The 72,089-nt window shown below is 40.6% G+C and overlaps 1 protein-coding gene across 1 annotated transcript; it reads right to left on the reverse strand.

The window, feature by feature from the left end:
• Positions 1 to 3,002: 3,002 nt before the first annotated feature.
• Positions 3,003 to 55,748, reverse strand: LOC114468298 (heat-stable enterotoxin receptor-like). The gene is given in 31 exon segments (XM_028455105.1): positions 3,003 to 5,225; positions 5,341 to 5,417; positions 5,504 to 5,598; positions 6,192 to 6,222; positions 6,225 to 6,292; positions 6,425 to 6,599; positions 6,689 to 6,881; positions 7,958 to 8,116; positions 9,349 to 9,440; positions 9,544 to 9,629; positions 11,680 to 11,752; positions 11,754 to 11,818; positions 11,896 to 12,028; positions 12,112 to 12,198; positions 32,557 to 32,663; positions 32,858 to 32,931; positions 33,029 to 33,075; positions 33,077 to 33,103; positions 33,403 to 33,496; positions 33,682 to 33,695; positions 33,697 to 33,764; positions 33,966 to 34,083; positions 34,149 to 34,234; positions 37,078 to 37,222; positions 39,140 to 39,254; positions 41,925 to 42,030; positions 43,837 to 43,955; positions 51,812 to 52,030; positions 52,118 to 52,185; positions 52,591 to 52,703; positions 55,142 to 55,748. Coding segments are annotated over 31 exon segments (3,273 nt in total). The 5' UTR covers positions 55,353 to 55,748; the 3' UTR covers positions 3,003 to 5,017.
• Between the last annotated feature and the right edge of the window lie 16,341 nt (positions 55,749 to 72,089).

The following is a 72,089-nucleotide window of genomic DNA, read 5'->3' on the forward strand; positions in this document are numbered from 1 at the left end:
CAGTTTAGACAATCAGCAATAGTCATAGTCAGTCTACTAGAAATACTTTATGAAAGCATGTCGACGAGTTAGTGCTTGTTTCATTAATTGTGTGATGCCTGCCGTGGTTGGTTAGATGTAGGCACAAGGAGACATGGATTGGTCTAGGATTGTTTATCTCGGTCAGTCAATCAGAGTTACTCGAGCTACAGCAAGCCATGAAAGTTCATTATCATGAAAAGAATAAATAGAGTATTGAATGGGGAAATGTAAGCGTGAGAAACGTCAAGTGTGGCGTGTGGTGTGAGAATGCTTTAAACTGCGTGACTGTCACACTCAAAGCGTGAGGCTTGGCAGCTCTGTTTATGTAACAGTAATAAAACCTTCCAAAATCAGCTTCATAATATAAGTAGCTCATGGGTTGCATAGATGTATAAAGAATATAACAAAATATTACGCTAACTGCAGAAAAAGTGAAGTATTTTAAACGTGCATCAGATACAGTTCCCTCCACAAAGACTTTATTATCAGTCACTGAGGACTGGATTAAGGTCGTGAACCACGTGTTTTACACACACGGTGACACTGCTAAATCAACACGCACACTGTTGGGCACACATGTCATTTCGACTAACTATGAAGCAAAACCAAGACGTTTATAAAATGATATTAGAGTTAAAGAATGTTATTTGTGGTTCTACCTTCATATCTCAGCCATAACATTATGAGCACTGACGGCAGAGGGAGATTGGATCTGTTTTATAGTATCTCTAACTCTGTTGGTCATGTTATGGCTCTTCATCATACGTGTACGCCATTGATTTCATGTTTCACCTGAAATGCTTTAAAACTTTTTCTTAAGAACTTTTACTTCCTGTCAGCGTTACTCACACTAAACGATATCATGTAATCAGAGAACGGTCGCTCAGGTGGCTTTCACCGGTGACTCACAGTTTTATATCAGTGCCATTATTCTGTGTGCACATGTGATTGATGGGTGCCATAATTGTGGGCGGAGCCAACAGAGACACATCTTTCGTCTTTGCCCCTCCTTCTCCTCCTCATTGACAAAAAGATTAACACAAAACATGAAGAGATAAATGTAAAGTGTTCGACAGCCCACATTGGGGTGAAAATACGTCAATACATGGTGAAGGAAAGTTTAACTCCTGATCCAATCACAGTTTGGCTTATGAGGAAGATGAAGGAAGGAGAGGAAGGCATTGTCACAGTGTAAGATTCATGTACACTTGTTGTCATGTAAGCTTGATTTTGATCGTTGATCAATAAACATGTTGTATTCTTTGAGATGTGCTGATTGGAATAAAACAGGCACTTAGTTTTTCTCAATTGTTTATACACAAACACTGGTACTTGGACACAACTGCAAACACAATTCCTGCTTTTTCACGTACATTTCAGCTGTAAAACACACTTTTGCATTGGGCACAATTTTCAAGGAACACACTGTCATTCAAAATTCTAAAGCTGATTGCCGTACTATGCTCACCAGGGTTGGGGTTTTTTCAGTTACAATTATGTTTTTAATTGTGCATGTTAAATTACAATTCAATTATGATTAAAGTGACCAGCATTTCCAATTAGAATTAAATTACAATAGTTTTTTATCCTCAAAAATTCAACTACAATTAAAACTACAAGCAGCGATGAACGTGGCGCATGTTGAGGTGTGTTGCATGTCAGGGTGTGACAAAAGTGTGAGACGTAGCTGACCATTTTCAAGGATTACATCACAAGCTTAGTGGCGCTATGACTATGAATGACAGTTGGGTTAAACCATAACTGGAGGGGCTTGATTTGTTTCTGTGTGGGTATAAAACAAATACAAATCATTAGACAATAAGGTTACATTGTGTAATCTTTGGGAATGTGTGTCTGTGTGGTTAAAAGAAATAAGAGTATTTACCTAGATCAGGGAAATCCTTAGTTTACTGAAGTAATAGTTCTTCAGTACACTGTAGAATTCTGACGTCATCACTGTAGAGAGTGATGATGTCAGAATTTAGCAGAAGTTCCACAGTGATGATGTCATCAGTGCCAGCTGGGAGCCAATAACATTTTCAAGGGTGCTTCATTCAGTAATTTTGCCATTCACATGGCCAATAACCCCGAAATATCTTTTTTTTTGCCAGTCCCAATATGCCTTTAAATTTTCCCGAGTTTTTGAACGTATCTAGGCCCTCAAAAATGCAATAATTTGGCCGTAAATAAAATATAAATAAAAACGAGGTGCATTACAATATGGTCCTACGCACCCTTGTGCTCGGGCCCTAATAATAATGAAAACAAGGTTACGTTCTCAATCATTAAAGTTCAATTACAATGAATTGCAATTACTGAGCCTTAAAATAAATAACCGAATAAAAGTTAACCTTCTTCTTGTGTTAGCTTTCTGTTAGCATATCTTATGATAACGGGTCCTAAATCAGCTGTAAAATACACTAAAAACTAATATCTAACATCTACTTTATTCTGTATCTATTGGTTACCTTGTTAGGCTTCCTAATCAATGAAAATATAGGTTTTAATATTTTTGCTAAATTCAATTACAATTGATTATGATTAGAACAGAAACAGATTTTTAACATTACAATTATAAATATGCCATAATTGTAATTTATTATCAATTACACAATTATAATTAACCCCAACCCTGATGCTCACTGACTCATCACATGTGCAAACTCCTGTCACACTATTTTACAGTTAGCAATCAGAGCTTTAGCATAAAAGGTCAACAGGATACCCACATAAACAACATAAAGAACCAGAGGAGTGGGGGCAAGAGGGGGAGGAGAAGAGCAAAGGACTGTAATCTGATGAGATCTGAGCAACTTTGGTCAACCATGTAGTCAACCCATGTGGTCAACCATGTAGTCAACCATGTAGTTAACCCATGTGGTCAACCCATGTGGTCAACCATGTAGTCAACCATGTAGTTAACCCATGTGGTCAACCCATGTGGTCAACCATGTAGTCAACCCATGTGGTCAACCATGTAGTCAACCATGTAGTCAACCCATGTGGTCAACCATGTAGTCAACCCATGTGGTCAACCATGTAGTCAACCATGTAGTCAACCATGTAGTCAACCATGTAGTCAACCCATGTGGTCAACCATGTGGTCAACCCATGTGGTCAACCATGTAGTCAACCATGTAGTCAACCCATGTGGTCAACCATGTAGTCAACCATGTAGTCAACCCATGTGGTCAACCATGTAGTCAACCCATGTGGTCAACCCATGTGGTCAACCCATGTGGTCAACCATGTAGTCAACCATGTAGTCAACCCATGTGGTCAACCATGTAGTCAACCATGTAGTCAACCGATGTAGTCAACCATGTAGTCAACCATGTAGTCAACCATGTAGTCAACCGATGTAGTCAACCATGTAGTCAACCATGTAGTCAACCCATGTGGTCAACCATGTAGTCAACCATGAAGTCCACCCATGTGGTCAACCCTTGTGGTCAACCATGTAGTCAACCATGTAGTCAACCATGTAGTCAACCCATGTGGTCAACCATGTAGTCAACCATGTAGTCAACCGATGTAGTCAACCATGTAGTCAACCATGTAGTCAACCATGTAGTCAACCATGTAGTCAACCCATGTGGTCAACCATGTAGTCAACCATGAAGTCCACCCATGTGGTCAACCCTTGTGGTCAACCATGTAGTCAACCATGTAGTCAACCATGTAGTCAACCATGTAGTCAACCATGTGGTCAACCCATGTGGTCAACCATGTAGTCAACCATGTAGTCAACCATGTAGTCAACCATGTAGTCAACCATGTAGTCAACCCATGTGGTCAACCATGTAGTCAACCATGTAGTCAACCATGTAGTCAACCATGTAGTCAACCATGTAGTCAACCATGTAGTCAACCATGTAGTCAACCATGTGGTCAACCCATGTGGTCAACCATAGCCAATGAGGGAGGCTGGGCAATGGGTAGAGCCAACTCTAGGCAGATTCACCGTAACATCCATCACTTACACTTTCCAAGATGAGAATAGGTAATAAATATACTCTCACTGGAAAATGTCAGTACTGCATACCAATACAGGACTCATTGTGTACAGTGTTGCCCATGGACTGTAAAAATGTTGTTAAAAAGTGTTTACTTGGGAAATGTATTCTTACTTTATACTCCTACACAGTATTTACAGTATTTTTCTCTTTGTATTGGCTGCGAACGTCTCCTGAATAGGAAACTGAAGTCATCAACATGGTCCTAAAGAAAATCTAAATAATGTCATAACTATAGGGCAAATACAAAGAAAAATAACATAAAACGATGAGATATTTCAGAATATCAATAGGGTATGTCTACAAGGTGCCATTTGAATGCAATTCAGAAAGATTCAAAGAATTGCAATATAACTATGTGCAAGTAAGCCCTATACAATCCTACAATTGATGTATACTCTCAACAATGTATAAATTATCCATATTTCAGTATTGTAATCATAATGACTGTGCTTCACAACATGGGCGGAGCTTCAGACCAATGCTAGGCTATCTTTCAGCTATTTTAATCATTTTCAGCTTCTTAAATGGTCTGCAAATGTATTTATATTGATTCAGCCTACTCAACATTTTTCAGTTTTTTCAACTTTTATAACTTTTCCGACTTTACTGTTTCAGCCCATTATTCAGCTTTCATTTCATCCTTACTACAAACTCAGACCTTTTGCTCAATGTTTTACGACTCAGCTAATCCAACAAGCTTTTATCAACTTATAATCTTTCTGCTCATATTTAACAATTTAACATTTTGTCTGAATTCCGCTCAGGTCAGCACCTGCATCCTCACAAATATTCTAGTCACTCTAATTGTTTTCATCCAGACTTTAATAGATGTGTGATTATTATCTGAGAAAGAATTGAACAGACATTGTAAAGCATGTCATAAATATGATGAACTTTCACACGTTTCTTCTTTTCTGTGAGTCTACTAATGCACGATGTGCACGCCGACCATCTCCTATAGTCTAGCTAGTCCATGATCACAGGAAGGTGCTGGGGTTGTCGGTGACCGCCAGGTGAAAGTACTCCGGCAGGTCGTCCTTCTGCATGCTGCTGTTGGTCTCTCTGCGACGCACTTTGGTGGACAGGGTCTTTCTCTTTTTGAACTCCTCACTCCCCCCTCCGCGCATCTTCAGACCGGATATGATCATCTCCGTCAGGTCTTGCTGGAGCCGCTGGAAGTTCTCCCTGAAACACAGAAGAGGTTGATCGGTTTATCAGAGCTCAGGTATGAATAGAGGAAACATTCAGGACTTCAGATCCCTTAACTGCTAGAACTATAGAATGAAATCTGATCACTCACGCAGTTGGAGGCGTTGGCAGATTGTACTTTCCTCCTGAAACTCCTGTTAACCAGTACGTCATCTCTTTGCCTTTACCCTGTAGGTAAGAATACAGAAAACCTGAATACAGACCACAATGAGGTCTGCATTTCTTAGAATCATACAAGAACTCCTTAGAGTCACCTTCAGGTACGTTTCTCCTCTTTTTTCATATTCAAACTTGCAGTCTGTCCTCTGCAGAATCTTGATGGTGGACTGACTGACGTGGATTCTAAGAGCTGGAAGGAAGACACAGAGTTTTTATCGCCTGTAATCAGAATCACAACTATTTCATGGGAAAGATAATGCAACCAGCCTTTTCTTTTGAATTATTCAGTGTCTTTTTTGTGGTTTGTGTATAAACACTCTTGCACAGTTTGGTTTGCCTTCTTTGTTAGATGCTGCTTCCTAGTCACATAATACTGAGGTTAAACTATATATAATAATAAGTACAGTTACTGTGTGTCTTGCAAGTTTTTTTTTTCTACCTTCTGCACGGATCTTTTAATTGAACAGCTCTGAGCACAGATGCTATTTGTGTTTTATTCTAGTTACAGTCACAAGTAAAATACACACACAGGTGTCTAGCAGAAGCAACCTATGTCTCTCAATGCCTGTGTGTCTCTCTGTGACTCCAAGAGGTGTCTGGTACAAATGTGATTTAGCCTTATATACAGGGCAGAACTCTGCTCTGCTCGCTGACATTGAGGTCATGTGCTAACAGTGCACAATGTTCAAACCAAATATGTAGCTAAAGCAGCAGAGTGTCACAGCCTACAAAAGATGAACAATGAAAAAACAGAAATGAAAGAAATATCTTTTAGTCACTTACGCAGGCCAGTGGATTCCATGCGTGAGGCGGTGTGTTGACGGTGTCACGAAAAAGACAGTAACGAGGCATCTTGTTCCCGACCACTCCAGCTGCACATGGTCCTGCACACAAGCAAGCAAACCAACATATATTTTTGTTACCAATCTTTAATAATCCGTTACAACACCATAGGGCACCAAACATAATACAAACACTGTTTTAGAAAAGAATAAGCACTGTGAATAGCTTTCCACCTGAATGCATGCCGATACGTATCCACAGAGGAATGCCAGGTAAGTGCTGCAGCTCAAAGTCCCAACAAATGTCAGGATTGTCCAGTGCCATATGGGCGATGTCCACCGCATGTCTGTTTCCGTTACGTCTGGGCAAACCTGAGGCCACCATGTAAGCATCGCCTATTGTCTCCACCTGACAAGCAGAAACACCTCATTTTGTAATTGTAAAAAGAAAAACATGCAGCTGAGCAGGACACTATGTTTACTGTGACCTTCAGTTACCTTGTAGACATCGTGGTGATCAAGAATGCTGTCAAAATGCTTGTAGATGTCATTGAGCATGTCCACCACCTCCATTGGGGTGCTGTGGTGGCAGAGGGTTGTGAACCCCACAATGTCACTGAAGTAGATGGTCACCTCCTCAAACAGCTCAGGCTCTACTCTGCCCGTCTCCTTCAGAGAGCGAACCACCGGGCTGAGGGAACACAGTGTAGAAAAAGACAAACTGTGGACGTGCTGTTTAAAGATCAGGAGAAACTGGTCCATGCTTTTATCTCCAGCAGACTGGACTATTGTAATGGTCTTCATCAAACATCTACAGCTGGTTCAGAACGCTGCAGCTCAGGTCTGAACCAGAACAAAGAGGTCAGAACACATTAGTCCAGTTTTAAAGTCTTTACACTGGCTCCCAGTCAGCCTCAGAATAGACTTTAAAGTTCTGCTGCTGGTTATAAATCTGTGAATGGGTTTGGTCCAGAATACATCAGTGAGATGTTGGTCAGGTATGAACCCAGCAGGTCTCTGAGATCTATGGACACAGGTCAGATAGTGGAGCCCAGAGTTCACAGTAACCATGGTGATGCTGCTTTTAGTTGTTATGCTGCAAAGAAGTGGAACAAACTGCAGCAGAGCTGAAATCAGCATCTAATGTGAACATTTTGAAATTAAAGTTTAAGGCACTTTTTTTTCCTACTGCATATGATTGAGAGAGAGATTTATGGTCATGTTGTTGATGTAATGTGTTTGTTGATGATTTTAAATGATTTTACTGATGATTTTAATGTTCTTAATGATTTTTAAACTGTTAATTGTTTTCTGTTGCACTTTTTAATCATGTAAAGCACATTGAATTGCCTTGGTTATGAAATGTGTTGTAGAAATACATTTGCCTTGCCTAAAGTGTGTCTTTGTAGATTAATATTTTTGACTTCTTTTTTAAACATTGCCAAATTTACAAATCAACCGAAACTACGATGCCTGAAACGATTTGTTTTCCTAAATTTATATTCTAATGTACATTTGTTTTCTTATGATGATGTTGGCCAAATTTTTTTATTGAATTCACTATAGAAATGTATTAATTTTCTAACAAAAAAGCAACAAAAGGACCAAACATACACAACATCCAAATGAGCATGTGTGCAATGTAAAAGAAAAAAACCCAGCATTTCCTAAATACCTCAATGAGTGTTTTTTTGACACACGTTTTAGATTAAAACATGAAAGGTGCACATGCTGCTCCATGTTCCTAGAGACACAACGTGAACATACCCGGGCAGCAGCATGAAGTTGAGCTGGTCTGCTCTATCCCTCTCTACTTTATACAGAACCGTCCTCTCCTCCACCAGGTTCTCCAGAGTCCTGGAGTACATCTGAAGACGACGGATCAGGTTGTCCATATACGTCTCAGTGGCCTGGTTGTGTATGTTACTATAAGACAATGTATTCAACATGTCAGTGATTATCACTAATTATGGTCAGGAATATTCAGAGGTGGCAAAAGTACTACCGTATTTTTTTGGACTATAAGGCGCACCGGGATTATAAGGCGCCCTATCAATGAATGGGTCTGACTGGGTCTATTTTCATACATAAGGCGCACAGGTTTGTTATTATTATTATTATTATTATTATTATTATTATTATTATTATTATTATTATTAAGGCGCATTAAGTGAAACAAAATAATAAACTTTATTCAACTCTAACAATAATTCTCAACATTGTTCAGGTTTAACACATAAAATACAGAACATTACACTCACTTTTTCAGTTCAGTATGTTGAAGCACAATACTGGTACAAATCACATAGCCTGACTACGGTAGCCCTAAAGCGCCAAAAATCCATCAAGCAGTGCAGCTTCATAGTTTACCAAAGTTGTACTAAAACATTTTGACATATTCATTTCATACATAAGACACACCTGATTATAAGGCGCACTGTCGATTTTTGAGAAAATTAAAGGATTTTAAGTCCGCTTTATAGTCCGAAAAATACAGTAGTCTTCAGTACTCAAGTTAAAGTGTAGATACTTGAATAAAAAATGACTGTGGTAAAACTATTGAAGTTGCTGCCTTACTTGAGTAAAAGTAAAAAAGTACATGCTATAAATGTACTTAAGTAGAAAAGTAAAACAAATGTCCCTTCAATAATAAAAATTCCATATCTTTTATTTTTTTAAGAACTTGTAGAAAAGTGGTATCTGGAAACAAGTTAAATCTGTTACCTTTGAACACCCTGCATAATTTAACACTCATTATAAGTACAATTTGTTGAATAAAATGTGTCAAGAAAAAAAGTGCAAATGCTCAATTAAGCCAGAGCAGCTTTGAGTTTAACATTTGTTTAAGAACCAAAAAAATGTTAACCACAAAACTAGGGACCCACCAAACAGAAAAAAAATAGAACTACCAAAAATCTTTGTCTTTTTACGTTGTGACGTCATCTTTGAAGATCTTAAAATAATGAGCTCCATTTTAAATGTAAGGACTGGGAGTAGAAAGTACAGATATTTGTTTAAAAAAATAAGGAGTAAAAGTAAAAAGTCATCAGAAATGTATACACTCAAGTAAAGTAACAGAAAAAACTACTTAAGTACAATAACAAAGTACTTGCTTGTCACCTCTGGGAATATTACTAAAGCTTCCTGTCATATTTTACCTGAAAATCTTTCCCAACAGTAACTCGATTTTCTTAAAATCTGGCCGCCGCTCGGGGTCTTCATCCCAGCAGTTCTTTATCAGGATGCAAAGCTGTGGACTCAGCAAAAGATTGAAGACACAACAACTCTTCCCCTCGATTCCCTCCTGAGGATTTTAAACTGTTACAGCTTCTCTTTGACCGACTATACATCACCTCTATTTCTCGGTCAGATATGCCTTCACAGTAGAGGTCAGGTCTGAAGACGTTGGCACTGGGATACTGAACTCTGTAGAGCTTCTCTGTAGTAAAAAGAAAGAAAAATATTCACCACTGTATGTGAGCAGGGTCGGGCCAGCTGTAGGGTGTTTCTGAAGGGCTACAAAACCGCCTTGGTGGGGGTTCTGGTAGCTTTTCACCAACCAATCAGAAAGGGTTTGAAAAAACATAGTTTCCGCGACTTGACTTCCGTCAAAGTCCAGTAGAAGTAACCCTAACCCTACTCTTAATCCTAGCGCTTTTTGCTGCTGGTCGGATGAAACACCAATCAGAAGCGAATAATAAGAAGGGGGTGTTTCTGTTTTTGAAGGATGTGTACCTGCTGCTGGCCAGGTGATATTGCTGTATGTGCATAGTCCTATTCAGTCTTGTTGAAACCTGACAGAAAAAAGAGCATGACGTACTTAATGAGACCAGTAAGGTGGAATATGATGTCATGAACCACTTTCCACGTAGGGCATGTATAGCTCATTATGGATCCTAGATTTATTGTTATGATACCATCTGAGCAAATACAGCAGCTGCTCAGCCATTGCTCATGCACTTACAGATGAAACATTTGAAACCTAATAATTATATAACTGTTTAGAGATGGTCCAACCATAGGGCCGTGGGAAAGTTTAAAAGGTAAGGCTTTCTCTATAGGCTTTTATTTTGAAATCAGAAGTTTGTCATACGTACAAGGGTCAATGACGGGACACCAAGTACATTTCTTTTATGAAGTTAAAAAGGTTTAAATGCATAAGATACAAATATATAGTAACAAGTATATATAAGCTCTCTTAGTTATTATTATTTTTTTTTTAACATTACTTTTCATTACTTTTGTAATTTATTCTCTTTTTCCAAGTGTCAAAATATGCGGTGCGACTGTCTGGCTATGACTGCTGTTTTGAAAAAATTATTCTAAATCTATTTAAATTTATTTTTCTGCCCTTTTCTAATTATATTAAGTCCGGTATAACATTACAAAGTATTTCTCTTTTATTTCCATCAATAACATTTATGCAAACCTTACCCGATGATGCTCATTTGATGAAATATCATGCGGTGAAATCCTATACGTCACTGACCCACAAAAAAACAGCCTTGTCTGCTGCCAGTGCCACCAACCAATATTTATTAAAGTGAATGATTAGCATTCACTTTGTCTAAATTCATCATGTTTTTAATGTTCTACGTTGTAAAGGGGCAGTATTATGAAAAAATTACTTTATAATGGTTTTGCTGTAATGATATACATTCCTTTAGCCTCATTCAGAGGGTCATAGTTGAAAAAGTTGTGTTTTCTCCCTCCCTTGTTATTCCACATTTTGTAAAATGTCAGCTCCAAACGGGCCAGTTAGATTTTTCTGAAATTGTATTGTCACAATGTGAAAAACAATGTGGAGGCTCCTCATACCCTATAAGAATGTGCGCTCTTCCCTCTCAAACTACCTCACAGGTAAAACAAACACTGTGGTTTATTATAGAATATACAATATACTTTATTGTCAAATTAAATACACTAAATGTGTTCTCTGTTTTTAACCCCTCCCTGAGGAGCAGTGGGCAGCCATGGTGTAGCGCCCAGGGAGCAGTTACAATCAGTTCCACTTTTAGTAGCCGTTATACCGCCATGTATTGCCTTTGACATGATCTGACGTGTTTGTGACCCAATGCGGTGCAGCGATTGGACAAAACAGTGGACTATCATCTTAAATGGACTATTCCTGTAATCAGTAGTGGTGAAGATGATAAGAATATCCATGTGTTTTACTGTAATGTGCAGTTTTTGGCTGAAAACAATAACAAGAATGTGTGAATAGCAAAAGAAAATTGCTATAGTAATATAGCTGTGGTGTAAAGTCAGTGTCTACAGACACGCCCACTTATGCATATGCATGAAGGCCCCAAAACGGCCTGTTTTTAGAAGCATCATGAAAGTGATTTAAGAGGCTAAAACTCTAGAAAACAGGCGAGTTTGGTGAAAAATAGCCTAATACTAAACCTTTAATTAACAAACAGCATGCACAAAGTAATACCTCTGATTTGTAAATACAGAAAGTAAACACTGTTACTGTAGGGTTCTACCTGCATTGTTAGAGCAGTACTGTGAATAAAACGGAGGTCGCCTTGTTATGATCTCATGAGCAATGATGGCGTAAACTGTAAACATCTCCTTTCTGTGACACGCCGTCCTTACGGAGATGTTCTGGAGCTGTCCAAACATCTGAGAGGATTCAAGATAGGATTTTAATTTATTAATAATAATAGAGGCAAGTAAAAAAAAAAAAAGCTAATTCTTACCTTTGCCCGGCCTCAGCAGGGTGTGGCAACCAAAGTCAGTTATCTTGACAACCATACGGTTGTCAACCACACAGTTGGTGGATTTAAGGCGCCCGTGGACCTGAATGTTGCTGGAGTGAAGGTACGCCATGCCCTAAGTAAAATACGAGACAGAGGGATGGTTGTTTGCAGCAGGGAAAACCTTTATCTAAATATCTTTAATACATTCAACAATACCTTTGCAATGTCATACATGACTGATATCTTAAACTCCATGTCCATGAAGGTTTCATCGGGATACGAGATCCTGTCATTAAGAATGTACTGAAACGATAAAAATACAAGTAGGCCAACTAGGTTTGTGAATGGTCACAGTTATTGCTCTGCACCCAACATAGTAACATAACTCTAACTAATCAAATAAAAATATAAATATGCTCGATTGGCTTTAAAGCACACTGGTAAGCTTGTAATCTGTGTAAATGGGCCGTATAAATATAATATTCAGTTAAAGTCAAATCACTTTACGTATACACCTTTTTGCGGTGACATCATCATCCGGGACATTTGCCTTAGCAACGCCCTTTGCCATTTTAAGAGGGGTTTACATTTGCCTGACAACTGCCATTTACACTATTTACCGCGGACAACACAAAGGTTTTACTCAATGTTGTACGAATATTTCAGCAGATTAGAGCCAAAGGCCAAGCACTGATATGAAGGGAAGTTACATCTGGTTGGTTTGGAATCATGTCCATACAGAGCACCTCAAGGTTCATGGAAAAACGACCCGACAATATGGCCAGAGGGGTATTCCATAAAGGAGGGTTAACAAACTCTGAGTCTATCCATAAACTCTGGGTCAACATACCCCGCGATGGGAAACTCTGGGTATCTGATTCCATTACAGCTGGTATGAAGTGGGTTAATCAACCCTGAGTATGTAAACCTTGGGTTACTGACGTGCACGCGCGCGATACAAAGCCATCATCAATGGATCAGAGATTACTCGGGCTGCCATGGCAACCACCCAGAAGAGAGTGATTTATTCACCCTGATGGGTGTTTGAGGAATATGAACCTGTTTTAAAGGTGCGTTCACACTGAACGCACCTTCAGTGACAATCGTGGCTTAAATCACCCATGATTAGTTATGCTTTTTCAGAATCAGAATCAGAATCATCTTTATTCGCCAAGTGTATGTTGTACACACGAGGAATTTGACTCGGTCAACTGTGCTCTCTCCAATAGTGAAAACATTCAATAATAAACAATCAACTAGAAAAGATGATAATAAGTATAAACATAAGTATAAATATAAACAGTAGTTAGACTAGAATGTGCAAACTCGATAAAATAACAAGATAATAATAATAATAATAATAATAATAATAATAATAATAATAATAATAATAATAATAATAATAATAGTATAAAAAAAATAAAATTAAAAAAATAAAATTAAAATAAAAAATAAGATAAAAAGAAGGAAAATAATAGAAAAGAAAGATAATAAAAATATAATAATAAAAGGAAAAGTGCAGTAGAGCATTGATAAGTAGTGCAGGAGAACATTTAAGTTAAAGGTATGTACATGAACATTCTCAGTGTCAGATTGATCCAGGGTTGTTATGTTTGGTTCCAGGGTTTTTTTCACAGAACCAGGTCTGACACTCTTTGACTGTTTAGTGTTGATCAGAGTGACAGCCTGGGGGAAGAAACTGTTTTTATGGCGGGTTGTTTTTGGTCGCTTTATCACTATATCACTTCAGTGACGTGACGAGCGGGGAATAATATGAATAAAAGGTGTGTGTAGAGATGTGGCAGCAGCATAGGATGGCTGCATAGAGAGCCCTCCCATTACACTGGCTATAAAGACAGTGACTGCCGCTTCATATCGCATCAATTATATTGATTTTTAATGTAATATTGTCGCCAGAGTCATATCAACGTCCAAAAATATGAAAAACTCACAACCCATTGCTTCCAAAAGCGTTGTCATAATTCACTACACCGCCATAACTTAAAAAATCAGGTGATTTATAGATCAAACTGTATAACAATATAAAACAACAACTGAGCCACAAAAGTGGATTTATTTCAATTATCATCTCCTCCTTTACATTCTCCACAAGTTTGTATCCAGGGAACTTTATGACAGACGTCAGTAGATGTTTTATTGTAGATCAACCTCTTAGTAACTTTCACCTAACGATCTGTATCCACAATGTTATAAAGAAAACTACCGTTTGCTCACATAAAAAAAAAAAAAAAAAACGTGAAGCAACACAACATTAGTAATAATGTGAGCACATCTGGTGTGTGAGTGACGTGTTCAGAGAAGAGTGTCAAGGTAGAAGGTACCAGGTAGAAAACCCAGGGTTTCTTCAAAAAAATGTGCCAGCGACCAGGTTTAATTCACGGACAATGTTGCCATGGTAACATACTCAGAGAAGAACATACCTAGTGTTTAAGGAAGTTGATGCTCAGAGTTCCCCTCATTTGAGCCTGAACATTCTCAGAGTTTGAACATAACCCCCCGCTTTATTAAAATACCCCTCTGATCTCCAATGGCCTGATATTTATGAGTAGCTCATTACAGCCCTGGCGTCTACACAAGAAAGATAGGTGAGGAGTACAAAAGCTTGGATGCTATATTTTCGTTAAGGTAGGCTTATGTATGTTTTTTGTGTCTATATAGGCCTATGTCATCATGCTAATGGCTCGTTACGTGATGTGGCTATGCTAGGCTAGCGCCGCTAATAATTTAATAATAATACAGCCTAAATTAAAACATAAATGGGTATATGAAGCACATTTGTTTATTTAATAACTTACAGTTCATTTACAAGTCAACGCACTGCATAGTTACTGTTAATTTCACGTGCTTGTCTTCAAGTTAGACATACAGCCATAACATTTCAGTCCTTACGGAATAAATTACAATTTAAAATGTAGGCTAGTTCATAATCAATGTCATAAAATGATCAGGAAGATCCTCAAAATACACAACCTACATGAACAAAATGGTCTACTGCAAACATACGACCACTTTGATGTTGGGCTCCATGTAGTTTCCATCTACGTTTTTGCCTCAGTGCTTGGATCATCATTTCCGTTCTGGCCTTTTCTGTCTGTATTCTGTAAAAGTCTATCTTACCTTCAGCCAGGCGTGTTATGACAGTCTAATACTACACAGGATTGGGGCTTTATACATAAAAAGCAAAAGACTGCAAAATCAGCTTAATAGCGGTTGTCAGGCAAATGTTGCTAAGTCCAGCGTTGACGTCATGCGAAAAGGTGTATGGTCCTTCCACGGGGCAATTTTAAAATGCATAACAGCAGCTTAATAAGAAGCATACAACCAGGCATACCATGCATTCAGATTTTTTAAAAAAAAAACAAAGGAAACACATAACCATCATTTAAAAACATATAACAGTAATGTGTGTATTTAATGCGCATTTATCTTTTTGTGTTAAATATTAGGAAGCAGAATGAGTAGCTGGACGGCCCTGGGGGACAAAGGTTGTCTTCTTCCTCTGAGTCCTGCAGCCTGTCTGTTATTTTCATGTTATAATAAAAATCCTCAAATGGAAAAAAAAGAAGAAAAAAAAACTAGACACACACCTAGACATGCATGGATGCACAAACACACTGCCTCCTATTTGGGAGGAATGCAGTCATATGGTCCTAAACTGTGCTCATAAATGTAAAACGTTTGATATCAAATTTATTTATTTCGTTTGAAAGCAAACCCAAAAGGAATGTCGTATCAGAATCAGAATCAGAATCAGAAATGTTTTTATTTGCCATGTACAGTTTGAGGACTACAAGGAATTGACTTGGTGGGTTGGTGCACAAAACAAGCAACAAAAGAAAATAAAAGAAATAAAAACAGAACAACAAAGCACAACCCAGCAACAATAATAATAATAATATGATAAATATAAAGGATGAGGGATAAATAAAGGATAGATAGAGAATAAAGGATAAATAGGATAAATAAATATAAATATATATATAGGTGTATGACGTTTAAATGAACATTGAAGTAATACATGAACGACAATCTCTTCCATCTTTACAATCCATATAAAATGTGCACGTGTGTCTGTATAAATGTTCAAATTCATAATCATTCAATGACCCCAACTTCCACAGGCCTGAGGTAACTCATTCACAGCAGGAGGCGACATACATCTCCATTTCCCCTCTTTTTGTCCTCACGGCCGAGAAAGAGCTCTAAACTAACATTTTCTTCCTTTGATGAACTGAATACAATGTGGACGACAGGTTTATCTCAGACAGACACAACCAAGAACCGGCTTCAGATTTTTTGTTTAAGAGAACTCCTCTGTCTACGGAGCCCCAGACATGACATGGTAAAAAAAAAAAAATACTAATTTGTGGCCACGAAGCAGTAATTTGTTGCTACAAAATAATACCGCAGCTGTTGTAAACAGTTAGTTATGTGTTTTTGCCAGTTGTCAACCCTGTTTTTATTGTACTGTAATGTCCGCTTATTCTACGAATCACCGGATGGGTCAGTTCGAATCAAACGGACTTTATTTGGCTTGCAGGGTTAAACACAATTGCATACAGGGCTACTGTTATGGCCGTAAACCACGGCACTCTTGTCCTAACAGTAGCAGACTTATGCTGCGTTCACACCAAATGCGTTTTCTGCGGGACCGTTTGCGTCTGTCGCGCGAAACCTTCCGCAGGATTCACCTCTCCCACATGCTCTAAGACCCAGCAAGGTCCATCCCAGTGGCTGTCCAATTTGGGGCAGTGCCCCTTCCTCCTCTTTGGGTTGTACACCCAGACCAATTCCACCGCCTGGAAGTGTCTCCCTTTTGTTGTCACATTGTAGTTCCTCTTCTGTCTCATGCCTGCATTCTCCAGCTGCCCTCGAGCAAAGGCATGAGCTGACTCCATGCGATCCTGCAGCTTCTTTGCATAATCCTGCCCGGGCGGTGCATCTGGAGCATCTGGTGGCTGTCCAAAAGCCACCTCTGGCGGAGTCCGGAGCTCCCTCCCCAGCATGAGCAGAGCCGGCGTGCACAACGTGGAGTCTTGCACAGCAGATCTGTATGCCATGAGGATGAGAGGGAGGTGGGTGTCCCAATCACGCTGGTGGTCTGCAGTCAGGATGGCTAGCTGTTGAGCCGCGAATACTTTTGACTCAAAATTCCTCCCCTGGTCACTGTGTATAGAGACTGCTGTGCCAAACCTGCTGAACATGCCTTCCACCAGGGCATCCACCACAGTCTCCGCCTCCTGGTCTGGTATGGAGTATGCTTCCAGCTGCAAGGACATAAAGGTTACCTCTCTTGGTGCGGGGAAAGGGCCCCATAACATCCACAGCCACCCTCTCCATGGGTGCTCCTGTTGATTGCTGTTGGAGCTGAGCCCAAGAAGTCTTCTGCATCTCGCCCTATGCTGGCCCCAGTAGAACCCCTGGTGTAGGCGGCGAAAGGTTTTGGAAACCCCTAAGTGTCTTGACCCCGTGCCCCCATGACAGGCCTCCAGCACCGCAGTTCTCAGTAACCTGGGCACTACCACCTGTCATCTCTCCTCCCCTGTGGCAGGTTCCTTCCACACCGGCTGCAGCACTCTGTCTTTAAGGCGTAGCGAATCAAACTTGGACCACAGTCCTTTGGTGGCAGTAGAAAGGCCAGTGATCTCCTCCAAGGGCGGTCTCCGCTCCCTCTCCAGCCACTGCAACACCGGTTCCAGGTCACTGTCCTGCTCCTGCTGAGACCTCCACTCTGCTGCATCCCCCACCCGCAGGGCCCTACAGGTAAGATTGGCTGTGTTGTCCTGTTGTGTGAGCTCTTTTTCTCTCATCTCCCTCTTTTCACAGTCACGGCAGCCCTCAGCAGCACATGGTCGGCGGGACAATGCGTCGGAGTTAGAATGTTGCATCCCAGCTCTGTGAGCAACGGTGAAGTTGAAAGAATGGAGCTCTTCTAGCCAGCGAGCCACATGATCTTCAGGCTCTTTGAATGACATCAGCCACTGCAGGGCAGCATGATCAGTCCTGATGGTGAAGGGTGTGCCACAGAGGTAGTACTTGAAATGTCTTACAGCTGCCACGACGGCAAGAAGTTCCCATCTCGTGACACAATAACGACGTTCACTCTTATTCAACACCCGGTTGAAGTATGACACAACTTTCTCTCCTTCAGGTCCCACCTGTGACAGCACCGCCCCCAGTCCGACATTACTGGCATCTGTATCCAGGACGAAGGGCAGGGCGACATCGGCAGGTGCCAGGACAGGGGATTCAATCAGTGCTGCTCTCAGTGTGTTGAATGCACCTCAACACTCCTGTGTCCACTCGAAGGCAACTTCTTTTTGTAGGAGGCGGAAGAGAGGTGCGGCAATAGAAGAAAAGCCCTTCACAAACCTTCTGTAGTAGGAAGCCAAACCCAAAAAACTCTTGAGCTGCGTTTGGTCAGCGGAGGTGGGCCAGTCTCTGATGATGCATGTTTTCTCCCCCAAAGTGCTGATGCCCTCCTTCCCCACATTCTGGCCTAGGAACTCTACCTCTGTCTTCAGAAAGTGGCCCTTATCAGGGTGCAGCTTCAAGCCTGCATCCACCATTTTCCTCATCACTAGGTGCAGCGCATCCAGGGCCGCCTCGAAGGAGTCGCCGTGGACCAGGAGGTCATCTAAGTACACCAGGCACTTTTGACGGGGGATACTAGCCAGCACTTTATCCATAAGTCTCTCAAAAGTGGCTGGAGCATTGCACAGCCCAAAGCTGAGGACCTTAAACTGCCACAGCCCCCTGGCCGTGCAGAAAGCAGTCTTGGGTTTGGCCTCAGCAGACAAGGAACCTGCCAGTAGCCACTCCGTAGGTCTAGAGATGAGAACCATGAGGAGCCAGACACCAGATCCAGGGTCTCGTCAATCATGGGGAGGGGGTAAGAGTCCTTTTTAGTAACCTTATTCAGTGGTCTGTAATCCACACAAAACCGCATCCTGGAGCCCTTCTTTTTAGGCACCCTAACCACCGCAGAGGCCCACGGACCATCTGAAGGTTCCACTGTTCCTGCTCTCAGCATCTCCTCCAGCTCTCTGTCTGCGGCATCCTGATGTGTCAGTGGGAGTTGACGTGGGCGTACTTTAACTGGTCAGGCATCGCCAGTGTCTATCTTGTGTCTCACCAGGTGTGTTAAGCCCACCTCACTATCACTGATGGCAAAAATGTCTTTAAATTCCAGCAGCGCCTGCCACAAATGATCTCGCTGCAGGTCGTTCTTGAACCAAATGTCCTGCAACGTAGAAAGCCTCTCCTCATCTCCTCCTGTTGTCTGGCGCTGTGGGGGGGATGGGTGCCGGGTGTTGAGGTGGGCTGCACAGGAAAAAGCTGTGGTGCGAGGCCGTCCACTGACTGGTGGGCGCTGGTCAGGGAGGAAACATTGATGAGTGTAGACAGCCTTGTGGGGTCTGAAACAAGAGCAGCTGTTATGTGAGTCTTTAGTCCTGCAGCAGCCACTGTAGCAGGTGGGGGATTTGAGATTGTGTCAGGGGGGGTTAGCAGCACAGACCGCCCTCCTGGGAGGATGAGTGAACCCTTGCCAAAGTCCAGCATGCCACCAATGGCTCGCAGAACGTCTAGTCCGAGGATGCATGGGTCTTGCACATCAGCTATCCACTCAGTGAACGACGTTGAGAGGCTCCCCATTGTAATTAGAAACTCTGCTCTGCTTTGTATTGGAGCTAGATCGCTGGGTCACTGTTTTTAACTGAACCAAAGTCAGCTCCACCGCAACCCCCACTGAGAGGGTGTCTGGGCGCACCAAGGTTGCATTCGACCCCGTGTCCAGCAGGGCCGTACACCCCACCGTCACAGGAATGTGGCAGAAGCCCCCAACCTGCGTCCAGCCCGCAGTTATCTCCATTGCGGCTGGTGGCGATGGCAACCGGTGGTCGTCTGCTTCACGGGCCCACGCTCCACCACTTACACGAGCCCTAGGTCATTTCCCTGCACAGGTGTAAACTTGGAGCACTGTCTGAGGAGGTGACCGGGCGGGCCACATCCCCAACAAAGCCTTGGGCGGTGCCGTGTGCCCTCATCCGGATTGAGTGGATGAGGCGGGGCTACCCGAGCTGAGTCCTGCATGGCCACTGGTCCCTCTGCCCAACGGCCTGTCATCCTCGCAGCTCTCACCACCGGTGAGACATCACATTACCATCTCTCTCTCCACAGCCAGCTCCAGTGCCTCACTCGGCGTGGACGGGTGGGCCAGTTGTGTCTGGATGCGCAGCTCCTTGGGGCTGAGAGCTTGTATGAACTGGTCCCTGGCAAGCTCCTTCCTCACTGATGGTGGCATGTCAGCATAGGCTCGTCCGCACAAGCACTCGATCTTCATTAGCTAGGGCTCACCTTTCACCTGCGCCTGCTGTTGAACTCACAACGCAGCAGTGCAGGCTGATTAAGCTGTCCAAAACGCCTCTGTAGGGTTCCCACCAATGCACCATAGTCCATCCGCTCCTCAGGGGACAGGAGTAGGAGGCAGGCGGCTGCCTCATCAGTGAGGCACAGAGCCAGCTGCAGTGCTTTATGCTTCTCTGTCCAGCCAGCAGCTACAGCTAACAGTTCAAATTGGGCCTTGAACACCTCCCAAGCGTTCTTACCGGAGAATTTTGGTATTTTGATTATCCCCGGTGCTTCAAATCCATGGGCGGTGTCGCTTCTAGCTTCCCCCGGTGGAAATACAGCCTCAGCAGCCATCAGCATTGCAATCTCTCTGACGATGGAAGCAGGGGACCATGGCTGCGTATCATCCTCCGGCTGCTCAGTTTTAATCCTGGTAGACATACCGGAGGGCTGCTCTCTCTGTCGCGGGTAGCTTGAGGTAGTAGTTAGCATCTTGGCTCGATATGGTTTTTATCCCACTTCTGACACCAGTGTAACGTCTGCTTATTCTACGAATCACTGGATGGGTCAGGTCGAATCAAACAGGCTTTATTTGGCTTGCAGGGTTAAACACAATTGCATACAGGGCTACTGTTATGGCCGTAACCCACGTCACTCTTGTCCTAACAGTAGGAGACTAACACAGGCAACACGCTTAACTAACTCGCAGCCACACTCCCAACTCTGTGCTGCCTCCTTGTGTAATTTTCTTTCTCAATCGCGGAGGATGGATTGGAACCATGTCCCGACCAGGTTTAACACACAGTGTAGGACCCAGACACAGGAACTCAGGCAGACAGAAGGTTTGATGCAGGTTTTATTCAAACAGTAGTTGGTAGGTTGACTGGTATGAAGAGGCTTCTCAGAGCAGAGCCTCCAGAGCGCACTAACATGGATACGACCCGTACAGGCTGGAGGAAGAGCTCTGCTCCTGCTCCTCTTCTGGACACAGCGACGGACAAACACACTGTGCTGGTTTCTAACTGTGGTCCGACCAACTGTAGACTGACTGAACCCACTGTAGTGAAGAAGTGAACCAAACCCAGCCAGCGTCATTCACCCATACTTAATATTTAACCCCCAAATTAAAACAAGGAACTGGTGCATCACAACAGACTGATGATGGCTTTTTATCGCGCCCGTGCACGTAAGTAACCCAAAGTTTACATACTCTGGGTTGATTGACCCACTTCATACCAGCTGGAGTGGAATCCGATACCCAGAGTTTCCCATCGAGGGGTATGTTGACCCAGAGTTTATGGATTGACTCAGAGTTTGTTAACCCTCCTTTATGGAATACCCCTCTGGTCCCCCAAGGAAAACGAGCGCTCCTCCAGCCACACCAACAGTTCCTCCTTTTTCTACTGCTGATGAACTCAAACATTTATACAACACACGATCACTCTCTGATCTACCGATCACTCACACCCATACGACCCATAAAAAACACGAGACACAAACAGACCAGCAGTGACACGTGCACACACAGGCACTGACAGTGACGCGCACACATACAGACTATACACCTGAGTACACACACACACACACACATACAGACTATACACCTGAGTACACACACACACACACACACATACAGACTATACACCTGAGTACACACACACACACACACACACACACACACACACACACATACAGACTATACACCTGAGTACACACACAACCAACTGTCACACAAGCACCAACACTAAACTAGCTAAAGGGGCTGAGACACTGCCCCCTGGTGGAGGGTGGCACCCTGTTGCCCAGTTGAAACTATTTAAAGTGTTTTTTTTTTTTATGAGACATATTGTACGCACATGTTCATTGTTTCATCAAATTATAGTACCAATTGTAAATGATAAAATATGAAGAAGCAACACAAACGAGCAAAAACACGTCATTTCCTGTTTACAACAGCCGCGGTGAGTTTACTTTGCATCGAAAAGTCCGCATGTGATGCATCTGTACACATAGAGCTACATACACTCACTTATTAACACTTTTAACGGTTGTACAACATAAAGCAACACGGTATCCACGAGGGCAGCTCAGCACCTGCTCCTCTTTGACTGCATGTGCCGTTGCTACAGCAACAAGTCTCTAACCACCAGTAACGTAGTATCTCATGGCCACAAATTAGTATTTCGTGCACACAACTTAGTATTTTTTTTTCTTTACCATGTCATGTCTGGGGCTCCGTATCTGTCCCTGGCACATCTCACACTCAAGCTAGAAGGCAAATTTCCCCAACTAATTAAAATCTGACGAAACCCAGATAATGAGGGATTTTGAACACAGAATCGCCTCAAATCATGAGGATTCTGTCTCAGGCAACAGAGACAAAACAAAAACGCTTTCCCCTAAAACAGGTAATAATGTGTGCGTCTACACGAAAAGCCAGAAAACACTGTAGTAAAGATTAGGTGCCTCTATGTGGTGCTGTAACGCTGCCACAGAACACCGAAACAGAAAAGAAGACACACCGAGAAAAAGGCAGCATCTATTTGCAAGCATGTCTAGATAAGGAGTGGAGTTTTTTTTTTCTTTATTTGTTCACAATGAGAACCACCAGATGATTTTAAGGCTGTGCTACAGTTCCTGCATGACACTGGAACGTACGAGAGGATCTCCTTGTTACAGTAAAGACCAGTGGAGGACAGTGTTACGCCTTGTGGCGTCCACTCTGCCGTAAATACAGAAGAAGAAGAAGAAGAAGAAGAAGAAGACACCTGAGGATGCTCATAAAACTCCTGTTACAAAAAAACAGGACATACAAAAAAGAGGAAAGAGATGGAGACAAAGACTTGACATGAGATTTGCTTATGGACCGATGACAAGGTAGAGCTGCTGCTTTGTTGCCATAGATAGATGATGCCATGAGAGAGGTATGGCATCATCTATTGCAGAGAATGCGTATGCGCCGTCTGCACAGTGACCGAGCAGGTGGCGTTCACAGAATTCCCCACTCTGGGACCCATTCTCAGATGTTATCGTATTTGGCTTCCAAATCTATGTTGCCGTGTGGACGCAAGAAGTAAACAATAAAAATCTTGACCGTTTAAACTACAACCCGTCTTCATGTGGACGGGGCCTCAAACATCACCAAAAGTGTCTCTAAATGGAAAGAAGGACTGTTTACCGTGACATTTTTTCTACTACAAACTTCACTTCACTAATGAAATAATAATAATAATAATAATAATAATAATAATAATAATAATAATAATTGTTGTATGTTGTGTATTAATCATTCATTCATTATTCTGCAAAGAAATGCTTATTTAACCACTACAGCTATCTGCCTGTCCTGACGGTCACACCTATTAAACTGCCATTGTTATAGAAAATGTTAGGAAAAATGTGACCTAATGTAACACAAGAGAATGTGACATAAACATGACCATCTGGTACTGATACTTCTGTTTTTCTTAGAAGACTTCTGTTTTTCTTCAAAAAGGAACTAAACACCTCGAGGTGAAGGGTCGCAGCTTTACTGCAACAGGATGTATTAAGTATTAAGCACAGATGGAAAAACACCTTTAACATCCTTTTGTACTCCAGTTGAACCATGACATCTGTGTAACCTTTTGTACTTTTGTATGCCATGACATCTGGGTGAACTTGAGCATCTGCTACGCCAGCAGGGCCTTGACATCAGTATGAACTTTTGTTCTCTTTTTCTATTCGCTAAGGTGGTCAGGACATGAATTATGACACATTATCATGCCACGCTTCATGCTATATATATATCACTGATTATTATGTTGAGTGCGCTCTTAGACGGACATTCTAGTTGTTCGGCAGGCTCCTGTCTTTCTCTATCGGCTGATAGTTTAGGACTTTGATACTTTGAAACTTTTTGATTGACTTTTTTGATTTTTGTAAACCTTTAATAAAATTAATTAACTATTAAGAAGCCTTTTTGATTAAATCAACCGCCTGCAAACACCCACATCTGAGACAGCTCCCGGGTCTGAAAGACACACTTCTGGACCGCTGGTAAGTGGGTCCGCCCTCGGCATCCTCTTTATTGGGGGAGTCAGGGGTGGGCTAACTCATGCTGTTGTAAAAAAGAGTTGTTTCCAGCCTTGACCTACACTGGGTGGGTCTTAATATCAATCCCACAAAATAGCGAGACTACTCATAGACTTCCTATAGGAGGAGGTACAATTAGTCCTATTCTTTATTAAGATAACAATAATAAGGGATAGGCAGCCAGCTTCGGTGACAAGGTAGAGGGGGAATTCTTGTGTGAGTACGACAGTTTTAGATCCCTTACCGTTATAAAGTCCCGCGGGCTAATGACAATAATAATAATAATAATAATAATAATAATAATAATAATAATAATAATAAGCTATCTATACTATAAAGACAGAAAGGTCTATGTGTGTGCGTGTGTGTGTGTGTGGCGCGAATATCTCCCTGACGGTGCGAGTTCGACCTGAAACTTTGTCAACGGCTTCTAAATACCCCAAGTGTGTGCATCTGTTACTTTGGAGTAATTTGGTAATTTCCAAATGTTTATTTTAATTTTATTTCACTTCTGGACGGCCCCGAATTGAAACCTATTCAGCTTTTGACCTCAGGGTGTGAGCTATCTATATCTATTTCACTGTGTTATGGCAATTTTTATATTCATCATAATATCGTCAAATGTATGTTCATGTGTACAATTTGTCATGTTTTAATACATGATGACTCCATTACTCTTTGCACTTTTGAACAGCTGAATCATGTTGGATTAAACAGTACAGATCGTATTGTACTCAGTGCAACACAGAGTCTCTGCTGAAGGCCAAAACTCAAACTCACATGCAGATATACACTAACGCACACACTATCAAGGATAGATAAGAGTGGCGCCCAATCCTTCTCATAATATACACGTCTTCATCATCCTCAAATGTTTCCACTGTTGGGCATCTGACTCCCCCCTTCTCCTCTGCCTCAGGGTGGAACTTCTTATGTTATCTGTATAAAAGCTTAAGCTGTGAAACTGTTAGAGCGGGTCTTGCCTTTTTGCTCTGCCACGAGCCTTTTGCCTTTCATTCTTTCAGGATGGAAGCTTCTTTTTTACTCCTTTTTTATTTAATTTTATATTAAACCTTTTTTATAAAATCATCAATGCCTCGCCTGGACTCCATCATTCAACCAGAGCAATAAATCATGTCTCCAAATGAGGTCAACCGCAAATTTGTCGTGACAACTGCACAGCTCACTTCCGGTGCGTGCACGATCTCCCGTGGACTTCTCTTTTGAGGAAAAAACACTTAATTTGGTGATGACATTTCGAAACGTTTATTTTCATGTTAGTTTGACTGTTCGCTATTTAGACCGGACAGACCTCACCCTGAAGTTATTGACAGCAATGGCTGCTGTGTTGAAAGCTGCACATTTCTCAGCAGCGCGTGTGTGTGAGAGAACCAACGGAGGAGATTAGATTCCCAGGTAGAGAGTCTCACACACACGTCAATCAGGTGCTCTTCACTATCAATCACCGTCTATGTGACATGCGTGCAGATACGTGAGTGTGTGAGTCTATAACGGACCACCATTTAGTCCGGTTACAGTCTTGTCACGACACCCGTCCATTGGGTGGTAGTGACTGTAGTGTTATGCTCTGAGTCAGATCTAAGTGTTTACATGTTACGTAGACGGTGTTACATAGTGAAGGTCTCCTGATTACAGCAGCTTCACTCACGTCACACCTGCCACTACATCTAACTATTGACAATAGATACGTTTAGTGAAAGTGTGACTGTTATTTTATGTTATTATGTTTATATGTGCACTATTTACGAGTTCACTATTTGATGCGTGCTGTAGACTATGGTTCCTACTTACCCCAGTTTCAGGGGGACAGGTTAAAGAGTAACTCAGGATCCAGCGGACCGCGAGGTAAAGTAGGGGGAGTGACTTTTAGGCTGAGCTGTATCGCCGTGTTGGTGTGTACCAGAGTGGAGGAAATAAAGAGAACTCTGGAGTTAAGACTATTGTAGCCCGTTTTTACTCAACGCCAGAAGGACTGGAGGGGTGAACAAGAAAAGAGGGTTACAGAAGTTAGGCAGGTACACACACACTAAACGACAACATAAATATGAAAATGACTCAAAATACACAAAACTAAATATTTATACAAAAATTACAAAAAAGACAACAGAAATGCAAAAAAACTACACTAAAAAATTATACAAAATGACTCCAGAATCACAACTTAAGGCAACAAAAAATAATAATTATACAAAAAATGCTCAAATGACGTAAAACAAAAACTTATATTAACAACAGAAATGCACAAAAATATACAAAAAGGCTCCAAAAACACACAAAATGATTTGAAAAAAAAACATATATTACAGAAAAATGCACCAAACCACAACACAAAACATGAAAATGACTCAAAATACACTAAAAGGACAACAGAAATGCAGAAAATACACCAAAAAAAAAACTAACTAAAATACACAAAATGACTCCAGAGTGGTATTCCATAAAGTAGGTTATGTTCAAACTCTGAGTATGTTCAGGCTCAAATGAGTGAAACTCTGAGTATCTCATTCCTAAACGCGAGGTATGTTCTTCTCTGAGTATGTTACCATGGCAACATTGTCCGTGAACTAAACCTGGTCTCTGGCAGATTTTATCAAAGAAACCCTGGGTTTCTACCTGGCTCCGCCCACCTGAACACCATTTCTTAACACTTTAACAAACCTTAACACTTTTCTTTGAAACACATTAGTAACATCACACACCACAGACGTGTTCACATTATTACTAATGTTGTGTTTTTGTTTTTTTTTTTTTGTGCAAACGGTAGTTTTCTTTCTAACATTGTGGATACAGATCATTAAGTGAAAGTCACTGAGAGGTTGATCTGCATTAAAACATCTACTGACGTCTGTAGTAAAGTTCACTGAATACAAACCTGTGGAGAATATAAAGGAGGAGATGATAATTTTTTTATAAATCCACTTTTAAGGCTTGATTGTGGTTTTATATTGTTATACAGTTAAATCTGTCGTTCATGTATCTTTGAAGGTATGATGGCGCAGTGAATTGTGACGCTGCGCTTGGAAGTGATGGGTCGCGGGTGCGCGTCCTGCTTCAGTGGTTTTTTTAGGACGTTGAGATGACTCTGGCGACAATATTACATTAAAAATCAATATAAGTGATTCGATATCAAGCAGCAGTTACTGTCTTAATATCCAGTGTAACAGGAGGACTCTCTATGTAGCCATCCTATGCTGCTGCCACGTCTCCTCAGACACATTTTATTCATATTATTCACCACTCGTCACGTTACTGAAGCAATAAAGTGATGAAGCGACCAAAAGGTGTGACTAATTACGGGTGATTTAAGCCACTATAATCACTGAAGACTGAACGCACCTTTAGAACAGGCTCATATTCCTCAAACAACGGCTTATTTCACCCATTAGGGTGAATAAATCACTCTCTTCCGTTTGGTTGTCATGGCAGTTTGAGTCATCTCTGATCCATTGATGATGGCTTTTTATCGCGCGTGTGCACGTCAGTAACCCAAGGTTTACATACTGAGGGTTGATTAATCCACTTCATACCAGCTGTAATGGAATCCGGTACCCAGAGTTTCTCATCGCTGGGTATGTTGACCCAGAGTTTTTGGATAGACTCAGAGTTTGTTAACCCTCCTTTATGGAATACCCCTCAGAATCACACTGCAATGGCAACAAAAACAATAATTATACAAAAAATGCACAAAAAGACAACTGAAAGATAAAAAAAAATACACATAATGAACATACAATACAGAAAAACACAACAAAATACAAAAATCGCTCAAAATACACAAAACTAAATATTTATACAAAAATTACACAAAACTAAATATTTACACAAAAAATACACAAAATGACTCCTGAATCACACTACAATGGCAACAAAAATCATTAATTGCACAAAAAATACACAAAAACACAACAGAAATATACGCAAATACACATGACTCCAAAAAACATACGTTACAGAAAAATACACCAAAAAAAAAAATCAAAGTGATGATAAAGTCATGCACGTGTCCCATAGAATTAAACCAGGAAAATTGGATCCACATTTTGCACCCCTAAATATACCCCTTATGCTCCCACATGAATGCATACTTCCGACTGTACATTACAGAAAAATACACCAAACGAAAAAAATATAAAAATGAGTTTAAAAAAAACAACACATTTATCATGCGCATGTCCCATAGAATTAAACCCGGGAAATTGCACACGCTATTTTACTTTGCACCTGCAAATAAACCCCTTTTAATGCTACAGAGTATGTTATTATTATGCCCATAATTGACAACTCTACTTAAGCTCCCACTAGTAGAATACATACTTCCGACGGGCACTGTACCTGCCACTATAACTACTGAAAATAGATAAGTTTAATGAAAGTTATTCAGGCAGGTACCCATGGATGGACTAGTGCACATAAAATTGTGTGTGTGCGTGTGTGTGTGTGTGTGTGTGTGTGTGTGTGTGGAGCGAATATCTCCCCGACGCGGTAAGAGTTTGACCTTGAACTTTGTTGACGGCTTCCAAATACCCCAAGTGTGTGCACCTGTTATTTTGGAGTAATTTGGATTTTACCAAATTACTCCAAAATAACAGGTTTATTTTAATTCTATTTCACTTCTGGACGGCCCCAAAATTAAACCTATTCATCTTTTGACCTCAGGGTGTGAGGGGGCGCTCGCGCACCATCTATATCTATTTCACTGCACAGCTCCTCACCCGAGCAAGAGTCACGTGTGCAGCCAGAGCCAATCGCTGTGCACACAGTCAAGCAGACACAGACCGTAAACACACGAGTGAGAGAGAAGAAGATAGTTTAGACCGGAGAGGGGAGAGGAGCGTCTGAGCAGTCGCGCCCACACTGATAAACTAGCAAAGCTCTTAAGTCTCACTTATTGGGCCTGATGTGAGTCACTGATGTTCGTGTGTGTGAGCCACGGCAGACTCCACTTCCTCCTGTGCCATGCTATCGTTAGCGTCTCAAACACGGGAGCTCTCTGAATAGATAATTTGAAACCGTCAGCCACTGATGAGTCTTTTGCAGACACGTTTCCCATTGTTTAAACCATATAACTGTCCGTGTAATTGTTCAATAAAGTGCTGTTTCACTAGAATCGGTGTCAACCCGTTCAATACTCCATCTGGAAAACTGCAGATTCTCGGTGGTGCCGTGCATGGAAGTTAAGCTCTGACCACTCGGTTCGAAGGTAAACAATGATTTTTGTTTTTTTAAAAAGACAGCCGAATTGTAGATAATACTTTAATTTACTTACTCACTCATGTAGTTTGGAGCTTTACATTTTGTTTTACGCAGTTTGGTTATTTTTCTGATTATTTATTTATAATAAAAATAAAAATATACTAAATGAGTATAATAAAACACAAAAAATGCATAAAAAGACAACTGAAAGATAAAAAAAAAAAATACATGATCCAAAAAACATACATTACAGAAAAATACAACAAAAAATATGACACAGCTCTTCACAGTGGCTGCACACTCAGCCAAGCAGACATGGACTGTAAACACACGAATGAGAGAAAGGAAGATAGTGTAGACCGGAGAGGAGGAAGGGGCGTCTGAGCAGCCGTGCTCACACTGATATACGAGCAAAGCTCTCAAGTCTCACTGATTGGGCCTGATGTGAGTAACTGATGTGCATGCATGTGCGTGGCTAAAGCGTGTGCGTATGTGAGTCACGGAGTAGCGACACACACACACACCAAATGACAACAAAAATATTAAAGTGACTCAAAATACAAAAAACTAAATATTTATAGAAAAAATACAAAAATACACAAAATGACTCCAGAATCACACTACAATGGCAACAAAAAACAATGTTTTCAAAAAAGACAAAAGAAAAATACAAAAATACACATCATGACATAAAACAAAAAGAATAAACAATATTTATTCAAAAAGTACACAAACGGACAACAGAAATGCACAAAAATAAACAAAAATCCTCCAAAAACACACAAAATGACTACAAAAAACATACATTACAGAAAAATACACCAAGCAACAACAAACATATGAAAATGACTCAAAATACACAAAACAAAATATTTACACAAAAAATGCACAAAATGACAACAGAAATGCACAAAACTACACCAAAAAAGATACAAAAATACACAAAATGATTCCAGAATAACACTACTTTACTTTGCACCCACAAATGAAACCCCTTTAAAACACTACAGAGTATGTACACCTCTTTGTAAATCCAACCTTCAAACATTGTCTCATTTGGTCATAATTGACAACTGTACTTATGCTTCCAAGGACGTTCTGCATGTGTGTGTGCGTGCGTGCGTGTGAGTGTCTGTGGAGTGAATTTCTTCCTGATGCAGTTTCTGTTCGACCTGAAACTTTTTTGACTGCTTGCTCATAGGTTGAGTGTGTGCATGCACTATTTTGGACTTATTTGGTGTTACAAAACGTTCATTCTAATTTTATTTAGCCCGGACGGCACATTCATGTTTACCCAGAAATGAAACTTATTCAGTTTTTGACCTCAGTGTGAGGGGGCGCTAGCGCACCAATATATTCATTTACAACCTCTAATAATCAGTAGAAGAAGACTCTCCTCCAGTTTACAAAGAGAAGGTCAATATCAAACACATTTTTGTACTGCTAAAAGTTATTTAAGTTTTTTTTTAAATACGTTTATTTCCATTTTGTTTTGAGATTACAAGTCCCAATTTTGATTGTGTCGTGGTACTTCCGGGTCCATTTTTTTTTCTTCTCTCAAGTCTCACGCATTGGGCGTGACACACGCATTTCAACAACCTGTGTCGGAGTATGTGCATGCGCGCGGCTGATGCGCGGGTGTGTGTGAGAGAGAGAACCCACGGAGGAGATTGTCAATTATGGCCAAAGGAGAATATGTTTGAAGGTTGAATGTACAAAGAGGTGTACATACTCTGTACTATGTAGTGTTATAAAGGGGTTTATTTGCGGGTGCAAAGTAAAATAGCGTGTGCGATTTCCCTGGTTTCATTTTATGGGACATGCGCAAGATAAATGTGTTTGTTTTTTTATACCCATTTAGTATATTTTTATTTTTATTATAAATAAATAAATACCGTGTGTGTGTGTGTTCCGTGTGTGCACCCGCAAACATAGCCCTTTATAACAGTATAGAGTCTTTGTATATCAAACCTTCAAGCACATACTCATTTCATCACATCACTCTACTTAAGCTCCCACTATATGAATACATACTTCCGACAGGCACTGTACTAGTTAACCTAAATACAGACACATAATTAATCCTCACTACAGATGTATACACAGACTGATACTCTCAATCACCTGACAGCTTTGATTGTTAGATATCTGTATTATATTTGTACATTATTATTATTTAAAATACTGTATTTTATTTTTTACTACTGGAATGTGTGCACTTGTATTTAATCCTTGTTTAATTAACAGTCTTTTACTTTTTATTTATCTTTCTTTCTTTGTTTAGTGTTTATTCTTTTTTATTTGTAATATTTCTTGAGCCTCTGTAACACAAGTAATTTCCCCCTGGGATAAATAAAGTACTTCTACTTCTGATTATGATTCTGACATCATTACATTACAAATCCTTTTACACACATCTATTTACTTCATCTATTCCCCCTTTTATTCCTCCCCCTCTTATTTTGATTTCCTTTATTTTAGATTGTTGGAATATTGAGTGTCCACGTAGTTTAATTATTAGAAATTATGATGCATTTTAGACACATTTAGAATTCCATTATAACCTACCTTACCTTACCATGTCCTTGTTATATTGTGTTTTGGTTACTTAAAAGCCCATATTAACACGCTTCATTTAAATTGTGATTTAGCTTTATTATGTTTTACGTTTGTAATACATTTTCAAAATGTAATAACGATTATTATTTTGTCTTAATGGTGTCTGAACAGAAAGAGTAAATACAAACTCCTTCCTGGCTGGTTATGAATTCATAATGATTATTATGTATCTGTTTATCAGAGACATGGCATCCCTTTTCTTTATAATAAATATAGTAATAACCTAAGGTATTAAACCCCTATACATGAACATCCATCTTTACAGGACATTCAATCATAAAAAAGGCCTGACGCTTATAAAGAGTAAAGTGAGGGAATCCGAGGACCATTGACGACACGCTTTTAACAGTACGAGAGCAAAACGTGGATTTTACTCTTAACCCTGAGGGAGCCTCTTTGGCACAGCTCGAACACACCGAACACTCCATAATCAAACTTGACTGTGCCATAAAACTTGGTTAGGTTGTAGTAAATCGATCCGCAGCAAGCTGCAGCGCAAAAAACACAGAAGAAAAACAAGGAAATGAGGTGGGAGGGTTAACACTATTACACTCACTGCCACTTTATTAGCTTCACTCACTCTGTCTCCTTAACTTCCAAATATTGTTGAGTGTGAAAATCACTTGTAACCAGTGTAACCTAACAAAGTGCTTGTGAGTGTATGTTCTTTGTATCAAGCTGCAAAGATGTCTCACTGTGTTGAGCTCAATCTTTTGCTCCTTGGTGAAGTCTCCATCAGAGTGCTGCAGCTCTTTTTAAAATGACAGGCTGCACAATAGAGAAGACAACGGAGTGAGAAGTGACGTCATCATTGTTTGGTTGTTTCTTCCAGCTAATGAATGTAAAATATTTCAAAATGGCACCTTTTTGTCATATCGAAGCTCGATGATTAAAGTATGTGGCTGTCCTTCCTCTTATCTTCATCAATCTGCCACATTAAACACACACACACACACACAACACATACACACATACAAAACACACACACACACACACAACAATCACACACACACACTAAACACTCACACACACACACACACAGTCTGATCAAGTGCAGATCTCACAGATAACAATCTAACTCTTAACCAATAGGATAGCTTTAGTTAAAACATGGCTGAGTGATGATTTATATATAAAATAAAATACAGCTTCATTTGTACATTCAAACTAACCCTCATGTCTTATTCATCTCTGTAACTTTGGCTGCTGAGAAGTTGCAGCATTTACCTTCAGGGAAACTGCCTTCTCATCTAGAGGACCAATCAAGTGTGGCTCAATGTGTGACCATTTCTTCTGTGCCAGATGTTCTTTTCTGTTCTGCCTGCAGCAAAGAGGATACAAAAAAAATCCTAATTTATGCTTCCCATCATCCAATCAAGGGAGTACATGCATTCATGTTCATTCATGGTGAAAATCAGGGGTTGCATCAAAGGTCTGAAGCATTCTTTTTGGCCACTTCCTTGAATTTTCTTGAATAAAAATGGTGTGTAAGCTGTATTTATTTACCTGTAGAAGAGAAGGGGCGATGGCTGTCACCACTACAACACTCAGGCCCAAAACTATTACAATCACATTCTCCCGGTCAAAGCCTGGAAGAACACACAAAATGGTACTGAGCAATTTGAGATGCAAGTGCAGCTGATGAAGATGAAACAAAGAGAAAAATTGGTTGAAAAGTTAGTAGAACCTAAACAGTTTTAAAGTCACGTCAGAGCATTTTCTTTTATTTTTCAATTTAGTCAGTAAGACTCATAGCTTAAAAATATTTTTAACAACTAAATGATTTTTACCCTTTGGATTTTCTGGCCTGTCGTCAGGCAGGATCCCTCCTTTCCACCATAGAGCAGGGTTTGGATGCGTCATGATGGTGACATTTTGCGAGGTATCATACACCAATAAAGTTTCATACTGAGGAGATACAAAATCACAAATTTAACTGGGCTTTTGACCACATTTACTGTTTACAGTCTCACCTGGCCAGTCACAGTGGACGTGTAAATCACTGAGAAGTTGACGTCTCTGTCACCAAACTCGTCCAGCACATAGTGGCCACCCCAGCCTGCTCTCAAACAGCCCAAGAAAGCATTTAAAGAGAGATCAGCTGCAATTATTGGGACACCATGTAACCTGTTGAACACCTGCCTAAATAAAATAGTGTTATGTAAGGATGTCCCGATTCGATCACGTGATCGGAAATCGGGCCCGATCATGTGGTTTCAGACTCTTTCTTTCTTTCTTTCTTTGTTTAGTGTTTATTCTTATTATTTGTAATATTTCTTGAGCGTCTCTAACACAAGTAATTTCTCCCTGGAATAAACAAAGTACTTCTGATTCTGACATAATTACATCACAAATCCTTTGACTCACACCTATTTTCTTCATTCTTTCCCCCTTTTATTCCTCTCCCTCTTTTGATTTCCTTTATTTTAGATTGTTAATATATTGAGTGGCCACATAGTTTAACCATTATAAATTATGATCAATTTTAGTCACATTTAGAATTACATTATAACCTACCTTACTTAAAGAACTGTATTCTAACTTTCTCAAATATAAATTGAGTTCAAATAAAATGCAGTCCCTGAGCTGCAGCGTTCTGAACCAGCTGTAGATGTTTGATGAAGACCATTACAATAATCCAGTCTGCTGGAGATAAAAGCATGGACCAGTTTCTCCTGATCTTTCTGAGCCATTAAACCTTTCACTCTGGAAATGTTCTTTAGGTGGTAGAAGATGTTTTTGTGATAGATTTGATCTGACTGCTGAATGTAAGATCTGAGTCAATCAGAACACCAAGGTTTTTGACTTTAGCTTTTAAAGATCGAGAATCAAGATAGTTGCTGATAGCAGTCCTATTTTCCTTGTTACCAAAGACAATCACCTCCATCTTGTCATGGTTTAGTTGAAGGAAGTTTTCACTCATCCAGCAGTTTATTTTTTCTAAGCAGTCACACAACACCTCAATGGGACCATAGTCATCTGGGTTCAGTGATAGATATAGTTGTGTGTCATCTGCGTAGCTCTGATAATCAACCTTACAGTTCTGTAATCTGTTAGATTCAAAGTTTCCAATGCTTACAAAATAGCTTCGCTCCTTCAAGTAGAACTTAAACCATTGCATTACTTTTCCATTTAGTCCAACCCATGTTTGCAATCTGTGCAACAAAATTGTATGATCTACAGTGTCAAATGCAGCACTTAGATCCAATAGAATGAGAACAGATACTTTTCCTGAATCAGTGTTCAACCTTATGTCATTGATCACTTTGATAAGAGCAGTTTCAGTGCTGTGATGAGAACCAAAACCTGACTGAAATTTATTAAATATTTTGTTGAATGTTAAGTGTGATGAAGGATTCAATATATAATTGACTCAATTGGTTGAAGACCACCTACTCAATGATCTTGTCCATGAATTTTAGGTTGCTGATTGGTCTATAGTTAGCCAGTATTGAGGCATCAAGTGTTTTCTTTTTTAACAGAGGTTTCACAGCAGCTACTTTCGGGGATTTTGGTACGGTACCTGATTGGAATGAGCAGTTAATTATCTGACACAAATCATCATTGAATTTACACAGACTTATTTTGTAAGGTTTTAGATGAATTTGGAGTTTTGTTGATCTCCATTTACACTCAGCTCTTCTACAGTCAGATTTCAAATTCTGCATTATCTCAGTTCTCCTCCAAGGTGTTTTCTGTGTTTGGTTTTCTCTTAGTTTTGATTGAGGCCACCACATCTATGACATTACAGACTTTTGTATTAGACTCATCCAAAAGATTATCAATAATACTTAGCAATACATGCATCTCAATTACTGTATTGAGCCAGATTTGACAAAAAAAGTAATCCATGGCTTTACATCAGCTGGAAGTTTGGGAAATAAATTGATTACAGTTTAAAAAGCCTCACCAGAGAAAACACAAGATGTGACATGGATGACAAGATGTGGCCAAATGCAGATGACAGGATGTGAATGTTACAGTTTACAAGTGTTGTTGTTTTTAAATTTAATCTTTAAATTATATTCTGCCCCTGAAATTCTGAGATTCTGTATTTTTCTGTTTAGAGTAATCTTTATATATTTTCTAAGGTCCTGAAGTACTTATGCAAAAGCACAAATGTTCTTATTGTAAATTGTTTCAATCGTCTTGTTGCAATATTTCACTGCACATACAATAATTTAGACCCACCAAAGTGTAAATGTCTTATTTTATAATCAAATACTGATTTACCTGACAAGATTCATTCAAGATTGAAAGATAAGATGTATTATATGTAATTAGTATTTTGTATTTTTTGTAGTTCAGTGTGCTCAGAGTGTGTTTCCACAGTGAGATTATTTGCTAGTGTTGTGGTTGAATGAGCTTCTTTTGAGACGTATATGAAGTGTTTTGTTGGTGAGAAACACTTTTGGGGATGAGAGTAACTGTTGAGCTGAGATGCATGATGGATATGCAGACTGTGTAAAGAGTTTTGAACATGTGACTTTAGTTTCGACCAATGCTTGCTAGCAATCGATTTAATGATTGATGTTTTATGGGTGGTGGAATCACTAAGTAAATAGCAGAGTCAGCATTTTATGCATTTCTGAGGGCTCAAGCTCAGTCACTTTTTCTTTTTACAGCCTGTGTTGTCTCATGAGCCTTCACAGAAAGGTGCATATGTGGTACATATGTATATGTGTGTGGGTGACCTGCAGACAGCTAAAGTAGCTCTCAGGCACCAGGCCTATAGGAAGTTTGATTGAAAGCTGCTTCTGCTCAAGTAAACATGCTGAGTGCAAATATTGTAACTGTGCACTGTGATGAGACTAAAGTAAACAAAACAGGAAATAATGAGTCTTTTTTGCCTTTAAGACCATAAGGTTTTTTAGGTGTCAATTATTAGTTGATCAAACTTACCATCAAAGGAGACGTTTGCAAATGGATGCTCATTGCCTGATGTGTTGTACACTTCCCCAGCATGTTGCAGGCTGAGGAGCCTCTCTCTGAGCACTTTGCCTAACAGCAACGCTCCATCGTGATATCCCGCCACATAATCGTTTATCTTGAAAGTAGACAGAATATCAGTCTTAAAGTTCTGATTTCATACATGATGGCCCTCATTTATCAACCTTATTCACGCAAGCTTCGGTATTTATCAATTTTGACACAATCGGACGCCATGATCAGATCTCACGTCAGGTCTGACCTTGTGTTTGATAATCTGAATGTGTGGATTTGTGGTACATCAGCAAAATCTGACGGAGTCTGAAAAAAAAAAATTAAACAAACCTCAGCTGTCATTTACGCATAAGCAGACACTTTAAACAAAATAATTTTTTCCATAAAGGCCACATTATTACTAATACCACTTTTATGGCTTTGCTTCCACGGAATACCTGATAAACTGTCCGAGTTGGAGCGTGTCAACGGTGTGCACACACATGCACACATGGGAGAGCAGCACTTCTTCTGCTCTGTGTTAGAGGGGGAATGCTGCTGTGTACCCCAGAGACAGTGTGAAAGCGACATTATTTTTAGCCATCAGTAAACTTTTGTTGGCGTTGTTGTTTTGATGTGACAGTGCAGCCTGTGGAGTAAAGCTCAGGAACTGTGTTCAGCAGAGCCTTCAACGGGATCTTACACGGAAGAGACCAGACCTCATTCATGCTTTTAAAATGTAAAGTACACCTGAAACTTTTACCAACAGCATTTAATCAGTAATGTGATGAAGAATAGTTGAAATTGGCAAAAGTTATGAAAGATATTTCTTTTATTTTTTAATTCTTCAATGTCAGTCTCTTGTAGGCCCTGACACCCTACATGTTTGATTTGAACACAAGTTGTGCACTGTTTTCACATGACCTCAAAGGTCAAAAGGAAACAATTGTGCAGCTGTTTGGAAGCAGTGGAGAGCTCTGATGAGAGCAGGGGTCAAGCAGTCAGCCGTGTTAACCGTACACTGAACTGTATATGATGTGAACTGGGTCGAGGACGTTGTTGTATCTGTTTTGGGTTGACATGATTAAATCATGTCAAAATGGGGATTGAAAGATATTTATTTTATTTATTTACTCACACAAGTTGTGCACTGTTTTCACATGACCTCAAGGCAAGGCAAGGCAAATTTAATTGTATAGCACATTTCATACACAAGACAACTCAATGTGCTTTACATGATCAAAAAGTGCAACAGAAAACATTCAACAGCTTAAAATCATTAAGAACATTAAAAATTAAAATCATTAACAAACACATGACATCAACAACATGACCAAAATTCTCTCTCTCAATCATATGCAGTAGAGAAAAAAAGTGCCTTTAACTTTGATTTAAAAATGTTCACATGTGATGCTGACTTCAGCATCACATGCTGAAGTCTGTTCTGAGGCTGACTGGGAGCCAGTGTAAAGACTTTAAAACTGGACTAATGTGTTCTGACCTCTTTGTTCTGGTTCAGACCTGAGCTGCAGCGTTCTGAACCACCTGTAGCTGTTTGATTATCTTTTCAGAGATTCCTGTCAGAAGACCATTCAAGGTCAAGGTCATGGAACAGAGCTAGTCTTCCCTGTGATAGTGTATATGGCTAAATAACGTTTGTACCAGAATCCTTTTTGTACAGTGCCAGATGGGCCCAGCCCAGAACATAACTGTGCTTGATTTTTTATACTTTTGAACAGAGGTAGAGATAGACAGACAGACTTCTTCGGCAAGCCACCTGTGCGTGTGTTTAGCCTGCAAAAACTTTAACTGTGACCAAAACAGGAATATTCAACTTAACTTCATGATCATGATCAACTTCAGCCGCTGCATTTATCAACACCCGATTGTTTGTACGATTGGCCAGATACAAATGTTTCATAAATCACACGTGAGTCCTGTTATACGACCAAATTTGCACTGAAATTTGCCCCTGTTTTCATGCAAGGTTAACAAATGAGGGCCATTATCTTCAGACATCAGTTTTGGCAGTGCAGCTCACCGTATCATTGTCTGAAGAGTTCTTTCCATAGCTGGAGTAGTTCCTCTGAGGAAGAGTGACCACCAGGACGTCCTTCATAGCCTCAGTGGATGTGGTGTTGTCATAATACTGACGACTAAACAACAATACAAAGAATAAAAAGTCCCATTAATCCAATCGGTCAAACAAAATCCAATACATATTTAAAGTTGGTTCATAACAACACAATTATGTTGTATAATGTTTTCTAGCAATACATGTCATCTGAGGGGTATTCCATAAAGCAGGTTATGTTCAAACTCTGAGTATGTTCAGGCTCAAATGAGGGAAACTCTGAGTATCTCATTCCTAAATGCAAGGTATGTTCTTCTCTGAGTATGTTACCATGGCAACATTGTCCGTGAACTAAACCTGGTCGCTGGCAGGTTTCATCAAAGAAACCCTGGGTTTCTACCTGGCTCCGCCCACCTGAACACTTTAATAAACTTTAACACTTTTCTCTGAAACACATTAGTAACATCACACACCACAGACGTGTTCACATCATTACTAATATTGTGTTGCTTTACGTCTTTTTTTTTTTTTTTTCTTGTGATAACGGTAATTTTATTTCTAACATTGTAGATGTAGATCATTAAGTGAAAGACACTGAGAGGTTGATCTGCATAAAAACATCTACTGACGTCTGTGGTAAAGTTCTCTGGATAAAAACCTGTAGATAAAATAAAGGAGGAGATGATAATTTAAATAAATCAACTTTTAAGGCTTGATTGTTGTTTTATATTATTATTCAGTTAAGTCTGTAGATCTTACATCTTTGAAGTTATGATGGCGCAGTGAAGTGTGACACTGCTCTTGAAAGCGATGGGTCGTGGGTTCGTGTCCTGCTTCAGTGTTTTTTAGGACGTTGAGTTGTCTCTGGCGACAATATTACATTAAGAATCAATATAAATGATGTGATATGAAGCAGCAGCTACTGTCTTTATATCCAGTGTAACAGGAGGACTCTCTATGTAGCCATCCTATGCTGCTGACACGTCTCAGACACATTTTATTCATATTATTCGCCGCTCGTCACGTTAATGAAGCAATAAAGTGATGAAGTGACCAAAAAGTGTGACTAATTATGGGTGATTTAAGCCACTATAATCACTGAAGACTGAACACACCTTTAGAACAGGCTCATATTCCTCAAACAACGGCTTATTTCACCCATCAGGCTGAATAAATCACTATTTTCTGGGTGGTTGCCATGGCAGTTTGAGTCATCTTTGATCCATTGATGATGGCTTTTTATCGTGCGCGTGCACGTAAGTAACCCAAGGTTTACATACTCAGGGTTGATTAACCCACTTCAAACCAGCTTTAATGGAATCCGATACCCAGAGTTTCCTATCGCTGGGTATGTTGACCCAGAGTTTATGGAATACCCCTCTGATGAATAACATTGGTTTGGTTTCACATTGTGCTTTGTTTTCTCAGAAGTGACTGTCATAGCAGCAATGGCAATCTCCATCTGTAGCCACAGCTGCCAGCCATCTTTCTCAAGGAAACACAAAGTTGACGATTTTCCCTTTCTTTTTCACCTCTCACTCATTTTTCAAATGGATAACGACAAAAAGTAATACAATACTATATTTACACAGTTTCACTTTTTATGAGGGTAAGATAATAAGGAAATCTAGCAGTAACTTAAAAACGAAGGAAATGTTCTTTATTTTTCCAACTGTTTCATTTTTATTAAAGTTTATAGAAAATCCACCTTAATTTGGAAAAAATATATCTTATATATTATATTATATATAACAGACCACTGACCAAACACCAGAGCTGCAACATTTAAAAACATTTGTCACAATGTTTCAGAGAAAACAAACATTCAAAGATAGTTTTTAATGCTAAAACTTTATCAGTAGTATTTTCTTCTTATAGTAGTCCTACATCTAGGGTCCTATGATTTCCACATTAATGGAAACAACCAATAAAAATGGAATCCACCATTAATCACGGAAATTGACATAATGTGAATGAAACATAGTTATTGTGAGGCAAAGGACGTCTACACTTATTTTGACATAGCAAAATTCATTTTGTCTTCTTTTTGAATAAGTATTTTAAGTTGAGGTTTTGTTTATTCAGACAATGGTTTTATGGAAATTTCTTTAGGAAACCTCAACTTACATATTTTGACACATTTTTGTTTATTATGGTTTTCTTTTTTTTTTATTTCTTTTTTTTTCTCACAGCAGTTGAAAACCAATATTTTCTATAAAACTTTAAATTGATAAAAAAAAAAAAAAAAGATAAAATATTTCTTTACAAATGTTAAATTAAAAAATAATTAATTTGGATAACACGGAATTTGGAGAAAAATAAAATGGATTTTAGAGAGCCCTATACATCGCTCCTATGTATTTGTGTTTGTGAGTTTGAATCCTGGAAAGTAAAAAAAGATTTTAGATGGAGCTCATGCTATTGAGGGCACCTCACATGGTCCATGCGGGCTACCTGGGGCCTGCGGGCACCGTGTTGGTGACCCCTGGCTTATATCAAAGACTTTCACTCTGACAGCCCTTGCAAGGAAAACACTTTTACTCAGGATACATAATCATAGACATTGTTAAAAAGTGATTATTTGCATAAAACAAAGGGAGTGTTTTGCTCTTGATCTTGTTAGCTTTGACTTAGCTGATCCAGCTGTTGGATCCGTGAGACTGTGTTGGACTTCTCTTTATAATTTCTGTTGTTTGAAAGTTTTCTTGGTGACAGCGTAAGAGCAAAAGAGTAAAACTGTGGGCAACCTTACTTGTAAACGTCAAGGAGGATAAACATGATGCCTTCTTGAATCTGTCCCTCTCCCACCTTTGCCTTTATGGAAACCACATCAGCCACCGTTCCACATAAAATGAAAACTGTAAATAATCAAGTAAAAGAAACAAGTTTGAGCTGCATGTTTGTTTTCACATGAGTGATCATAGTGTAAAATGCATTACATGCAGCATCATATTACAAATCTAATCTGATGCATTTTTTTTAGTTTTTGTTTTACTGTAACAAGCAGGTGATAAATGAGCCGAATGTATATTTGTGTTTAATCCAACTCAGAGATGGGGAACTTTTATGTTAGATCCAAGGGCTCCACTATCACAATTAATGTCAGTTCAGAAAAATAACCTGATTTTTCAAACAGGAAAGCACAAAGGTTTTATGTATGTGTGTGTTTTTTTTCAATTGCCTTTATGTTTCGGTGTGTTTTTGTTGTTGTTTTGTGTTTCCTGTGTTATTGAGTGTTTATGTGTATTTCTGCTTGTTTTGTGTGTTTTTGTTCTTGTTTTGTGTGTTTTTTTTTTTTTTTTAGTGTTCTGTGTTTTTGCATATTTTTGTTAATGTTCTGCAGTGATGTGCAGTCAGGGTAGTCAAGGTAGGCAGTGCCTACCCAAGGGTGAATTGAAATTTTGAATATTTGTTTTAATTATAATATAATTATAAATTATTTATTTTTCCATTTCTGATAGACTACATTACCTATAAGTTTGAAAGTGTCAGCATTTTGTGCTTTTCATAGCCTAAATGACTAAAAATCGCTTTTTCCTGGTACGGCAGAGAAGCTGCAAAGTCTCACTCCGCTGTAAGGCAGGAGGAGGCCACACCCCCTCCCAAAAGCACATTGCTGCTCTGCCTCTGTTCCCATAGCGTGTTTATATGTGTTTGTGCATGTGCAGTCAGTTCCCAAAGATGAAAACCATTTAACCGTAATCGTGCTATGCTAAATGCTATACCTAAGTTCACAGTGCATTAGTGAATTGATATCACATGACCGCTGCTGCCAAGTTCTCTAGCTAGTGGGCGGGATAACACTACAGACAGGATGACATGCGCTAGAGACAATAAAGAAACTTTCTTTTGAGGAAAATTGACAGCTTTTAAAAAATGGGAGACCAACACCAGAGCTACCAGACCTTCAGCAAAGGAAAGGTCAGAACATTGTTGGTACTTTCTACAGTGAATGGAACAAAAGGAAGGATTGACTTTGTGGATGCTCCTCACTGAGGCTGTTCCGAGTTGTTGCTGTCATTTTCTCCGTGTTTCTGTGTTTCCAACACAAACAACGGATGCGCTGCCGTGTCATTAGATATATCTTGTTGGGAGAGTATGGAGGCTATATTAAATAATTGTTTATGTTTCTTTAATGGTGTTGTTAGATGGCTAAATGCTTGTTCATGTGGATCTTGTTGGGTTTTTTCTTTCTTATTTTGAATTTTGTATTTTGATAAGCGCATTGAGATGACTTTGTTGTAAATTGTGCTATACAAATAAAGTTGAATTGAATTGAATTAACACCAGCATAAACATATGGAATTGTCACTGGTGTTGACATTGGTGGTCTCGATTTGCAACGCCCTGCCTACCCAACCCTAGTGCTCACGGAACATCACTGATAGTCTGTGTTTTTGAGTGTTTTTTGTTAAATTTTTTGTTGTCATTTTGTATTTCCCTGTTAATGGTCTTCCTGTTTTTGTAGTCGTTTTTACATTTTCCTTTTTATTTCTTAATTTTTTTTAGATGTCTTGTAATTTTGTATTGATTTTGTTGTATTTTTCTGTAATATTATTTGCTCTTGGAGCAATTTTGTACTGGCCGCACAAAATTGGACTAAGGGTCCACCCGTTGTCCATCTCTGATCTGTAAAAAAAAGATTAACATGGTGATGCACGCACTGTTGCTGTGTCTCGTTGGAGCGATGAGAGCAGAGTTGAGCTCATCCCACCCACGCAGCATCTCTCTCTTTGCATTTGTAGCAAAGGCAGCAGAAGCTGCCTCTAATGCATTGATGTACCTGCAGCAAAGACAAGAAAGTGAAAAAAAATGTCACCTCATGAAAACAAATAAAGGCCTAATGGGGAGCGCTTTGAACCTATGCTATGAATCTAGATAATTATATCCTGTATTAATCTACGTTAACAGGCTTCAACTAACCAAATATTCCCTGTCAGAGAGGAGCTGTCCTACCACGGTCGATCACAACATGCTAATTTAAATCATGTGTTTTCAGCCCCGGTACATGCGCGTTCTCATAAAAGGGGTGGAGACTGCAGCATCTGACCAATCAATGGAGAACCTGGCAGTGCAACCTTTTTTAGAATGGAAGAACAGCTTATGATGTTAAACAAATATAATTAATTTAAATCCATGATGACAGTGAAGAGCAACAACAATGTTAGTGCAGTGCACCAGGAGGCGGAGCTTTTATACTTGCTCAGATCTGATCCACTTCATAACTTGGTCCCGACCCGGTTAGGTGTTGCATAAGTTTAAAATTATGAATAATTAAAATCCATAATTCAGACCAAAAACAACACTGTTGTTACAATAAAGGCAGGAATGAAATAACCCAGGCAGGAAGCTGCTGACACTGGTTATGCGAAAAAGCATGAGATTTTAATCCATTAGAAGATAAACGGACAGCGATCAGTTTCCTCAGGCCACCAGTCCTACCCCGCCAAAGCCAGTGCGGTGCCACACCGAACCGCAGCCAGCTCCCGGGCAGACGGCAGGAGAACGCGCCCCGAAATGCCCCACCCAAAGACGAACCCCTGGGGCACCCCCACCACGGCACAGCGCCCACGGGCCCGGCTCATCCAGCCAGCAGACCAACCACTCCCGACGCGGATCCACCAGGGCAAGAACCACAGGCTGCGCTCCCACACACCCACCCAGCAAAACTCCAGGGGAGGCCCCCGCATGGGCAAGGCCCCATTGCGCTCCCCCCCGGCACACACCACACACCACACACCGGCCCATGCGGTCCCCCAAGTGAGCCAAGGAGGGCCCCCCCCGGCCCACCGCGCTAGAGACATCTCCGGCGACGGTGCACTCCAGGGAACAAAGCCAAAGCATCCAGACGGGCAGGCGGAGCGACCCTCAGTAACACCCCACCACCCAGCGATCCAGGATGCAAGCGCCACCCCCGAGCAGTAGCCACCCCCACCCCGGACCCCCACGGCCAGGAGCCACAAACCCCACCACCCCAGGCCCTCCGATTAGCCCACCCCCAAGCCAACCCACCCGGCGCAGCCCAGCGCCCCCAGGCAAAAGCCACAGCCTCCCACCAGCACCCCGGACCAACAGGAGCCCCCCAACGCCCAACCCAACAGGAGAGCAGGCGCAAGGGCAAAGGAGGGGGAGGAGGGGAGGACGGGACAGGGAGACAGAGAGCAAGGGGAAAGAGTGACAAAGAAGTACGCAAGCCCCCAGCTCCATGGACCACCCAGACGTGTACGGAGGGGGCAGGAGAGCAAAATCAAACAGCCCAGGGTCAGCGAGGACATCCAGAAGGAACGCACGCCTGTGCGGAGGCACCCAGACACTCCGGCAAACCCACCCAAGCCACCCCACAAGCCCCAGGGAAGTCCAGGTCTACAGTGGGATTAATATGTTAGTAAAGAGTGGTGCTGGCAGTCGCTTGCAGGTTAGATCATCAGGCTAAGAAAGATAAAGATTTAATGCAGTTATTACAATATAGTTAAAAAAAAGAAGTCCAACGCTCCTCAAAGAAGGTTATTTTATTTTTTCTGAGAGCAGACATCTTTTCCAAGGAAATAAATTCTATGAGGAGATGTTTAAGGATTTTTTATCTTTCCAATTCACTCATATTGTTTTTTTTTTTTTGCTATGGTGAGTGCCGCAAGGATGGATTGTGATTAGTTTGCTGGAAGATCAAGCATCGTCAGGTCTCCTATCAGACAGAGATTTGGAGATAGAGGAATCCTGCAGTCCAAAATGGAGGACAGTTTTTCAGTGATTAGAAACCAAAACCGTTGAACTGGGGAACAAAGCCATACGACATGTAAATAAGAATCAATAGTTCCCTGGGTGCACTGAGAGCAGATGTCTGTTGGGGAGAAGCTCATTTTATACATTTTCTGTTGGGTAATGCGGGATCTGTGGAGGACTTTGTATTGAATTAGCTGAAGATTTGTGTTTTTGTCATCTTAAAAGTGTTACAACAAATTTATGTCCAGAAATCGGTGTTGGTGGTGATTGAAAGTTCAGCCTCCCATTTAGCGATTGGTAAGTGATTAGAGTTAGTGTTTGAGAGAGCTCTGTATATTTTTGAGAGTTTTTTTTTTTATTTTGTTGAGAGTTTCTTCATATATATAGCCAGTTCTGGAGGTTGTAAGGTAATTGGATCTACAGGAGTGTTTTTCTTGATTGTTTCTGTTACTTGTAAATACTGTAAAAAAAAAAAATATTTATTGAATGTTTAGGTTAGATTGTTATATGTCCTGAGCTTCTTATTTTCAAAGAGGTCTTGGAGATGAGTGATTCCACTTTCTTCCCATGTCTTCAGATAGAGCGGTGTTTTTCTGTTTCTAAAGTCAGGGTTGTGCCAGATTGGAGACAGCATGCTAGTTTTTAATTGAACATTTGTAATGTCCAGGGCTTTCCACCACGCAGTCAGGGTGGAGGCAATCAGTGGGTTTTTAAAGCAGTTATGACGTTTAAGGGCCGCAGTGATAAAAGGGAGATCAGAGAGTTTAATATGTTTGCAGTAGGGATGTAGCGATTCACTCAACTCCCGATACGATTTGATTCACGATACTGGGTTCACGATACGATTCTCTCACGATTTTTTCATTTACAAAATGGGACTGTAGACAATTTTTTTTTTGGGAAAAAAACTAGAAAATACTGTATTATTTTCCTTTTATTTTTCATTGTCAAAAGAATTCCTTGATAAACTATTCAAAACAATGCAATTTAACTAAAAATAAATCTTGAATGAAATAAATAAAGGAATAATACAAATGAAAATGAAGCCTATTAATTCAAATTCTGGTTCTATAATAAACAATGCAAAACTGCAAAATAGTTCTTTTTCTTTTAAAAGTGCAGCTGAAAATGTATTTTGTGCCTTAACAATTAGACTTAAAAAAAAAAAAAACGTCATTACACTGATTTACGTCATATTTGTTTGGACCAGCAGAGGGCGCTGGTAACACAGTGGTCGGTTGGCATGCAGTTATCTTGCAGTGAAGAAGAGAAGCTATGCTAGCAGACAGAGCTAATAGAAAAACGTGACTTTTACAGATATTCAAGTAATATTACAGATATTCTTTCGGTGCTAAAGGGGCAATGAATCATTTATTAACATATTTAAGAGTAGAAGGCGGCCAGAAAGAAAGTATTAGCAGACTCCGCCCGTCGCCAACACTTCCGGATAAAAAAGGTACTGCGATTCAATTGTCAGAAAATCGATATCAACCGTGATACCTATGAATCGATTTTTAACTGCCTTACGATTAATCGTTACATCCCTAGTTTGCAGTCTAGCTGTTCTATTTCTAGCCAGGTGTTGTAGTATTCTTTTGGTTTTAGCCATTCTGTTAAATATAATATTTGGTTTTCCAAGTACTAATGCATGAAATTCGGGGCTTCCAACCCATCCTTGCTTTTATTTTAGGTTTTATATTCCTCGCATAGAATTTTGTAAATGCAGAATCTAATCTTTTAAACCATTGCGTTGGTGGTTTCAGCGGGATCATAGAGAATATTTTAGGTAAGATTTTCATTTTAAATGAGGCTATTCTGCCAAGGAGTGAGATGGGGAGATTGTTCCATCTTATGCGTCGAGTGACAAGATTATTGTTTTCTTTTTAGAGTTCTGTGTCATGTTGATCAAATTAAACAGCCTTCTAACATTGTCTGTGGAGTGTCTATTTTTAATAAATCCTGTCTGGTCTTGGTATATAATTGACTGTACTACTTTCTCTAACCTGGAAGTGAGTGCTTTGGAAATAATTTTTATGTCTGTGTTAATAAGTGAAATGGGACGGTAGCTTAAGGGTAACATGGGGTTTTTGTCTGGTTTAGGTAATAACTTAATGTTTGCTGTATTCATGTGGCCTCCTACGTAACCTTTATTTTTAATCTCTGTTACTACTCTGAAAAAAAGCGGAGCCAGCGTTGACCAGAAGTGTTTTAGGAATTCAGCATCTGGACCTGGTGCTTTGCCTGTTGACATGCTATCCAAAGCATTTTGTAGTTCTTGTAAGGTTAATGGTGAGTCTAAGGTGGTTTTTTGATCTATGGTGAGCTGTGGTAGGTTTAAGTTATTAAAGAATGTTTTAATATCTTCAGGGTCAGGGTTTAAGTTTTATGAGTATAGGTTTTGATAATAATCATGAAAAATCTCATTAATATCCTGACTTCCTGTCTTTCTCTTGTACAATGACCTGACCAATAAAAGATGGACCATTCTTTGTGGATCCAATGTGACGCTGACAGGAGAGAGAATATTTATCCTCTCATTTAATGATGACATCCTATAGGAAATATAGAGATTTATATCTGATGAACTGATCTATATTAGTCAGCTGATAAAACCTGCGTGTGTCGGATGCTTTCAGACTGATAAATTCATTCAAAGTTTAAAGTTTGACCTGAATTGTAAGAAATTGCTGATAGAAAGGAATTTTCTTTGTTGTGTTTGAGCTGATTTGCTAAATATTTGCCTGATTTATTATTGTAGTCAAAGTTTTTGTATCGCAATTGTTGCAAAATAAAATCTGTTTTTTTTTTTTCGATAAGATGATGTCCAGATTAAGGTTTGTTTTTTGGAGTTTTTTTAATAAAAGTTCAGACGGGTTAACTGCGTATTCTTCCGTAAGTTTCTTAATTTTTTCTGTTCCTGATTTTTTTTTCTAAAAAGAGTATGATATAATCTTCCCTCTGATGACAGCCTTGCCGGTCTCCCAGAGTAAGGACTAATAAAAAATACATGTGACCTAAAACTATAGCAAAACATTTTGTGAACTAATAAAAACAAAACTACAATTTCTTTACATTGGACGAAATCCAATCAAACTCAATTCAACTCATGAACATGTACTTTTACACAATGATTACATTAAACCTACCTGTGTATATACAAACATTAATACCTTCCCGTATTAAGTTGATCAATGCTAATTGAATCTTTAAAAAATGCATAAACTCTTTTTCTGTATATTTTATATGACTATATCTGTGTAGGAGGACATGTCCTCCCTTCTCTCTCTTACTACCCTGAACAAATGGCCTTCACAAACTTTAAAGAACCATATGCCTTATACCTTATAACCATATACCTCAAAGTGTTTTTATTTCATTAGACTTTAAATAAATTAACATTAGAAAAGAAAAACCTCTTGTTCCAACTTCTGAACAAAAACCAAACCTGCACGCGCTGAACAAAGAACAGGCCAGTCAGGTCAAACACAGTTAGAACCAGTGGAAACCTGCTGACTGAACGAGCTGTGAAATCGACTTCCAAACCAGCTGCTTGAAAACAACCTGTGAAAACCAGTTTTGAAACCCAGGACCAGGCTCAGAAACGGACCCTTCGGACACACTCCAAGCCAGAACCAGGTGAAACCTGCTGCTGCTGAGCCAATCAGCTTTGAAACCAGTGAAACCTGCTGAAAATCCAGCTAAAGGCTGACCAAGCCAGAATCACGCCTTGCTGCTACAGACTTACCTTCAACAAGGAGCTTGTAGTGCCATACAATCCCCCCAGAACACTACGCTCTCAAAATGCTGGACTACTCGTTGTTCCATTTGTCTCTAAAAGTAGTATAGGAGGAAGAGCTTTCAGTTATCAGGCCCCACTTCTCTGGAACCATCTACCAACCACGGTTCGGGGGGCAGACACCCTCTCTACCTTTAAGGTTAGGCTCAAAACATTCCTCTTTGATAAAGCTTTTAGTTAGGAACCAGCTCATAGCTCATAATTAAGATGCAATAGGCATAGACTGCCGGGGGGGGGGGTCTGGCATGCTCGGTTGGAGAGAGGTTGGAGAGGGCGTTAAGAGAGAGGTCATTTAGGTTAGAGAGGGACCGGAGAGGGTCCCATTACTCTTTCAAACACTCCCTCTATGTCTGCTTCTTCCCTTGTGTGTTTGCTCCTGTACTCCTTCTGGCTTTTGTCTTGCAGGTCCGTGGGATCCTCAGTGTGGAGTTACAGAGACTCAGCGGCTCTGTCTCCACCCTTTTCTCTGCACACACCCAACACAGCATAACATGGATGGCTGTTCATCATAGGAATGGGATCCACACAAGGTTCCTGCTGCTTAACAGAAGGTTTTCCTTGCCGCCATGATGAATTCATGTTGGGTATGGGATACATATGTATGTGTATATACGTATATATGCATATGTGTGTATCCACAAAATGAAGAGTCCGTCCCTAAGACTGCTCTACTGTAAAGTGCCTTGAGATACCATTGGTTATGATTTGGCGCTATACAAATAAAGATTGATTGATTGATTGATTGATTGAACAACCGGTTTGCCACAGAGACAAAACAAGGACTCTCCAGAACCAAGGTATTCTCTGGATCTCGAAATTCTAATTGGGCCTAATGTCACTACAGCCACATAATTGGGGGAGTGGTGGCCTAGTGGTTAAGGACGCTGGGCTTGTAATCGGAGGGTTGCCGGTTTAAGCCTCACCTGGGCTGTCACTGTGGGATGTTGAGCAAGTCCCTTAACCCCAAACTGCTCCCCAGGCGCTGCAAAATGGCTGCCCACTGCTCCTCAGGGATGGGTTAAATGCAGAGGACGAATTCCATTAATGTAATAACATTACATGGCCAATTAAAGGCGAAAGCCCTGATTTAATTTAATTTAATAACAATAATCAATTTTATAGTCCTTTCTCACAGACACTCAAAGTCGCTTTACAGAATTAAGGCATTATTCTTTCACTCCACACTTAGTGGTGGTAAACTACGATTGTAGCCACAGCTGCCCTGGGGCAGACTGACGGAAGCGAGGCAGCCAAAGTGCGCCATCGGCCCCTCCGACCACCACCAATACTCACTCACACACTACATTCATACTAGGCAATGTGGGTGAAGTGCCTTGCCCAAGGACACAATGACAGATTCCACTGGGGTGACTGTCACCCACTGTGGCACCTGGAATTCTCAGTGGTCTCCATCCAACTACTAACCAGGCCCAGACCTGCTTAGCTTCAGAGATCTAACGGGATCAGGCAATGACAGGCTGGTATGGCATGGTTCCATCTCCACACTGATCTTATCATAGCTCTCACCGCACATGCACACACACACACACACACACACACACACACACACACACACACACACACACACACACACACACACACACACACACACACACACACACACACACACACACACACACACACACAGAGAGAACTTTTTACCTTTAAGTTGTATATAAATGTATCCTTAGTTTAGTGAATGTAGCGCTCTCTTATTTTTTATTGTGTAAGTAGGTTTCAACTGGTTTGATTAATAAATGCTTATACTTTTAAAATTTGTCTGTGATAAATAATACAATATAACATGGTTTGTTGTGGAGAGTAGATAGTCTTGACAAGAGTTCACAACCCTGGATGACAAGGTAATAATAACTAATTAAGTGACTTAAGACACTTTAAACTCTATTTTAAGTGGCACCTCTTGGAAAATTAATTTTATTAGAATAATAATTAATGTCATTCTTATCAGTCCTTGTCTAAGTAAGTCCCCATACATCTGTAACAAATTTTAGTCATTTAATTGACTAAAATGACTACCATTTGACTGAAACTATAGAAGCATTTAAGATAAAAGAGTATGACTAAAAACTAAATCAAAATTTGCTGTCAAAATGAACACTTACCAGAAGCAGTCCTCGGATGGAATGTTGTCCATTTTGTAAACATAGACTTGCTCCCAGCGATTCTTGAAGGGAAGAGTTTCATTCATAAAGTTGATAAAAAAGCCTGAAATCTTTCTGGCTGGCGGCAGGATTCGAGTCAAATTGGGCTTGAAGTCACATGAGAGGCCAAAACTCCCAGCAGAGATGATGGGGATGGTCAGAGTGAAACCAATGTCTTCACTGAAGCAGAACACATGCAGATGGTATTCATCACTCAGCGAAAAAAGCTCCTAAATCTGAGTCCAGACAAAGAAGAGTCATGCTTACTGCACTAACTGGTAGGTAGCAAAAGTGCAGGAAGGTCCCAGCATGACACAGCCGACCGCTCCCTTCTTCTGCAGAGAATGATACATCAATCAATAAATCAAGCTCTGAGCTTCATTATCTCACAGTGAACATTTACGGGAACATGTTTTTAGGAGATACAGACATGTGAAATAAGACCTCATGTATAACAGTCATTCACTACCTACAGTGTATGTAACGCAAAGCTTTTAACATCAATTCCCTTCTTTCAAAGACAAAGCAAAGAGACAAACCTTTTGATGAAACATCTGTTATCTTCGTAGGTCAAACTACTCAACAATCAGTTGAGAAAAACTCATATCATGCAATAAAATAAAAACTGTCACTTAGGACCTCATCACATTCACACACAGATGGCTCTACTTTTGCTCACAAGTGTCAGAATAAAAGTTTGGTGTTTGACATTTGACCTGATGATTTACTGAGCTACTTACATACAGGTTCTTCAGGATGCTCACGCCCTCACAGGTGCTGCTTGCACAGCCCTGCTGGTTGTAGCTGGTGGTGGTGAAGCCGCTGTAGTTTGCTGTCAAACTGAAATCCAAGTCTTGGAACACAGGGCATGAAAAGGTAAGAGGCGTCAAAGGCATCAGGTACCTCTTTATTATTATCCGGTATGAAAGTCAATGTTCCGATAGTACAAGCTTTCTTTCTTTATTCTTTGTCTCAAACTTTATGACAAAAGCAACATCAAAACAATGAAAGCAAAACATTAAGGGCCTGTACTACAAAGCTGGATTTCCTCTTATTGCGCGAACTTCTGGGACTTAATCAGTGTGTGCTGTCCTACAAAGCTGGATAACGTCTTACTGGGCTAAATCACCATGGTAGCTTAAGCTGAATAACAAACCTGGATATGATCTAAGCGAGTATGAAAGCCCGCCTCCTGACAAATCAGGTCTCTTGTACAATGACCTGACCAATAAAAGGTGGATCATTCTTTGTGGATCCAATGTGACGCTGACAGAAGAGAGAATATTTATCCTCTCATTTAATGATGACATCCTATAGGAAACATAGAGATTTATATCTGATGAACTGATCTATATTAGTCAGCTGATAAAACCTGCGCGTGTCGGACGCTTTCAGACTGATAAATTCATTCATTCATTCATTTATTCTGTGGAGACAATCAGTCCTGTAAGATTATACAGGCTGTATAAAATACAAATAGTGTCCACCTTATGAGGCTAAGCTGTATGAATCAGAGCCACAGACGTCTGTGCCTTAATAAAGTGAAACTGATCAGTGTCTGTTTATTCTCCCATGAATTCATATTGTATTAATCTAACTAATTTAAGCATTCACACTCATCAATTCCTGCATTCATTACTTACTGCTTTTTCTGTAGCAACAGTGTTGTTTTTTAGTCTGAATTATTGATTTTAATTCTTCATATTTTTAAAGAATTATTCCTCAATCAATTGTGACGTAAATCGCTCTCCACAGTTTGTCCATGATTGTGATTAGGCTGCAATCTCCCCCTGTCATAAGCGTGCGCACGTAGGCTGAAATCACCTCACTTAACTTAGCAAGTTCACATTCTTCTTTGTAGTACAGCTTCTGAAGCTCACTAATGGACATAAATCCAGTCTCCCCTAATCTAGCTTTGTAATACAGGCCCTTAATACAAATGTTCTAATCACAATACAGAGCAAAAAACGATATATATATATATAACTTTTTATTTTATGTTTTATATTCTATTTTACTGTATATATGTTAATTACTAAACTGAGGCTTTATTGTTATTGCATGGCCTTGCGGAACATTACATTTCACTGCACACCTGTAAAGATAAATACTTGTTAAAAAACTATAACAAGGAAGTGGTACCAAGCTGACCCCCCAACGACGGAGCAATGGATCCAGACTGTCGAGCAGATTCATTTAATGGAGAGTCTGACTCACATGTTGAGATTACAGAGATCCCAGTTAGAGGATAAATGGGAGAAATGGACAGTATGAAGGAACAAAAGCAGCGACAATGTGAATTCAACTGAGTGAGAAGAGACATGTTGAGAAAGACACTTGTGACCCTGTGAGATTTTAAATCCTTTTCCCCTGTATTTTTATTTCTATTTTTTTGTTCATTTTAATTGATTTGATTTGTCTTTCCTTCTATTTTACAATTCTTCAAAAACAAATAAAAAGAAAGTTGCAAAAAAAAAAAAAACATCATGTAACCATGGCCAACGTGGGTGGAAATGAGCTGCTTGGCGGAGGTCTAGTTGTTAATGGGAATAGAGATTTCATTTAAACCTTTAAGGTGTAAATGATCATGGCACCATGATCATTATCACTGATCCAGATAACTGAATACCTGGTAAGGAGAATACTCGGAGCATGGTGGAGGTTTGCGTTCTGATCATATAAATCTTTTTTTTTAAATACTGATTATATAGAAAAACTATTTTCAAAGTCAGCTTCTTCCTCTGTTTTTTAATTTAATTATTTATTTTTTTCTACCAATGATTTGTTTTATAATAGTATTTTTTTTTAGCAGTTACTCATACTTATTTCATATAAACTGATCAAACACAAATATTGTATTGAAAATAATGTAGCATTTTATCTTGCTATTATTGTCATATTGGTTTGATTTAATAAATATTTTATTTGTATTTTGTTATGATTGACCTTAAAATTTCAACTGAGCAGAATTCAGGTGTGAGAGGGTGATACCATTATAAAAAGGGACGATACAAGCCTTCAAGATTTCAGCTATAATCTGTTATCACTTAATATAAACTGTCCAACTCACAGCTCCCTAAATGTTTCACTGAAAGTAAACAAGAAAACACTGTCATCATTATTCATCTATGTTTTCAAAATTCAACATAAATCAGTTAAAAATACAAAAATATTATTTATCCTTTTGTTACTTTCATTGTTTTATAATGATATTTCGGTTCCATTACCAATCCCAGGTTTGTATATGTTGTTTACTGCTGTAAACCTGTTGACTTCAGCCTCATTTCTCACCGTTCTCCTCGTTCTCCTGCTTGTCCTCTGCAATGGCTCGCTCCACAGCCTCCTGCACAAATGGTCGACTCCATTCATAAGTGTCGTCCTCCAGCAGCACAACATTCATGGTGTACTTGTGGTACTCGTTCAAACATTTGTCCAGTATCATGTTGGCAACCACAGCCATTATAAGAGAGCTTAGGAAAGCCAAAGTGAGCCACCGATTCATCTTGATTTTTGTTGTCTTCCAGTTTCTCCCACTCCTTGGCTTCTACATGTCCGTGGATGAAAAGGCTTATTTTAATTTTGCATTAGTCCACGTGAAAAGATCCCCACAAAGGACAACATGAATCCTACTGAAGAAGAACCTGCTTTTGTAAGCAGAAGTCACATTTTTTCTTTCCAGCATCCAAATGAGAGAAAAAGAAAAAAATACTTTAAGAAAGATCTGGAAAAAGAACAACTAAAGACTTTTTCTTGAAGGGATGTTTGATTCCTGGACAATGAGTTGCAGTTTTCTTTGTTCCTCTCGCTGCAGCTGGAGCTCAATAAACATCCACCTTGGTACAGGCGGGTCTGCCTGTCCTCCATGTGTTAATGAACAACTGTCGAGTGACAAACACCAAAGAAGTGAAAGGGGAAACTAGACATAAATACATTTATAACCCTCCCACAATGCATCTGGACTCACAACTAAGGAGAAAACCAATGAAAGAGTTGTTAATTCTTTTTCTCAACATGTTTGGCTTTATTTTGTATTAGTTTCTGATTTTGCATTGATTGAAAAACAGCGTCTGTTCAGGCTGGTAATACAGGAAATCTGCACTGAATCCAGTCCTGACGTGTAGTTTACAAACAAAATTACATTTGAGCTCGTTTCGGGCTTTTCTGTTCTTTTGTTATGAGACATGAACTGTGCTGTGCGTCGAAACAGAGGGAAATCTCCTGATGTGACGAGGCAAAGGTCAGAACGGACCGTAAAAGCAGTTGATAAATACTGTCGGCTATAAAAGCAGGGCGGATTAAGCCTGTAAAATTCTTGACCAAACTGATAGTAAACCACAGTCAGTTCACTCTGATCTTTCCACACTGAAGCCAAACTTGTGGTTTCTGCAGGTCAGCAGGCAAAGAGCGCTGTATAGGGTTGATCACTAAGTACATAAATAAAACATTTCTTAAAATCTGAAGCTGATGCAGAACTATTGTGTGTGTGTTTGTGTTCTTTACTGCCGGTCATATCATCACAGCGTGACTCATCTTTTTCTCTAGTTTTTATCTCAAATGTGACATAAACTCTGAGTTTATTGCATCCACAGATAAAGGGTTGATATTTTTTTTCCATTTTACTTTAGCAAAGCTGCAATATAACATCAGATAACAGATAAATTGACACTTTAGAAGCTAAAATCAAACGACCGCACTCCTTTTACATTTTTTAGCTGCTTTGCTGCAACGTAAAGCAATCAAAACTGGTGACGTTGGACGGCCTCAATATTCTCTGAAGAGCAGCTGCTTGGAAATCACTCTCCAAGCTCATAATTAACCAAACCAAACACACTGAGTTTATGGCTCTAATAGCCTTGTTGGCTTTGGACACAGAGTCATTTAACACCATTACAGAGTCAGGTGAAGAGGGTTTCCAGGTGTCCGTGCCACACAGTAATGTGTTAAGTGCAATAGGTCTCAGACTTTTACTGTCACATCCTGGTTGTTCAATGACAAATACATTATGTTCGCATTCGTTGTTACTTTTAATTTGAAGAATATTACCTAGACAATTTCTATTCACTGTGTGAAAAGTTTGCCTTTTTAAAATCTTCTATCTGTTGGCCAATATCATTGGTGGAAAATATTTGATTAGGTTTTTTAATGGGCACATTGTCAACATGTCCCAGAAATTGCCTTTTTTGCAAGAAAAACTTAAAATGCAAGTTTTTGATTAAATATTTCAGATTCATTTTTCCAACAGCTGTTTAAATCTAAATTATATTGTATTTTTGTAGATTTTAAGCTTTGTAAAGTGATTATATTCCTTTACATTTTCAATCCTTGTTTAATAACTAGAGTAGGACGATACAAGTTTTAGATACAATACGATAGAGCACTGATGCTCAAACTGTGGTACCACTAGTGGTACATGGGCTCCATCTAGTGGTATGCCAAGGAATCACTTAATTAAATATAAATTAAAAATTTAAATGTGAAAAACTATCCAAAATATCTTATCAACCAATGACAAGAAAATTAAAGGTGATACAAATTAAATTAATAATCTAAAAACGTTTGCAAGTGCTTCTGGGTAGCCATGCATACGTACGCATTCCTGCCAGTTCCCGCTGACAGACAAATATCCGCTGTTGGTAGTTACAGGCTCTGATGGGAAAAGGTGGAGGTGGCTTGCCTTATAATGATGAGTACGGCAAAACTACTGTTGTGGCTTAAATCTGCGAATGGAAGCGTGGATCAAGAGAGAGCAAGAACTGAAGAGGACGTGTGAGCCGAGCGCAGGTGCTTACAACAGTGTCAAAACCAGCCCCAGAACATCTGCTAGCAACAGCAGAAACCAGTGAGGAAATATGACAAAAACTACATTAAACTAGGGGTGTCCCAATCCGATAATGATATCGGATATCGATCCGATATCAGCCAGAAAACGAATGTCGGATTTTATTTTTTATTTTATTGGACTGCAGCTAAAACCTCTGATGTATATTATATTATATTCATTCAATTGTAGAATACTGTAGATATTATGTTGAAGGTTAAAATGTATGTTACTAATTGGTTAATAATAAATGGGTCACTTGTTCTCAAACCTACTGTTGCTGACTATTGTTCGAAAGCTTATTGCATTCACAGAAGAAGAAAAAAAGTTTTGGTTTTTCTGAACTGATGAGATAAAAATAAGTAAATAAAAAAAGCCTATAGCTAATTTTAACTTGTCCTGCTTTTATTGTTGTATTGTATTGTACTTTTATCCTGTTTACTATGTAGCACTTTGAGATTTTATTTGAAATGTAAAGTGCATTATAGATAAAATTCATTATTATTATTGTTATAATTATTTTCCTTTTATTTTTCATTGTCAAAAGAATCCCTTGATAAACTATTCAAAACAATGCAATTTAACTAAAAATAAATCTTGAATAAAATAAATAAAGGAATAATACAAATGAAGAAGCCTATTCATAAAAATTCTGGTTTAAACTACATAATAGTTATTTTTCTTTTTAAAAGTGCAACAGAAAATGTATTTTGTGCCTTAACAATCGGACTTTTAAAAAAAAAAAAACGTCATTGCACTGATTTACGTCAGATATTTGTTTAGACCAGCAGTGGGCGCTAGAAACCTAGTGGTCGGTTGGCATGCAGAAATTCCTGCAGTGAAGAAGAGATGCTATGCTAGCAGACAGAACTAATAGAAAAACGTGACTTTTACAGATATTCACGTAATATTACAGATATTCTTTCGGTGCTAAAGGGGTAAGGAATCATTTATTAACATGTTTATGAGTAGAAGGCGGCCAGAAAGAAAGTAGTAGCAGATTCCGCCCGCCGCTTGTCCACTGCTGGACAAGAGAAGGGATAAATATATCCCTGCTGTTTAAAAAAAGTACTGCGATTAAATTTTCAAAGTATCGATGACAATCGTGATACCTATGAATCGATTTTTAACTGCCTTACGATTAATCGTTACATCCCTACTGCATTTGATTATTCAAAAGCAACCTGGTTGGATTAACGTGATTTTTCTCAATTATGTGATCGCTTGTTTGCTTTGCCGGTTGATGGCATTGTTTGCTGAATAATATTGTTGTTCAGCGGTGTTTTATGGCTTTATACATCTGTTTCATCCGTTGCTATTGCTTTATTTCCTTGATTGTTCAGTTCACATTCATTCCACTGCAGGGTTCGGTGCGAACTGTGTCATAAATGGTAAATGGACTTGATTTTATAAAGTGCTTTATCACCACTGAAGCAGTCTCAAAGCGCTTTACATATCAGCTCATTCACCCATTCACTCTCACATTCACACACCAGTGGGACAGGACTGCCATGCAAGGCGCTAGTTGACCACTGGGAGCAACTTAGGGTTCAGTGTCTTGCCCAAGGACACTTCAACACATAGTCAGGTACTGGGATCGAACCCCCAACCTCTCGATCAGAAGACGACCCTGAGCCACCGGGCGCGTCTGTCTTATTGTGTGTAATTTAACCTGTGTCGTTTGTTGTGATTCTGTGGTTTGTGCCTCTGTTTTGTCTTGTGTGTTTTGTGTGTAAATAATAAGCCGTTTTGGTTTTTTTGGCTCTGCTGTGGAATTTGCGGGTGTTGTGGATGATGTGGTAAACTGTGTATTCAGTTATGGGAACCCGTTAGTGGTCCGTACATAACAGCGGACAATAATCTCGTTTTAATGCATGAATATAACCACTAGAATATTCATGAACATATTTTTTTGTGACTAAAACCATGTTTTTTTTCTTATGGCTGTGTCTCGTATTTTTGTCTTTGTGTCCTTTTGCTGTGCGTCACTGTCACGTGAGAGGCGGAGCTAGGAGTTACGTCATGAAATGGACGGACTCAAGGGGGGAGGATTATCTGTTGTGATTAAATGGCGCCACCTAGCTGAAAAGATGGCGAAGTGCACAATTTTTACTCTGTTATGGTTAAATACCGCCAACTAGCGGTACACATGGAAACTGCATGCTTTAGTGGATCAATGCCGGCCTCTGCTGGTCACGTGAAGTTAACACTTATATATAAATTGTTCGTTCATTTGAATACAGTTTATACTTTAATATCTATGCATTATAATTAATAATAATTATAACTGTTCCATAAATTTGAACTATGATTAAGATTTACAGAATTTTTTTAAGGTTTTATTGTTTCTTTTAGCTTTTGGAGTTATAGCTTCCTCTGGGATCAACACCTGCAGCATTCATTGACCCATAACAGGATCACCAGCCAGGGATGGACCAGGTCTGTCATCAATAAGATCAGATCTTGGTCAGGGAACAAACAAGTCTGTCAGGGGTCTCATGAAGAATAAGTATGCATAAAAAAAAGATTTGATCCTAAAACAGAGCCATCACTACCAATCTGACCAGTGAGAGGGGTGAATGTAGCCCTTGGTGGGTGGGTGCACAAAACGTAATGTTAAAAGTTCAAGTTTGAACAAAAACAGGGGTTAGCTTTGTTGTCTGACATCATTGTGCGGAGCTCCTCAAATCACATCTCATTGTCATTGTAATCGGCATTAGAGAACGACCGTCCACCAAGGACCCCGTCTATTATATACTTATAACTTGTATTTGTTACACCCCTGAAAAAATGGAGAAATAATCACAAAAATGATTTAGGTCTGCTTCTTCACCAAGAGCGTTTAGTAGAATCAAATACATGTTTACAAAAATATAATATACAAAAGTACACATTTACAGCACTTTCTTACATTAAAATGAATAGTGGTGGAAGTAGGATGCACACATTTCCTTTAAGCAAACAATGAAAAACAATATTTAACTGCAATAAATCATTTTCTCACTCTTTTCTTTCAAGCATCAAATATGTAAGTCTTAAACTTGTATTGAACTAATCAAAGTGCATAAATCAAACTATATAGAACAATAAAATATATTTTAAACATATTTGCTCATATGAAACAGAAGCAACAACAGAACACGCTACACATGGCACGGGCTCGTCTGCTAACTTACTACTGTTCAGAAAACTTAACTCTTATCGAACTCAAATATCAAAACTACAACGTCATGAAACTCTTTAACTGTTAGAAACTTATTTCTGACATATAAACTGTGTTTCTGACTATAAAAATACTCCTCCATCAGGAACGTTAGAAGAATGAGGCACGTGGGGGGGTGGAGACAAAACCCATCGATCCCAGATACTCAGATCACTCAGTGGATCAGAGATAAACATCACTCAATCTCAATTTTAACAATAAAGAGTCAAGTAAATCGTGTCTATTTAACACTCTTTTAACACTTTTAACATTTAACTGGTATTTAAGTATTTAACTCATGAACTCAGTGTTTTATTTTAAACTATGTGTGCATTGCTTTTTAACTTGTCACATATAAGTTGTGCAATTTACAATACATTACATCCCCAACAACACTAATACACAATAACTCCAGAAATCATACATTTTATAGGAAAAATACTGTACACAAAAAAACAAAAGAATGCACAAAATGCCTCCCTCTCTGCATTTCCACAGCTTTCTCATTATTAATCTCTGATCAATGAATGGACACATTTATACCGTGCGGTAAACGGAGGCAATGGATACGCACATATCCTTATATATTATTACTGATGGTTTAAACACATGGAGACTGTGATATCTCATTACAAATACGGTACACATTAAACATGTAATAAGACAATGGTTCTATCATCATTTGTATGGATTTAAAATCATATTAAAACATTTACCATGATATTCTGTTTAATTTCCTTTTAAAATATTGTATTAAAGCAGTATTTAAAAAATAAATAAAAATTTGACAAATTTTTCCTTTTGTAGATCTTTATTGAGTGTTTTAAAGCATCACTAAATGACTTCTTTAAAATGATGATGTGGTTTCATGAGAGTGAGTCAGCAGATTAAACCTGGTCAGGAGAAGGTTTAACCCACGCTCTGAACATCTCCTTCAGCAGCAGACTGAGACATCCACCTTTTCTCTTCTGCTTCTCAACGAAGGTAGTCTCTCTACCTTGTTTGCAAGTGATTTCTGAAGGATGTAGCAGGGCTCTGAACACTCAGACTCATGTGTTGACAATATCAAAAGCAAGCAAGAGCTGCTTCTGGATTGTCTACGCGTTATTGATAAGAACTTGGAGAAGTTGTTCGCCCGGCTTGGTTAGGCCTCTCATTGGATTACAGCAGAGAGACCAGGACAGAAGGCTATTGGAAAATTGACATAGCCTGTATCAAAAACACATTTCTTATCTCCCTTTACTTCCAGTGTGAAAAAGCGGAGACGTATTCTTAATGAAGCAGCAATCAGTGGGTTTTTTGCCTCTTTTGACCGAACTAGCTAGTTGTGATGACATTGACACTTTTATGACAAATTTTAATAGCCATTGTCTCTCTGTTTTGGACACAGTAGCACCGGGCTCTAATAAGAAACCTTGTCCGTGGATGAATGAAGCTGTTTTTAGCTTTAAGATTAGCTGCCAGAAAGTGGAACGGTTGTGGAAAACCATTAAACTAGAGGTGCTTAGACTCCAACTTAAAGAAAAGATAATGGAGTTAAATGAAGTAATACATTATTTCACTGGTCTTGTTTTGCAAAATAAGAGAAACCCCAAGGTCTTGTTTTATACTATTGAAAATCTTGTTGCACCCTCACCGTCCCATATGCCTGTACACAGGAGGACTGTAACAATTTTTTAAAACTTTTTTGTAAACAAAGTACAAAACATCAGGGCTAGCATCACTCCTCCCTTGGTTAGCTTGTGCACTGCCTCAGCCACTGTGAGCTCATGGTCCTCCTTCACTCCTGTCAGCCTACGGGATGTTCAGGTTTTAGTAGGAAAGATGAAACCCTCATCGAGCACTGTAGACATTGTTCCTACTTCCCTGCTTTTAAATGTTTTTGATGTTGTTGGTCCTTGGGTGGTAAAACTGATAAACGTCTCTCTTTTATCTGGCTCGGTCCCCAGGTTCTTTAAACATGCGATAGTAAACCTCATTCTTAAAAAACCCAATCTTGATCCGGGGGAGCCTATAAACTACCGGCCCATATCTAAGCTTCCCTTCATGTCTAAAATCATGGAGAAAGTGGTTGCTAAGCATACATTATGTATTTAATTTATATGTAAAATGCATTAAAAAATGTGTTCATATAATTTTCTTATTTTATATTGAACAGTTCTGTCTAAAAGACTTACATTGTTTTTATATCAATGATTGCCTTTTTATATATGTTTTTTTATATCTTGTAGTGTATCAAATTTAAATAAAAACTACACTTTCTACATGTTTTCTATAAGATTTTGATATGTCAAACAAATAAGATTAGTTACATGAATAAATTGTGATACTTTTTTTTTTTTTAAATTTTGTTACATATATTAAATAAGAAATAAATCTATGCCTTTTTTACATGTTTTTTTTCAACATTGTTGTATGTCAATCAATTGTGCAATATATACTTTTCAGGTATGAGTTTCTACAGTAAAAATAAACTATAACCATTTTAAAATGAATTGACTTAATCTGTCACTAAATTTATACCATCCGTAATCAGAGCAAAAGAAATTTTAAAACGTGCAAGAAATGGTTTGACTAGTCAGCAAGCAAACACTTTCTACTACACAATGATGTAAATGCAGTTTGTTTAAGTCTGTAATATTGAAAGCAGGGCTGATAGGCAAACTTTTAATTCAAAAGTCTTTATTACATTTGAACATATGACATACCTACAAACATGTCAAGGACATGCATTTCTATTCCTCTTCTTTTAAGGGAATGATGTCAACAAGAACAAACTACTGCCATTAGAAAACTGTGCACTGTACACACCTCATTTAGCCCTTAACATTCAAACAAAGGAGGAAAGAGGAATATATCTAGTTAAGAGTTTTAAGCAAATGCTGGTAATGCCTACTTTTTGAAAATATATTTTGAATATACTTAATTATGAAAATGTAGAGAAAAGTACTGTTGATCCCAACATTTTTTGTTAGTGCAAGGGTAAATACATCCTAAATTTACAAGTCTTGTAAGTGTATAGTTATCAAAATTATTATTGAGTCTTTTAACCCTTGACCCTATTTATCTTAGAGTGCAAATTCAATCAACCTCGTGCTCAAGGCACCCTGTGCCCTCTTAAGTCAGTGTATATAAGGTTGAATGCATACTTAACATCAGTGAACAGTCGTCAGTACCAGCATTTACTCAGGGCCAGAGCTTATATGAAGTATTTATTATTATTATCATCTTGCTATTTTATCGAGTTTGCACATTCTAGTCTAACTACTGTTTATATTTATACTTATGTTTATACTTATTATCATCTTTTCTAGTTGATTGTTTATTATTGAATGTTTTCACTATTGGAGAGAGCACAGTTGACCGAGTCAAATTCCTCGTGTGTACAACATACACTTGGCGAATAAAGATGATTCTGATTCTGATTCTGATTCTGATTTGTGTGAACCGTGTTGCATACAAAACACTTTAATGTTTTTACCTTTAGAGCTGAGCTCTGTGATCTTTGCATTGATGGTGCTTCCAATGCTGGAGAGTTGGGTCCCTGGCCACCTCTCAAGAGTTGCACCTAAATAAGAAACAAAAAAACAACAAAAGTGCAAATTTAGAGTAGAAGCGTAGAACCAGAAAATACACAAACGCAGAAACTACTGGGGAACAGTAACCGAAAAAGTACAAACTTACAGTAGATTGCATTCAATTTTTGTTTGTCAAGTGTAAGACGAGTGTCACCTCCGCCTCGTTTATTCCCCCGAAGATTGCTCATCAGCAGTATTTCCATCGAGAAGACTGCTGTGAGCAGATGCCTTACAAATACTGTTGCAGAATTTGCATTGAGGTCATAGGCCCATGGAAGTTTCTCAACCATCACGCCTGTCCCAGGATGGATCTCCACCTGTTAGGAAAAGGACATAAGGTTTGTATTTAAAGTAGAAAATGTATGATTTGTCAAGCCCCATGTTCTTTACACATAACATCAAATGAGATTTGCCGTACTCATCAGGAGCAGGTCTGAAGAAACAGTAGATCTATTTTATGTACTGAATGTCTTCATTCTTAAAAGACAGTTACCTTAGAAGAGTGGGACACTGGAAGTGATGGAGATGCAGATGTGGAAGTTGACAGTGTTGATCTGGAAACTGACAGTGCTGAAGTACCAGATGGAGAACTGGGCCTGGACTGCAGAGAACCTGGCAGGGCCATTGAAGGTGTAGTAAACTCCAGCCTGGGTTTCTTGGGAGGTCTATCCATATCAATTATCTTCCTCATGCTCATTAGGAGATCTGGCACATCTAAACACAGTCAACAAAAAATAAAAACTTGTTTTTATGCCTCATGTCTTAAGAAAGAGTAACTTACAATATAGTCAATTATGTGTTTAGTTGTTTTGAAGTGAAGTATGTTAGTAGTTAAAGGTTAATTTAATGATATGAATGAGTGATATCTTGCAGAATCATATCCTTCAATTTAGTGTTCTCTTCTTTCAGGTCCTTGATCTCCTGCTGTAAGTCAATCAAAGTTTTTCCCTGATTGCTGTGATCCGAATGTAGCAGTATTGCTGCTAGCAAGTTAGTCTGGCCTATTAACAGGGTGGGAGAATAAAAGAGATTGAGTTTCTTCCTCCAACCACTCGTTCCTCCCTGGCTTTTGCTCCTCCCAATACCTGACTCGGGCACTCCTGTTGCACGCTACTGGAACTGCGTGCTCTCATTGATTCTTAGATCGGTAGGTGTGCGACTCGCTCATTTTCAAATGTTTGATTGCCTGATCTTAATGATGGACTCGTGGTTATTACGCATTATAGGGTCATTTAATACCGACAGACGGTGGCGATCATCAGCCCCCCCAAACCTGACCTCGCCCTGCAGCGGGTAGGCATTGATTGTGGCTAATGTGTAGGCTACCATTAGCTGTGGTGATAACGTGTCTGTGTTAAACAGAACCGGAACACACCAGCCGCGCAGGACGGAGGCTCTGCTACTGGGGGAGGGCTGCCGGCGATCGGGACACGGGACCTGTTGGAGAAAGCTAAGTAGAACAAGGAACACTGCTGCTTCGCCTACTGTGTGTCCACGGGAACGCTTACACCCCGAGGCATCGGTAGCTTCGGCTGCCTTAATCGAAGCCGGTGCCCGGCTCGCACTCGGCTTCCCCGGCTGCGGCTGTTAGTGACGGGTATCGCCCGGTCCAGCTTCTGTGTGCATGACGTTGCGTGTCTGTGTCAGTGTGTAGTGTGTAGTGTGTGCATGCTTGCGTGTCTGTGTGACGTTTGCGTGTCAGTGTGTGTGTGTGTGTGTGTGTGTGTTTTGCCTAAGGGAAGATTCATCACTTGTGTGTTCTTATTGTTCGGTTTTGCATATTGTTTTTGTCAGATGTATTTGGTTAAAAAATAGTTGAATGTTTTGTTTTCATGACAGAATACCCCCAACTGTAGACCTGATTTGTAAACCTATTTGTGTTTTCTTTTTGTTTATGGAATGTCCGCTCATATTGGTGTTTAAATTTGGTTATATTGTATCCTTACTGTGCTTCTCCTCTCGGCAGCCGCAGCAGTCATCGTGGTGGTGGGTCCGAGGTGGTGGTTTTTTTCGTGTGCGGTGCAGTCCTGGTGTAGGTGTTTGGGCGTTTCCTCCCCCCCCACATAGTCGTTAGTGTGTCACTTTAATTTGATTTGATTTATTTGGACCCTCTTCCCACGTTGATGGTAGGCCCGGTTGCTGCTGTATATAGTGAGCTTACTCTTTTATATGGACAGTTGTTTTTTTATTGTTAAAGAATAAACCATTGTAAGTTTTTCCACCAAGAAACGCGTCTCTGTTCTCCATTGTACACGACCACCTGTGTGTCTTCTGTTTACCCCTTGACGGAAGTCTGTTTAAACCTAATTTTGAGGGGTTGGCGTTGTCATTTTTTTCTACCTAACGGGCGCTTCGCCTTATAACGCCACATTTGGCGTTGTCGACAGGACGTGTGTATAGTGAGCGTGGAGACGTGAGGGCTTGGGGTGTGTTTTTTTTTTTCTTGATACGTTGATGGTTTTTGTTTAATGGTAGTCCTACGGATATTGACTCTAAGGCGAAGCAGCAGTGCGTTTCCTGATTATAGTGGTTAGATTTAGTGGTCACGGTAGCATAATGGAGGGGGAACTTCAGGATTTGAGGGACTTGGTAGCACAGTTGAGGGCAGACAATGAGAGGTTGCAGCAGGCTGCGCCTGGTCCTAGTGCCGCACCTCTCACTCCCACCGAGCCCCAGCAGGCGTCTTCTGCTATTAGCTTTCCAGTCGCTGAGAGACTGGTCTTAGTACCTAGAGACAGGAAGTGCCCCATCTTTTCAGGTAGATCAGGCTTAGGGCTGGAGGAATGGCTGGAGGAAGCTGAGGCATGTATGCGAGCACGTCATCTGTCAAGATCAGATAAAGCGTTTTTTCTTTATGATCACTTGACAGGAGAAGCACGGGAGGAGATAAAGTACCGAACAAACGTAGAGCGCAATGATCCAGACACCACTATTGCCATTTTGCGGGAGCTTTACGGCTGTTCGGACTCCTACGTTGCTTTACAGGAGGCCTTTTTCTCACGACGGCAGCAGGAGGAGGAGACTCTTCAGGAGTTTTCGCTTGCACTCATGAGTTTAATGGCCTCTGTGAAGCAACGGGCTCCAAGTAATGTGCTTAACTCGGACGTTTTATTGCGTGATCAGTTTATTGAGAACGTGTTGGATTGCTCCCTCCGCCGAGAGCTAAAACAGTTGGTACGTCGGCAGCCTGTAATTTCTCTGCTTGAAGTGAGAGCCGAGGCAATTAGATGGGAGAAGGAGGGATTACCAGGAGGGGTGCGGGGGCGGAGTCACTCGGTCCCTTCAGTACTGGGCCTACAGTATGGAGTCCAGCGGGCCCCCCCGGCGGCTAATCCACCACCTAGTGAGCTGCTCGAAGTAAAGGAGATGTTAAAGCTCCAGCAGGTACAGCTTAACCAGCTAACCGAAACACTGGCTAGGCTGCAGACTAACCAGCAGTACAATCGGCCACTTAACCGGGCTACAGTAATTTGTAGACGTTGTCAGCAACCCGGCCATTTTGCCAGAGAATGTGAGGGAGGGCGTGGTCCTCCCCGTCCCCAACCGCGGTCGGCTTGCGCTCTGCCGGGCCTGCAGCCTCATTCCTCTCAGCAGTCGGAAAACTAGTGCCCTTCGAGCTGCAGAGCCAAAGTTCGGAGGGGGCCACCAGAGGCTCATTAGCGATGTCTGGGTATAGGGACCAAGCTAAGCTAGTCGCCGCTTGTCCGCAGTTGGAGGTAGTTATGGGGGGGGTACTGGTTCCATGCTTAGTCGATACCGGCTCAATGGTATCCACTGTCACACAGCATTTTTTTAAGGAGCACTTTGAACCGTGGGGCCAGGATAGGCTACAATCCTGTAAGTGGCTGCAACTTCGGGCGGCAAATGGGTTACCCATTCCCTACCTCGGCTACCTGGAGCTCGATGTTGAGCTCTGTGGCAACCTGCTACCAGGATGCGGAGTACTGGTGGTCCAGGACCCTCCCGCTGATGGTTCTCCTCATTTACCTGGTGTTCTGGGGATGAACATCCTGCAAAGGTGTTACAAAACACTGTTTGGCCAGTATGGTCTCGCTCTGTTTGAGCTGCCAATTGTCACTAAAGCACCCCCATCGGTGGCACAAGCTTTGCAGAAATGCCACCGGATCCCAATAGACTCGCTCACTGAGGTCCCTGGTAGAGTGAAGGTGCGCGGACAGAAGGTTTGTAGGATCCCTGGTGGCACCATGCAGGTGATACAAGCCACCTGTTCAGCCCATTTTTCGGGTGCCAGCGTACTCTATGAGCCCCCAATCCAGGGACTCCCTGCTGGATTGCTGGCCTCCCCATCACTGGTGGATGTGGAGTACAGCACGGCGTATATTCCCATCGTGAACGTCGGTACTGTGGAGGTGGTGCTTTACCCTCGTACTATAGTAGGAGCCCTGGTGGAAGTTCATGTGGCGAGTTCACCCTCAGTAATTGAAGAGGCCTCTGCCCATGTAGCCACTGTGACATCGCAGGCAGTTGCCCCTACGTTATTGGATCAGGTTGAGGCAGTAGACCTTTCCCTCCTGTCCAGAGAGGAGCAGAAGGAAGCGCGCTGTCTTCTCAATCAGTACACTTCTGTGTTCTCTTCCCATGACAGTGATTTAGGTTGTACTAATTTAATTTCCCATCAGATCCCTCTCTTAGATGATGCCCCCATCCGACAGCGCTACAGACGTATTCCTCCCTCGGAATACGAAGTAGTCAAAGAGCATATAAATCAGCTGTTAAGTGCACAGATCATTAGGGAGAGCAGCAGTCCTTTTGCTTCTCCGATCGTCCTGGTTAAGAAAAAGGATGGTAGCTTGCGCCTTTGCGTGGACTACCGTCAACTTAACCGTAAGACAAGAAAGGATGCCTTCCCCCTTCCCCGCATAGAGGAGTCACTAGATGCGTTGACTGGAGCTCGCTGGTTTTCCACTATGGATTTAGCCAGTGGGTACAATCAGGTTCCGATGGCAGAAGCAGATCGGCCGAAGACAGCGTTTTGCACTCCGTTCGGTCTGTTTGAATGGAACCGTATGCCCTTTGGGCTGTGTAATGCCCCCAGCACGTTCCAGCGCCTCATGCAGAGGATTTTTGGGGATAAGCAGTGTCAGGCCCTACTCTTGTATTTGGATGACATTGTTGTCTTCTCCTCCACTTTCCAGCAACATTTGGGGAGATTGGAGGAAGTGCTCCAGCGGCTACAGAGGGAGGGCCTGAAGGCAAAACTGTCTAAATGTTCCTTCTTCAGACCGGAGGTTAGCTATTTAGGACACGTCATCTCTGCCAGTGGTGTCTCCACTGACCCCACAAAGATTGAGGCGGTAGCTAAGTGGCCGTCCCCCACCACCATCCCAGAGCTGCGATCCTTTCTCGGGTTCGCCAGCTATTATCGTCGTTTTGTGGAGGGTTTTGCCAAACTGGCTGCCCCCCTTCACCGGCTGGTAGCCGATCTCGGAGGGTCAAAGTCCAAGCGGTCTGAGCCTTTGGTTGCGGGCAAGTGGACGTCCGAACATCAACAGAGCTTCGAGGCATTGAAGTCCAAGTTCACAGATGCCCCTGTGCTTGCATATGCTGACTTCTCCCTTCCATTCATCCTAGAGGTGGATGCCAGTCATGGTGGCCTGGGCGCTGTTCTTTCGCAAGAGCAAGGGGGGAAGGTTCGGCCTATAGCATTTGCTAGCAGAGGATTGAGACCGACAGAGCGCAACCCAGTAAATTACAGTTCTATGAAATTGGAATTCCTGGCGTTAAAATGGGCTATGACCGATAAATTTCGAGAGTATTTGCTTGGCCACAGGTGTGTTGTCTTCACAGACAATAATCCCCTGAGCCACCTGTCTTCGGCCAAACTTGGCGCTCTAGAGCAGCGTTGGGCAGCCCAGCTAGCTGCTTTTGATTTTGAGATCCGCTACCGTCCAGGTAAAAACAACGCGAATGCGGATGCTTTGTCCCGTCAGCACCCACCGGTGGCCATAGATTTGGATGCAATGGTTGCCGGTACCGGTCTTCCATCACCCTTGAGGCAAGCTTTGCAAACCCGAGGGTTTGAAGCACAGCAAGCCGCTGTACAAGTATTTCCCCAGCAACTACCCACTGACCTCTCAGCCCTTCAGCAGGCTGATCCGGTGCTCGGTAAGGTGTTGGCATTCTGGCGTGAGAAACGGTACCCAAACCGCGATGAGCGTAGCCAGCTGTCCCGGCTCGCGCTGGCACTTCTCAGACAATGGGGTCAATTGGTTGAGGAGACTGGGGTGGCTTATCGACAGGTTTCGCGTTCCGATGGTGGTGAGCCAGTTCGTCAGGTGCTCCTGCCTGTTGCCTTGAAAGCACAGGTCCTTACTGAGCTCCACCAAAATCAGGGCCATCAGGGTGTAGATAGGACCTTGGACTTGCTGAGGCAGCGGTGTTACTGGCCGGGGATGGCGTCGGATGTGAGGCACTGGTGTCAAACCTGTGAACGATGTCAGGTCGCAAAGGATGCCGGGCCATCAGCTAGGAGTTTCCTGGGCCATTTGTTGGCTTCAGAGCCGAATGAAATTTTAGCCATAGATTTCACCATGCTCGAGCCATCTCGTAGCGCACTGGAGAATGTCCTTGTGGTGACCGATGTGTTCAGCAAGTACACCCTGGCCTTTCCGACCCGAGACCAAACTGCATCTACAGTAGCCCAGGTGTTGTCAGTGGAGTGGTTTTCAAAGTTTGGCGCTCCAGTCCGGATTCATTCGGACCAGGGTAGGAACTTTGAGAGTACACTCATCAAACAGCTCTGCAAACTATATGGGATTGAAAAGTCCCGGACAACCCCTTATCACCCCGCTGGGAATGGCCAGTGCAAGCGGTTTAATCGCACACTTCACGATCTGTTACGTACTTTGCCAACATCCCGTAAGCGGGATTGGCACTCCTGTCTACCACAAGTGTTGTATGCCTACAACACTACTCCCAACCAATCGACTGGGGAATCTCCTTTCTTCCTCATGTTCGGCCGGGAGGCAAGGCTTCCAGTCGATTTTCTGTTGGGGAGGGTCCAAGACCCTGTGGGAGGGACTGTGCGTGATTGGGTGCAGGAGCACCAAACTCGGTTGCTTCTAGCTTTTGATAGCGTTCGAGACCGGCTAAAGGTCGCAGCCGAGCGCCGTAAGAAGAACCACGACCAGGGTGTTCGACTGGAACCCCTGGTGGAGGGCCAACTGGTGTTGTTACGAAACTATGGTAGAAAGGGCCGTTGCAAAATCCAAGATAAGTGGGGTTCGGTGCAGCATCGGGTGGTAAAAGCCCCGCCCGGGGAAGGCCCGGTGTATGCAGTGGCCCCAGTCAATGAACCTACTGAGGTCAAACGTGTGCACCGGACGCTCCTGAAGGTTGTTGCGGGAGACATCCCCGCTGTGGATACATCCCCTCCTCCTCAAGCTTCTCCTGACCAGCCAATAAGACAGGATGATTCATCCGGGGACGATGTAATGGCATGGGTGAGGGATACTTCCCCCACACCAGCCAGGCGTGCTTCGGCAGTCACCCAGGACTTAACCCCGGCTCTCCCAGCCACGACACTGGCACCTCATCCCGCCGCCAGAGCATGCTCCCCTCTGGGGAGTAGTGGCTTGACTAGGCGGCAAACAACACGCTCCACAGCTGGCCAGCACTCAA

This window comes from Gouania willdenowi, chromosome 8, assembly GCF_900634775.1.
Source record: "Gouania willdenowi chromosome 8, fGouWil2.1, whole genome shotgun sequence".
Lineage (NCBI taxonomy): Eukaryota > Metazoa > Chordata > Actinopteri > Blenniiformes > Gobiesocidae > Gouania > Gouania willdenowi.